Here is a 72,089-nt window from a genome sequence, read left to right as displayed (position 1 = left end):
TTATGGCGGATTCAATCCTGTCTCAGTACCACTCGCCACTCCCCCATACCATTTGACTCCCTTGTGGTTCCTATAAATTATATGTACTATTGATTTTACTGACGTAAATATAATTTGCTTATATTTTAGTTTTTTTTAGATACAGCGTGGAAACAGGCCCTTTGACCTACAGAGTCCACACTGACCAATAATCATTCATACATTGGTTCTATCCGGGGACAATTTACAGAAGCCAATTAACCTACAAACCTGCACGCCTTTGGAATGTGAGAGGAAGCCGGAGCACCTGGAGGAAACCCATGCGGTCACAGGGAGAACGTGCAAACTCCATACAGACAGCACCCGTAATCAGGCTTGAACCCAGGTCTCTGACGCTGTAAGGCAGCAACTCTATCACTACGCCACTGTGCTGCCCCCATATCATCAATGTAGAAATCACAATCCTTTTTCTGAGCTCACTCTCGTGGATTTATGTAACGAATAATAGGTAAAACAAAGGTCAGAAACTGACGTGAAAGCATTTCCATTCTCTATTCCATGTATTGATTTGTTGATTCTCCAAGGCAGTGAAGGTTCATCAAACAGAAATAAATCATTTACAGAGCACATTTCAGGGTTCCAATGTGTCCCAAGGCAGTTCACAACATATCAAATATTTCTTAAGTGTAATCACTGATGTAATGTAGGATGTTCAGCCAACATTTTTAGCACATTCCCAGAAATAGCAATGTTAAAATGACCAGATAACATGATTTCCTTGGTGATGTTCCCTTGCTATGGCAAAATCTGTTTTGGTTGTAACATATAATTGCTACTGTATGTCAAAATGGACTCTAAAGCATAATGGACAATGTCAGATGACTGAAGTTCTCCAAATTTATGTTTTAAACATTTAACAAAAGCTTATTACAACATGGGAAATGAAAATTAATTGCTGCAAGTTATTCAGAGGAGTACTTCATGCTACATCACTGATCAAAAATTATATAGAATATCCCCCCAAGAGTTCTGAGCACCAAGAAATCAAATAACTGTAACTATCATAGCTACTAATACTCTGTATGGCAAATATTAACAGAATGGACTTGAAGTTATATAGTGCATTTCATAATTTTCTGTTGTCCTCGTTAAGGCGGCACAGTGATGCAGTGGTAAGTTGGTGCTTTACACCGCCAGAGACCTGGGATTGATCTTGACTATGGGTGCAGACTGTACAGAGTTTGTACGTTCTCTCTGTAACCACATGTGTTTTCTCCTGGTGCTCCAGTTTTCTCCCACACTCCAAGGTTTGCAGATTTATTGGCTTCTGTAAACTGTAAATTGTTCCTAGCGTGTAGGATAGTGCTAGTGTACGGGGATCACTGGTTGGCACGGACTCGGTAGGTCAATGCAATTTACCACCAATTAAGTAATACTGTGGAATAGATGCTGTTAAAACATACAAGGCACAGCAATCTACCAGAAACAGCAGTATGAACAATGACCAGATATATTGGCTTCCTGAGTGACCTGAGCTGAGTGAAATAGTATTATTGGCTTAACTACAGGTAAAATCTTTGAGGGGTTTTTGCAGTAAACTTGCATAAGTTCATTTCTACGTATCCAGCCTCACTCTTGATATTATTATCCAATAATAATTAATGTAAGATAAAACGTTATTTGTAATATAAGAAAGTTATTTGTTTAATAGACTTCCCAACCTCAAGGTTGGTCAATGTGACATTAACGTCATAAAACCAATTATAAAATTGGACAAAAAAGTCTAATATATTTTCCTAATGTCTCTTGTGAAAGGACCATGCAGAATTTATGGGGAAAATAAATAAAATCTTGGGTTGAATTTATGTGTTTGACTTGTTGTGTTCCAATTGCTACAGAGGATGCAGGAAATGGCTAATAAGGGAACAGTTATATATTTATGTCCAAAATGACTTTGCGTAAAGAACTTTGAAGGCTGTTGCTTCATAATTAAACCCTCTTTCCTTCAATCAAAAACTTCTTCTTCCTCTTAATTTTTATTAAGCCAAGCCACAGGGTAGGGAGGGAGAGTATGTGGTTGAACTCAGTTGCTCAAATGATTATTTATCTATATATTTCTAAGGTTTTTGCTTTTTTATAAGACAAGGAGTGAAACATTGGGTTAGTTTCATGCAAAATAGTTTTCATTGCTAACCTTCTTCCTCCAACTGATACAAATAAGTGTTTTTTGGTTCTTTGCAGCCTTTTTTTTTCTTCGTTTCAATTTGTCACTTTCCACTCAGTTACATAAGCAATTTCCACAGAAAATAATACAGCTGACAGCAAAGTGCATGGAACATTAGTGTTTTGTTCTTGTCGTGGCTTCCAATTATTATATAAAGTGTATATTTTTCTTAACAATTATTTACTCTCTTGAGCAAACTCTTTAAGGATTATGAGTTTTACAAAATATCTCCAACTTCAATAAACAAGTAACTAAAGTAGGAACAGCTGATTCCATTCAGACTAGACTGCTCCCTCTTCTGACATGGAATTCTCTCCATAACCATGCTATCAGGCTGTGTGCAGACTCTTGACTACTTCTGCAGTGCACATTACTCTTTAACATTGCTCTTGCAAAGGAAAGACAACAGTCACAAATAATGATACAGTGGAAGTAGTTTTAGTTTTCTGGTGTTTATTTTTAGCTTTTAGTGATTAGTTTTAGAGATACAGTACGGATTTCGGCCCACCGAGTCCGCACCGACCAGCACACTACCCTAGACATACCAGGGACAATATTTACAATTTTACACCAAGTCAATTAACCTACAAACCTGTACGTCTTTGGAGTGTGGGAGGAAACCAAAGATCTTGGTGAAAACCCACGCAGATCACGGCGAGAACATACAAACTTCGTACAGCCAAGCACCCATAGTCAGGTTCAAACCCGGGTCTCTGGCGCTGTAAGGCAGTAGCTCTACCGCTACACCACCATTCTACCCCTAATGTATACATCTAAAAGTAAAGCCTAAAAGTATGCTTCCATCAGAAAAGAGGTTTTGTGAATCTCAAGGAATATGGGAGAGATTTAGTAGCAATTACAAAAGCTTTTGGTTCAGTTATTGGGAGCAAGACAGTGGCAAAGCTAGTCGAGATGTTGGCCCACAGCTCCAGAGACCAAGGTTCAACTGCGATCTCAGATTCTGAGATCAGTAAATTGTTATTTAAAATGATGATGGGCATAGATAGTGGATCGTCAGAGTCTTTTTCCGAGGATAGAAATTTAAAATACTAAAGGGCACAGGCTTAAGGGGAGAGGGGAAATGTTTAAAGTAGATTAATGAGGCAAGTTTTTTTAACACACAGGATGATAGGTGCCTGGAACATGGTGCTGGAGAAAGTGGTAGAAGCAGGTACAATACTCGCTGGAATTTAGAAGACTGAGGGGGGATCTTATAGAAACATATAAAATTCTTAAGGGGTTGGAGAGGCTAGATGCGGGAAGATTGTTCCCGATGTTGGGGGAGTCCAGAACCAGGGGTCACAGCTTAAGGATAAGGGGGAAGTCTTTTAGAACCGAGATGAGAAAACATTTCTTCACACAGAGAGTGGTGAGTCTGTGGAATTCTCTGCCACAGAAGGTATTTGAGGCCAGTTCATTGGCTATATTTAAGAGGGAGTTAGATGTGGCCCTTTTTGCTAAAGGGATCAGGAGGTATGGAGAGAAGGCAGGTACAGGCTACTGAGCTGGATGATCAGCGATGATCATATTGAATGGCGGTGCAGGCTCGAAGGGCCGAATGGCCTACTCCTGCACCTATTTTCTATGTTTCTATGTTTCTATAACAACATTTAAGAAGTATTTAGACAGACATATGAGCAGGCAGGGAAGAGATTGATATGGGATTAGTTCAAATCAATTTCATGTTAGGTGCAAACATGGTGGCTGAAGGGCCTGTTCCTGTGCTGTACTGTTGTTTGTCTGTGTGGAGTTTGTATGTTCTCCATGTGAGCATGTAGTTTTTCTCCAGGTGCTCTGGTTTCCTTGCACATCCCAAAGGTGTGTGGGTTTGTAAGTTAGTTAGCCACTGTAATTGCCCTTAGTGTTTAGATGTGCTGTAGAATCTGGGGGAGGGGGGATGAGGAAAATGTGATGACATGGTGAACTTTCAATTCCTTCAAGCGATCTTGTGCTGTGGTCAGGTCATGTGAGTGATTCCCATACTACGGGGGTGGCAATGTAGGCAGAGGCATGCATGGTAGACAACCAGTGATGAAATAATCAGTGGCAAAGTTTCAGAGAAAAAAAGACACCTTTCTTCAGACTGAGGTTTCAGATATTCAGAGCACTGAAAATTGAGGCTGGTGGAAACTGTGTGCAGGACATCAATGTGAGAATGGAGATCTTTTCATAGATAGTGTGCTGTAAGATTTCCTTGACTGTTCGGTGGAGGTTGTAGGCAACACTGAACAGATGGAGATGGAATATGCTGGAATCTGGAGCAACAATCTGCAGGATGAACTCAGTTGGTCAAGCAATATCAGAAGGACGTAGAGTGGCAAGCCAGAGTTGAGATTGCAGGACTACTGGCAAAGATTTTTGTATCGTCAATAGCCAGGTATCAGGTACCAGAGGACTGGAAGGTACCTATTGTTCTGCCTTCATTTCAGAAAGAGTGCAAGGAAAACTCTGGGCCTTACTTCAATAGTAAACTATTGGAGGGGATCCGAAGAGACTGGATTTACATGCATTTAGAAAGGCAAGGGCTGATTAGGGATAGTCAGCATGGCTTTGTGTGTGAGAATTCATGCTTTGGCAAGTTTGTGATGACAATAAAATGTGGAGCATTGTTACCTACAATTACAATGGGATGTTGATCAATTGGTCAGAAGGGCTGAGGAATTGCAGATGACCTTTAATTCAGATAAATGTGAGATGCTGCATTGAGGTAGGACAAACCAGGGCAGGACCTATACAGTAAACAGTAGTTTCCTGAAGAATATTGTAGAACAGAGAGACTTAGGGGTGAATATAAGAAAATAACTGCAGATGCTGGTACAAATCAAAGGTATTTATTCACAAAATGCTGGAGTAACTCAGCAGGTCAGGCAGCATCTCAGGAGAGAAGGAATGGGTGACGTTTCGGGTCGAGACCCTTCTTCAGACTGATGTCAGGGGGGCGGGACCAAGGAAGGATATAGGTGGAGACAGGAAGACAGTGGGAGATCTGGGAAGGGGGAGGGGAGGAGAGGGACAGAGGAACTATCTAAAGTTGGAGAAGTCGATGTTCATACCACTGGGCTGCAAGCTGCCCAGGCGAAATATGAGGTGCTGTTCCTCCAATTTCTGGTGGGCCTCACTATGGCACTGGAGGAGGCCCATGACAGAGAGGTCAGACTGGGAATAGGAGGGGGATTTGAAGTGCTCGGCCACCGGGAGACCAGATTGGCCAACGCGGACCGAGCGCAGGTGTTGAGCGAAACGATCGCCGAGCCTGCGCTTGGTTTCGCCAATGTAAATAAGTTGACATCTGGAGCAGCGGATGCAATAGATGAGGTTGGAGAAGGTGCAGGTGAACCTCTGTCTCACCTGGAATGGTGAAGGTACATAGCTCCATGAAAGTGCCAACACAGGTGGGCAAGGTGATGAAGAAGGCACTTGGGATGCTTGCCTTCATTGTTCAGTGTATTCAGTACAGGCATTGACACATCATGTTACAGCCTTATAAGCCATTGGTAAGGCAACAATTGGAGTACTATGTACAGTTTTAGTAGCCTGCTATAGAAAGGATGTCATTAAATAGGAAAATTTGTGTGAATGTTACTGGGTCTGGAGCGTTTGAGTTATAATGTTCGGTCTATTTTCCATGGATTGCAGGAAGCTAAGTGGTGACCTTGTAGAGATATGTAAAATGATGAGGGGCGTAGGTATGGTGAATAGCCAGTTTTTTCCCCAGAGCAGGGGAGTCTAAAACTAGAAGGCATAGGTTTAAATTGAGGTTTAAAAGGGTCCTGAGGGGCAACTTTTTCACACAGAGAGTGGTGGGTATATGGAACAAGCTGCTAGAGGAAGTGGTTAAGCTGGGTACAATTGTGACATTTAAGTGATACTTGGACAGGTACATGGATAGGAAAGGGTTGGAGAGATATGGGCCAGGCATAGGTAAGTGGGACTAGCTCAGTTAGGCAACTTGGGTTGGCATAGTCGAGTTGGGCTGAAGGGCCCGTTTCTGCGCTCTACAGCTCTATGAGTTTCGGAGGGCCAATTTCACCCAGAAATAACTGATCACAATCTAACACATGTTAAATCACTTTCATATTTAGTTTGTTCATAAAGAATATCAATTGGATCCAATTTACTCTGCTACATTGTGCCAAAACAGACGGGTGTTTTAATTAACTACAAATTTATGCAGTCTGCAGTATAATTCCAACCCACCATAAAGTAGCATTGCAAACCCTTAGCGGTAGAGTTGCTGCAGAATGCCAGAGACCCATGTTCGATCCTGACAACAGCTGCTGTCTGTATGGAGTTTGTACGTTCTACCTGTGACCTTGTGGGACTTCTCCAGGCACTCTGGTTTCCTTATGCACTCCAAAGACGTACAGGTTTGTAGATTAATTGGTTTTGGTAAGCTGTAAAATTGTCCCCTGTGTGTAGGTTAGTGTTAGTGTACGGGGTGATCGCTGGTCAGTGTGGATTTGATGGGCTGAAGGGCCTGGTTTCACGCTGGATCCGAAAGTCTAAAGTCTTAATCCCTTACACTGTTTAAACATTTATCAAAAGGAAAATAAGTTCTTTTTTAAAAGATCAGGAGAAAATGAATTATTTTGCATTATACCACCCTAGGATGAAAACGGGGAGGGGGGCTCTGTGAACGCTTCAAATAACACATGCTGTGGAGGTCTGTTATCGTTCGTTTTTGTTATTAGACTTGGGTCAGAATGCACCACAGCAAGAATTTACTAATTGCACGCTGAAAGCAGCAGACTCTGGTCTCAGATCATTAGCTACAGTATAATTGCATCAAAGTTTCTTCATTTTTGGCATCCACTTCAGTCAGAAGATAAGAATCTGAAGTGGTTTGGAAATCACATTCAGATCCATGTGTCGAGTCGTATACTTCATTGGGCAGACACTTTTACTGGGTCTTCAAAATAAACCATTTTTATAGAAGCAGTCACAAAGGAGGGATCCATGGTATCAGACATCAGTTCTTATCATTTTTGCATCATTCATGGGAAATTATGACCAATAACGTGGCCGAAACCTCAAAGTGGTCAGATATTACAATTTACGACACAGGAGGAGGGTTTTCAACCCATTAGTTCCATGACCACCAAAACTGAGTAAGGATACTCCCCAGGTCCCAGCACTTGGTCCGTAGCTGCAAGGGTTATAGCTCTTCAAGTGCCCACTCAGGAACCTTTGAAATGTTCAAGGCCTCTGACCCCATCATTCTTTCAGGCAGTGAGGTCCTGTACCCACCATCCTTTTGGGTAAAACCACTTTTCTTTCATTCTGTTCAGCGGAGTAGCAAGAAAGTTATAGGTAGACACAAAATGCTGGAGTAACTCGGCGGGTCAGGCAGCATCAGTGGAGAAATGGATAGGTGACATTTCTGTAAGAAAATAACTGCAGATGCTGGGACAAATCGAAGGTATTATTTCACAAAATGCTGGAGTAACTCAGGAGAGAAGGATTGGGTGACGTCGTTTCGGGTCAAGACCCTTCTTCAGACTGATGTCAGGGGGGGGGGGGGGCGGGACAAAGGAAGGATATAGGTGGAGACAGGAAGATAGAGGGAGAACTGGGAAGGGGGAGGGGAAGAGAGGGACAGAGGAACTATCTAAAGTTGGAGAAGTCAATGTTCATACCGCTGGGCTGCAAGCTTCCCAAGCGAAATATGAGGTGCTGTTCCTCCAATTTCCGGTGGGCCTCACTATGGCACTGGAGGAGGCTCATGACAGAAATGCCAGACTGGGAGTGGGAGGGGAAGTTGAAGTGCTCAGCCACCGGGAGATCAGGTTGGTTAAGGCGGACTGAGCGAAGAGGTTGAGCGAAACGATCGCCGAGCCTGCGTTTGGTTTCGCCGATGTAAAGAAGTTGACATCTAGAGCAGCAGATACAATAGATGAGGTTGGAGGTGACATTTCTGGTCGGTTCCTCTCTTCAGAACCGACCTGAAACATCACCCATCTATTTTCTCTTGAGATGCTGCCAGACCCACAGAGTTACTCCAGCATTTTGAGTCAAACTTTGATATAAACCATCAGATGCAGTTCCTTTTCAATACAGTTTATAGCAAAAAGAACTATGCTATATAGGTTTTACTTAAGTCCTTCCTTAGCATCATGGTTAGATCCTTCTTTAGCATCATGGTTAGATTTCTCATAATTGAATCTAGCATGGATAAATCTCTTCTTAGCTTACTTTTTTTCCAAAGAAAACAATTGTAGTCTAGTCATTCTCCTCATCACTATCATTCTCTGCTCCTGCAGAAAACGTCCACACAATAAATCTTCTCACTTTAAGATTTCTGTCATTATCCAACATTTGTGTGTACACATCCTATGACTACATCAGTCAGGAGGAACTGTAAATACGCAGCACATCCAGTGGTATCTGTGGAGAATAGAATAATTTACTTCAGGTTTTTGACCTTTCATTAAACATTCATGTTTGGGGCACGAGTTTGCAATGTGGCACATAATTGACAAAGGAACATAGAACATAGAACAGCATTTATTCACAAAATGCTGGAGTAACTTAGCAGGTCAGGCAGCATCTCAGGAGAGAAGGAATGGGTGATGTTTCGGGTCGAGACCCTTCAGACATCAAGTCCGAAGAAGGGTCTTGACCCGAAACGTTCAGTCTGAAGAAGGGTCTCGACCCGAAACGTTCAGTCTGAAGAAGGGTCTCGACCCGAAACGTCACCCATTCCTTCTCTCCTGAGAAGCTGCCTGACCTGCTGAGTTACTCCAGCATTCTGGGGACATGTGTCAAATCCCTGCAATTAAAAAAGGAAACAGAAAAAGCACAGGAAAAAATTATCTGACAAATCTATCTATATTCAGCATTTTATCTATGCTTGGTTACTATCGTCTTCACTGCTTACTACATTTTCTTTTAGTGTCATTTGGAAACTGATGTTGTATGATCTCAATAATTGGAAACATTGCATATTATCCAAATCACTTAGTAAAGATTGATCTTCTAAAAAAGACCTTGTAAAAGATGACAAGCTATTTGCGAATTCAGATAGTTACTAATTCAATAGATCTGCCTATCATACATAATATTTATACACAATATTTTGACTTGATTTCAGTGGTTTTGGTCCCTATCCAAGCATTTGTTGTCAGACTGACTGACAAATTGTTGAAACAAAATATAACAAGATGTCCAAGAACATTCTTCTGTGGTTAGAGCTGTTCCTTTCTTTTCGCTTGCATACCCTGCCAGGATGGTTTAATGTTAAAACAAGCTGTCAAACATTCTTCTAAAGGCTCATTCACAAAGTTCACCACCCCTCCCTTCCCCCCGCCCACTGCAAAATAAAGGTTCTTGTTGAAAGCAACACTTTCAGCTCCAGAAAATTGAATACCCCAATAAATCAAAGTTTCTAAGCATTGAATTGAATTGAATTGAATACCTTATTATCACATGTGACAAGTCATATTGAAATTCTTTGCTTGCATACCCAAGGTATGCAAATAGTCGCCCGTAAAGGGCGCTTACAAAGTTACAAAGTAACCCCCCGCCAGGTCCCCCTTAATGGAAAGTATCAGCTTATGTGCAATGTTGGTTTAATATGAGAGGGATAAATTTACTGAATCTAGTAAACTCTTCTGTGATTAGAACATGTGATTCTGTGATTAATTATTAAATATGTTTACTCCTTATATGATGAAGACATAAAGGGCGGCACAGTGGTGCAGCGATAGATTTGCAGCCTTTCACCCATGTGACTGCATGGACTTTCTTCAGGTGCTTCGGTTTCCTCCCATATTCCAAATCGTGCAGGTTTGTAAGTTAATTTGCTTCTGTGTTTGAGCGGCACAGTGGTACAGCTGTAGAGTTGCTGCCTTACAACACAGATCCAGAGACCCGGGTTCGAAACTGACTACGGGTGCTGTCTGTACAGAGTTTGTACATTTTCCCTGTGACTGCGTGGGTTTCCTCTGGGTGCTTTGGTTTCCTCCAACACCACAAAGACTTACAGGTTTGTAGGTTAATTGGCTTCTGTAAAATTGTAAATTGTCCTTAGTCTGTAGGATAGTGTTACTGTATGGGGTGGTCGGTGCAGACTCAGTGGGCCGAATGGCCTGTTTCCATGCTGTATCTCTCCTCTAAAGTCTACAGTATACAGAGAGGCAGTAAAAATTACCATGAAACTAGTTTATTAAATGAGCAATGATTTTGGAAGTCAACACATTGGCTTGCATTTCTTTCTTTGGTTTAGCAATTAGATAACCCCATTAAATCTCATCATTATAAACAACTTGACATTAGTTTTTATCCGGTTACTTTCCATGTCATTTGAAAGTCTGCCATGGGTAAAGAATGCATGTGCAACATCAGCTGTTGTAGTTAGCAGCCAAATATAACACACAGCTAGCTGAAGGAGTTTAGATATCTTCAAATATATTGTAGTGATCCTTCCAAGTTTAAATTTTAACACTGAAAAACAAGTTCTACAATGAAAGCTGAAACCTACTGGAACCCAGAAATATAATTCAAGCCCATTATTTTTAAAGCTGGAAAATGCTTTTTAATAGCAACTTTTGCAGATGGGATTATTTGTTAATAACATGAATTGATCCTAACAACAAAACGGGACAAATAGACACTTGGCATAGAGGTACAGAGATACTTAATGGATTATTTGGCAAGCTAACTACATGGAACATGCATTCATCGGTTCATTGGTTGCTACCTTGGCCAAAACATTCCAAGGTCGGTGGTCACAAGACTAGCATTATCTGTGTACACTTGGTTTCATTATTCAAAATGTCATGCGTGTTATGATCGAGGGTGACCCACCGAGCACTTAGACATTAAACACGAGAGACAACATCTCTTGCTGCCATCATTAATATAGGGAGAGATTGGTCAAACTAGGAATTTATTCCTTGGCGCACAAGAGGTGAAGGGGGTGATCTTATATAAGTGTATGAAATCATGAAGGAAATTGATAATGTGAATGCGAAGAGATTCTTACCCAGGGTAAGGGAATCAAGAACCAGAGGATATGGGATCAAGATGAGAGTGGAAAGATTTATTAGGAACCTGATAGGCAACTTTGTAACTCCGAGTTTGGTGGGAATATGGAACAAGCTGCTAGAGCAGGTAGTTGAGGCAGGTACAATAACAACATTTAAAAGACACGCGGGCAAATACATGGATAGGTAAGGTTTGGAGGGAAATGAACCAAATGTGGGCAAATGGGACTATCTTAGATGGGGCATGGATGAATTGGACCAAAGGGCCTGTTTCTATGCTGTATGACTCCATATATATATATATATATATATATATATGGTAGTCCCATGTAAGGGCATTAGATGTGGCTTAGTTGACAAAACTCTTGGCTGAGTCAAAATATTCAACAGTGAGAATTTTACACTGTCAGAGTGAAATTGGTGAAATCAGTCTTTTGGTGAAATTGCACCCTCACGTTGATGCAAACGCTCTCATGACAGCATATTAATAGAGAGAAATCAAGCTTTTAGTTTTGATTTGGACAATATTTATCCCAAAACAATATTTCTAAGACAATCTGTTCTTTATCTCATTGATGCATGTGGGAATTAGCTGTGTGGAAATTGACAGCCATATTACCTTCACTGCAACAGTGATTTGAAGAATACACAGCGGATGGTGAGTGCCTGGAATGCACTTCCAGGGGTGCTGGTGGAGGCAAATATGAGAGTGGCATTTAAGAGGCTTTAAGATAAGCAGATGGCTGTATACGGTATGGAGATATGTGGATTACGTGCAGGCAGATAACGTGAGCTTATCTGAGCATCATGTTCAGCACAGATGTTGTGGGCAGAAGGACCTGCTCTAGTGCTGTACAGTTCTATGTTCTATACAATAGTTTAATTGTTGGGATTTTCTGAATCAAATATGAAAGCTTCTAGATAAATCAAAGTCTTATTTTCAAATGGAGTTATTGATACATGTTACTTAATTTTAATCAGCTGGTGCTATTGGGGTAATTATGCTGATGACATGTTTGGATAATTTCACAAATAAATTGTTTGTTACAGTTGGTTAAAATGGTAGTGGTGTGCATGCCATTCCTTGGAAAATCTGTGAAGACTGTTTGGTAACTTAAGCAGATAGATAAAATATTTTTTTCTTGTTTGTTCCTAATTTATTTTTATTGCGCCTTTAACATCGCCTTGAGGAATTTAAGACAAGGTTAGCCAAGGGCAATGCAGACGTTCATGTGTTGAGCAGCTAAGACCCCTAATGACATGGCAATCCGTCTCATACAAACTAGTATCCCAAACAAGCTGCTGAGCCAAGAGTCCACTGTCAAGAGTCAAGAGTGTCCCAAAAAGAACAATGAAATTCTTGCAGCAGCACAACAGAATGTGTAAACATAATACTCTGTAAACAATATAATAAACAAAAAGAAGTTCAGTGCGTACACATACACACACATACACACACAGACACACCTATGTAAATCTATATGTGCCTTTGTCTTTTTGCACTGTTATTGTTTGTTTAATGGGAGAGTTGCTGCCTTACAGGGCCAGGGACCCGGTTTCGATCTTGACTATGGGTGCTATCTATATGGAGTTTGTATGTTCTCCCTGTGACTGCGTGGGTTTTCTCCGGGTGCTCCGGTTTCCTCCCACACTCCAAAGACATACAGGTGTGTAGGTTAATTTGCTTAGTTAAGTTGTAAAATCATTGTCCCTAGTGTGTGTAGGTTAGTGTATGGAGGGATCGTTGGTCAGCGTGGACTCGATGGGCTGAAGGGCCTGTTTCCGTGCTGTATCTCTGAAGTCGAAAGCCTAAAGTCTAAAATTGAAAATATGACATCCACTTTGAGTGGTCCTTACCTACAGCTACAAAGTGTAAGTGGGGTAGACATCCTCAGGTGAACTCCACTCATGACTTAGTATACTGTGGACAGCACAACCTAATCCACTTCATTGTTGCCCTGTGCCTTCGAATTGACTTATCTGTCACAAAATCTTGACTTATCTGTCACGGTATCTGTCACAAAAATACCATGTTTTGAAACATTTGCTCAAATAACTAGTGTGCTTAAAATGGCATCACATAGAATACCAGCAACTTTCCCAATTTCCCACTGCAGGCATCATCTCTTTACAACAGCATTTATGCATGGGTATAAAAGGAATTGGAGCTCATGATTGTGGAGTGAGAACCTGGAGCCTAATCTCCTCACATTAGACACTTTGCAGCAGGTAGCAATTAAACATTGCATGCAAATCATACAATATTACATTTCTCTGGTTAATTGTTTCCATCTTTTTTTCAACTAGTTAAATGTGTTTTCAACTATTATCTTTACAAGAATTAACTTCATTAGGCATGGTATGGGTAGGTAAGGAAAATCACTCTTTAATGTTCCTTTTCAAATTATCTTGCCTTTGTTTTTTCATTTAGCGATATCACTCAGCGCTGAACTTTTACATCACATGCACTTCAAGATCAACCAGTTCAATCATTTCCTCATTTAACTTGATGAACAACAGCTTGATGTAAAGCCTTGAAATCATCTATCTTATTTCTGTGGTACAAATTAATTACATTCTTCAGTCTTCGGAATGTTGGTCTTGTGTGACTCATCAGCTCTATCCACACAAACATGAAAAAGTGTCTGTTTCTCATATGTCTGAGAAATGGCCTCTGCTGTGCACTATTTGGTGACATTTGCTCCATTTAAAAATCATCTGTTTCTGAATACCGCAAAGCCTGTGGAAATTCCTGTTAAACCACCACACTGGAAAAAAGTTCAGCACAGCTGTGCCTGTGAGTGTGGCCTTCACTGTGTGGCGAAAGGGTCAGTTATCTACCTTACCACCTACAAGGGTAATTGGGGGAGTGAATGTCTGTAGGGTGTTGAAGAAAGAGGCGTGAGGGGTGCTGGTGGAGATAATGTGAAGAAAGTTTGCAGAAGTTTAGTTTAGTTTAGAGATATAGCGCGGAAACTGGCCCTTCGACCCACCAAATCCACACCGACCAGCGATCCCGGCGCACTAACACTATCCTGCACACTCGGGACAATTTACAATTTTTACTGAAGCCAGTTAACCTACAAACCTGTACGCCTTTGGAGTGTGGGAGGAAACCGGAGCATCCGGAGAAAAGGCAGTCACAGGGATATCGAACAATCGCCTTAAGGGCCTGTTCCACTTTGGCAATTTTTTAGGCAACTGCCGGGGACTGTCATTGTCGTAGCAGTTCGCCGAAAAACCGGCGACTGGACCCCCCTACAACAATGTCTACGACAAGCTACAACAATCTACCACCTAGTCACTTTAGATAGTTCCTCTGTCCCTCTCTTCCCCTCCTCCTTCCCAGATCTCCCTCTATCTTCCTGTCCCCACCTATATCCTTCCTTTGTCCCGCCCCCCTGACATCAGCCTGAAGAAGGGTCTCGACCCGAAACGTCACCCATTCCTTCTCTCCTGAGATGCTGCCTGACCTGCTGAGTTACTCCAGCATTTTGTGAATAAATACCTTCGATTTGTACCAGCATCTGCAGTTATTTTCTTATACCACCTAGTGGACGTCAAGCTACGGCAAACTACCAACAACCGGCGACCCAATTGTCGCGACTTAGGACGTCCACCTACGACCACACCTACGACAACCTACGACGACACCTATGACAACCTATGACCACACAGACGACTGTAGATCAGTCACTATATTCCTGATAAAGGCCGGGCTTTCACATTGACATCCTATGGAATGTGTCTTGCACATGCGTGGACTTAGCTTTATTGATAAGAATTAGAATGATCGAGATGGTTGAGAACGTGGGACTCTTTCTCTGCAGTCTCCAATGCTTATGGCTAATAAAGAACTTTATATGAAGTTAAGCGACTTGTCATCATTACAACTTCTTACAGCAACAACCTACGACAACCGAAGTCAACCTACGTCCACCAGCAACAAGCTACGACAAGCTACGACCCTGTCGGCGACAACTGAAGATAACTGAAGGCAACTGAAGACAATTCACGTCATTTTGGCCTCCTGTTTTGACGCCGGTACCTGTAGCCGGTTGACGTAGGTAGTCGCCAATGGAATTCACCGAAGTCAGCACCGGCGACAACCTACGTCACCTGGCGACAACCTACGACAGCACCGATGTCAGGAGACGTCAAGCTATGCTCATTGGCGTCAAACCCACGGCCGCTGGACATTTTTCAACATTCTGAAAATCCAGCGGTGACCAGAAAGACGGTACGAATCTTTGGAGACTACTCACAACAATACAGGCGACACCCCGGCAACCATGTGGCGACAGCCTAGTTGCCTGTAGTCACCTAAAAAATCACGTAAGTGGGGCAGGGGTTTTCCAGACAGCATCCATAGTCAGGATCGAACCTGGGTCTCTGGCACTATAAGGCAGCAACTCTACTGCAGTGCCACCTTGTCACCCACTACTACTCTCTCTATTATCGCCATAGGGCAGCAAAAATGTGATGACTTAGGTTTAACAAAGTTTTGCTTTTGACAGGCAAATATTTATCCAAAAATGGAAATGGGTGTCCCACTTCTATTAATGCACAATCTAGCTAGGCCAGTGATACACACCCGCCCTGTGTGTACACTGGGATCGAAGGACATAGAACTTGGAGAATGTCTTTTACAAGACATTGCAGGTTGGGTATTTTTAAGGTGCAGATTGACATATTCTTGATTAGTAAGGGTGTCAGGGGTTATGGGGAGAAGGCAGGAGAATGAGGTTTGAGAGGGAAAGACAGATCAGCCATGATTGAATGTGTAAGAAGGAACTGCAAATGCTGGTTTAAACCGAAGATAGACACAAAAAGCTGGAGTAACTCAGCGGGACAGGCAGCATCTCTGGAGAGAAGAAAGGTCTCGACCAGAAACGTCACCCATTCCTTCTCTCCAGAGATGCTGCCTGTCCCGCTGAGTTATTCCAGCTTTTTGTTTCTATCTTCGGCCATGATTGAATGGCGGAGTTGACTTGATGGGCCAATTCTTCTCTTATAATTTATGAACTTATGAATGTCAGATAAATTTGTGATCCTGAGCAACTGATGTGGAAAGGAATGGGTATTGCCTGGAGCTGCCAAAGGCTCGTTATTACTGTTTCTAAGCATTCCCTGCCATTAGAGTCAATTGCAAAGAATTAAAGTATTTTAAATAACTAAAATAATATTAAAAAATATCAAAAATAATTAAAAAATAAATGTTATCTGGAGCAAATCCATTGGAAAGATTCATATCAATTAAAATAAAAAGACAAACAATGTACTTTTGTTGAACCTTTTCAAAAAAGAGAAGTGAGGCCATTCAAATGAATACAACTGAGTTGGATACAACATCCTTGGGTGGTTTATGTGTGAAGGATCCAACTTTATCCATGCCAGACTTGTTGTCAGTTTGATATGACCAGGAATCTGTCCTCTATTAGGTTAGTGAATCCAAGAGTAGAGCAAGAAATCTGATATGCCATTGCAGACACTGGAAGCACAGAATATGCCTATCTGTGAGTGGTATGTTACTGGGAGCTCTCTGCCAAATCACTGGCAAAAGGTGAGTGCTTTTAATCATAACCGTAATCATAATCATACTTTATTAGCTAAGTATGTTTTGCAACATGCGAGGAATTTGATTTGCCATACAGTCATACCAATAAAAAGCAACAAAACACACAAAATGCATTTTAACATAAACATCCACCATAGCGACTCCCCCACTTTCATCACTGTGATGGAAGGTGAAAAAAGAGTCCAATTTTTTTAACCCTTATTTGGGAGTGAGGAAGTTGGCAACCCCACTAATACGGGACAAGGGCGGTCCCGTACGGGACAAACCAATTTAGCCCAAAATACAGGATGTCCCGGCTAATACGGGACAGTTGGCAACCGTAGGCTCGAGGTTTTTGTTAAAGCCTGCCTTTAGATAACACTGCCATTAGCTGCCATTTACTGTCCACTACTAACCGTCTGTGAAAGGATGGCCTTCTGGGCATTTGGAGGTAGCAACTCAGACACAAAATGCTGGAGTAATCAGCAGGTCAGGCAGCATCTCTGAAGAGAAGGAATGGGTGACGTTTCGGGTCGAGACCCTTCTTCAGACAGTTTGGTTTAAACCAGTATCTGCAGTTAATAATCAATCAGTAGTCTGCATACATAGGAATATAAACCTTGCATCTTTGGTAGGGCCACACGTGATGTAGCTGTAAATAGGGTGATTGATCAAGGGGCGGGGTCTGACCTTATTCAGGCAGCTCTTGGCACAGAAAGTGTCCCATATCAATCAGGCATACTGGGAGAGTAATGTAAATGTAAAATTGCAATGTAAAAGAGGGAAGGTCCTGTTTTCTCTAACACAGACAGTAAAGAGAACCGGTTAACCACTGCACTGTAACTGGTCTGTGAACATTTAATAAGACGCATGCCTGGCTTTTGACAGGGGGTTTGTGTTTAGAGGCTAGCCTGTGGCTTGCAAGGGCTGGTGTTGGTGTGAGAGACGTGCATTGTGCAAGGGCTGGTGTTGGTGTGGGAGAGACGTGCAGTGTGCAAGGGCTGGTTTTGGTGTGTGAGACGTGCAGTGTGCAAGGGCTGGTGTTGGTGTGGGAGACGTGCAGTGTGCAAGGGCTGGTGTTGGTGTGAGAGACGTGGTGTGCAAGGGCTGGTGTTGTGTGGGAGACGTGCAGTGTGCAAGGGCTGGTGTTGGTGTGAGAGACCTGCAGAGTGCAAGGGTTGGTGTGGGAGACGTGCAGAGTGCAAGGGCTGGTGTTGGTGTGTGAGACGTGCAGTGTGCAAGGGCTAGTGTTGTGTGTGGGAGACGTGCAATGTGCAAGGGCTGGTGTTGGTGTGAGACGTGCAGTGTGCAAGGGCTAGTGTTGTGTGTGGGAGACGTGCAGTGTGCAAGGGCTGGTGTTGGTGTGAGAGCTGTGGTGTGCAAGGGCTGGTGTTGGTGTGGGAGACGTGCAGTGTGCAAGGGCTGGTGTTAGTGTGAGAGACGTGGTGTGCAAGGGCTGGTGTTGTGTGGGAGACGTGCAGTGTGCAAGGGCTGGTGTTGGTGTGGGAGACGTGCAGTGTGCAAGGGCTGGTGTTGGTGTGGGAGACGTGGTGTGCAAGGGCTAGTGTTGTGTGTGGGAGACGTGCAGTGTGCAAGGGCTGGTGTTGGTGTGAGAGACGTGCAGAGTGCAAGGGTTGGTGTGGGAGACGTGCAAGAGTGCAAGGGCTGGTGTTGGTGTGAGAGATGTGCAGTGTGCAAGGGCTGGTGTTGGTGTGGGAGACGTGCAGTGTGCAAGGGCTGGTGTTGGTGTGGGAGACGTGCAGTGTGCAAGGGCTGGTGTTGTGTGGGAGAGACGTGCGGTGTGCAAGGGCTAGTGTTGGTGTGGGAGACGAGCAGTGTGCAAGGGCTGGTGTTGTGTGGGAGACGTGCAGTGTGCAAGGGCTGGTGTTGTGTTGGTGGGTTGCAGCGAGGACAGTGAGACGGGCAGCAGAGCCTGGCTCTCGGCTGCGCTACAGAGGAGGGAGGAGCCGGAGATTGCCGCCTGCTTTCCCCTCCCCATTGCTTCCTTCCCTCCTCTGCTACTGCGTGTCCGCCTCTCTCTTCAGCCCGACCTTGGTCCCAGTGCCAGAGCACGGCCGCTCTGTGCTGTGCTGCGCTGCGCTGCAGCCACAGGTCCCAGAGGCAGAGCCATGGAGCCTGCAATCAAGTTCCAGCCCGGTACGAGCCGCCGCGGGTCGCAGCTGTGGCAACGTCCGTATGTTTATCCTCTGGGATTGCAACAATCACAAACAATACACTGCTTCTGTATCCCGTTTTGCAAACAATCCGAGGCCCTCTTCATTTAGACCATTGCACTGCACTGGCCCAGATTGTTTTAAAGCAGGATTGCACTTGGCCCTGTGTGTATAATTCCAACCCCTCCACTCCCTGGTCGATTGGGGATAGATCTGAATACACCAGTTGGCACAGTGACAGATATACACATGGGGTCTTGGGTATCTCTACAATTATTGTTAATTTGCTGTTAGATTTCGGTCATTTTTAACATATCCTGGGTTAAATGGAGTTTGCACAATGTTTGCCAATGGAGGTTGTTAAACTCTTGCACAGGTCTTCTGTTCCTGTGCTGTCGTGTTTGCATTTCATGGGTTCAGTTTAGTTTATTGTCACGTGCAGCGAGGTACAGTGAAAAGCTTTTGTTGCACGCTATCCAGCCAGTGGATAGACAATACGTGATTGTAATCGAGTCATCCACAGTGCACAGATACATGATGAAGGGAATAATGTTTAGTTCAAGATAAAGTCCAATTAAAGATAATCTGAGGGTCTCCAATGAGGTAGATAGTATATCACCAGTCAGCGGTAGTAGAACAGAGAAACGTTTGTTTATTTGAATATTCGGATCATAACATCAGCTGCAAGTGTGGTACAACAACGTTGCAACAATTGTACAAATCCTTGAGATAATAGGGGCCTTCAACCTTAAAGCAACATTTATCCGTGCAATATTCCACAGTTATTCTCTTCAGAGCCATTGGCTTGGCCTCACTTACAGCTCCACCATTGGCAGATGTGCCATTTGCCTGTTTGTGTTCCAATTTCTGGAAATATTTCTCTGCATATGTCTCCCCCCTCCTCTTCTCCATGAAGCCAGTCCCCATAACAGTGGCCCAGTATCCCCATTGCAGGGCACTGTGAATCAATGCCAGATTTCACTCCTGTGAAGTCCGTTGTGATATTTTATTGCAAGGGTTCAATAAATAAGCCATGGACCATTGCAATTGCACTTAAAATTACATAGTTTTTGTTCATATTTACACTCAAATATATTTGCAAAAGCAAGCTTGAAATTTAACCTGTATCAGCACTGTATAACATTGCTTATTGTTATATTATTTTAAATCATATTAACAGTAACTAGTGCAGTTTTATCAATATAGCAATATCTTTAAAGTGGATGTCTATATGTATAGCAATGTCAATATTATCAATCAATCAGTTTGCCACAATGCTTTGAGCAATTTTACTGAATTATTGCATTCACTGAGTTTGAAACTACTGAAATTAATGGACATCAAGTACACCGAACCATCTCCCAGTTTAATGGTTTTTATTATGAAACAGCATAACAAACAATGCTTTTGAAATAAAAGAAACTTGCCAATAAATGCCTAATAAAAACAAACATCATCCACAAGCCCAGCTAGCAGGAATTCTCCTATCTTATTATTTTAAGCTGGAGTGTTGGTAGAATCAGTGATTTTTAAACTAGGCTTAAAATCTGTTCCATGGTTTGGCCAATCACATGTGTCACACTGCTCATATCAAAGTCCTAATTAGAGACCACTGGAGCAGATTCTAGTAAAATCAGTAAAATCTGTGTTATCATTATTATCTGGAGTACTTGTAATTCCATTATACCCATACTTAAATAAGCTAATCAAAATTGTGCACCGTATTTCCAGGTGTGGCTCACAAACATTTGGTACAATTGTAACAATATTTCTTATTTTTCAATTCCAACCCTGTGCAATAAATGTCAATATGTCATTTGATTCCCAATTGCTGCATCTGCATGATGGCGTTTTGTGTCTCATACGCAAGAACACCTAAATCCCCCTGTACTCCATTTAAATAATGGGGTGCTTTCTGATTCCTCTTACTGAGGGTGGCACAGTGGCTCAGCAGTAGAGTTGCTACCTTACAGTGCCAGAGACCCGGGTTTGATCCTGACTAAGGGTGCTGTCTGTACGGAATTTGTAAATTCACCCTGTGACCACTTGGGTGCTCTCATTTCCTCTCGCACTCCAAAGACGTACAGGTTTGCAGGTTAGTTGTAAAATTGTCCCTGGTGTGTAGGATAGTGTTAGTGTGCAGGGTGATTGCTGGTCAGCGAGGACTTTGTGTGCATGGTATCTCAGTGCACTTCGTTCGATAAGCTGGGCGAGAAACTAGGTGTTCAATTCACCTGTATCACTTCTATCCCATTGAGGACATTGTATTTTTTCGAGGAATTAATGTGCTATACTGCTGACAACTATATTTTGCATTCTGTTTCTTCACCTTTGCTCCATCTATTGTACTTGAGTTTGAGCTGATTGTATGTATCTATGTATGGTAATGATCTATTTGGATAGCATGCAAAACAAAGCATTTCACTGTACCTTGGTGCGTGTGACAATAATAAGCCTAAACCTGAAGATAACCAACACTTCTCTGCAGAAGAGCCACCCACATGTTATCCAGTCCAATATTTTTTTCAACTTCACTTTATCCTCCGGCTAAATTTTGTTAAGTGACTGAGTGCATCCATTTTATTTAATGCAAGAGGACAATCTATTTTAAATTTCAACAGATGCTTCTCGTCACCACCTGCATGACATTGCTGCTGTCAACTCCTTCAGCTGAAATTAATACGGCAATTTAATGCGGCAATTTAAGCCAGAAATATAATATTTGCGAATTTAAAAAAAAATTCTAAAGCTACTTTTTGTGTATGGCAGAAATTAGTTATCGTTGAAATCTAAGTTCCATTTTGTTTATGGGTGTTCTCGGAAGGGAAGAATAGGGATCTATTCTGCAGATCATTTTAACCATTAAGTAAAGAGGATGGATAAACACTTTTTCAGCAGCTGATACAAAACAACCTATTTGAAAAACTCACAAATGAAATGTCTCTTCACTCTTTTTTAGTTCCAGTAGAGACAATTTGATTTGGAATGCGAGCTCTTATTTCTTTGTCTGCCTGACACATCAGGTGTTTCCAGGATTTTCTGTTTTTATTTAAATTGAAATGATTATTATATAAATCTGTTTAAATTAGTTGTCTCTTTGTTTAGGTAAAATCCAGATAGAAAAATAAATGATATTTCTTTTGAGTACAAGTCCACCCCCCGATTTTCCAGCAACTGGTGGTCTGGCACCTCCTTTAATCCGGACAAAATTATGAGAGCACACTTGAAACCCCCCCCCCCCCCCCCAGATGTCCCCCTGAAAATGTAGTATCTAGGCCGGGTGAGACGGATGATCTCGATCTCATTGGGAGTTCCGTGGATGATCAAGGGTTAGAATTTGCCCCTGTGGCTGTGGCTCTGGAACTCCGGCCCGGCCGGAGCTGGCAGATCCGTTCCCTTAGCTGACCTCGGAGGCCATCTTTGCGGCCCCCCGACGGCCTTGGCACACCGTTCTGGTACCGTTAGTCTCCTCTAGGACACATTGACCTCTGTTGGTCCGCACTGTCATTTGCCAGCAATATTTTACAAAATAGCAACAAGATTACTGAACTCTTGACCCAATGTCTGGAAACTTAGGCTTGCTAATTGAAAGTAAAAGTTCGAGCAAAAGCGAAGCCTAAAATAAGTATAAGGAACACCTTGGGGTTCAGACATTAGAGCTCTTTGAATGATTGAATTAATTGAAAGTGTCACAAAATGCTGGAGTAACTCAGAGGGTCAGGCAGCATCTCTGGAGAGAAGGAATTAATTGAAAGATGCTGCATGGAAAGAGACTCTTTGCATTCACTACACACAGTCGGGCCAATTTTACCAGTCTTTGAAGACTATTTCAATTAGTTTCTCAACCTTTTCACCCAGAAAAATCTCCTGCTCTGTGTCTATGGGCCTACATTTATTTTTGTCTTTCAGTTATAAAACCAGTTGCCTTTTGAACTTTGCTATTTTACAGCATGGTTACAAGGTATACTCGGCCAGCAACAGGGTAATGGGAAACTGTCTTTTTGAGACATTGGTTTGGTGAATTTAAGTTGAGTTGTAAACACTAGATATCAGAACAGAGCAAAAGATTTTACCTGCCAGTCGAGTCTATTTTTTTAAAGATAGCCCTGTTTTTATGAGGCATAGTCTTAAGAATGCAACCTTATTAAAGTCAGACATGTCTTCTGCCTCATTTGTTCTGTTTTGTTTTCTTGATGTACGTTAGCTGTGTTGAGCAATGCGATACTTTAAAATATTTATGTACAGCAATAAAAGTGCTGCATATTAATGGCAAATCAAAGCATTGTCCGCACGGTGCAGATTTTAAATGCAGGAATTATGGCTGCTTAATGTTAGACAAGCATCTGAATTAATATATCTTGCTTACTAAGAACTACTTTGAACAATTCACTGCAATAAATCTTGCTTAAACAATTTGGAATGATGAAACAGTTGAAAAAAATGGGTATCATTGATTTGGAAGATTTAAATAGAAGTTTTCACCCCATCTATATACTAAAAGTCTCGTTTGTTTGTTTATTTGTGATCGAACTACAGCCAAAACGGTACACGATAGCTTGACAATTTTAGGCCCACCTTACTCACCATCGTCACTTTAATGGTAAAGCAAGTAGTTTTATTGAAATCGGTGTTATATTTTTAAAGTTATTCACATTTTAAAGTTTAAATTTATCTCCTAGAGAGGGAGGGAGGGAGGGGGGAGGAAGGAAGGTGGATAAGGGGGGTTGAGGGGGAAGGGGAAGGAGGGGGGAGGGGGGTAGGAGAGGGTGCTGCACCAATGCAGGAGAGGTTTGGGCCCAACGGGTCCACTTGGTCTAGTGTATTGATAAAATTAAGACTCCCAGGTGTGCAAATGGAGTAATTCGAAGTATCTAAAGATCGCGAATACTAAGATCCAATGTGGAAAAGAGCTGCTTTAGAGTTATGGATCCTGCAAACATGTGAATTAGGAGAGGAGTAGATCACTCAGATCTTTAAGCCTATCCCGCTGAATTACTCCAGCATTTTGTGTCTACGATTTAAACCAGCATCTGCAGTTCTTTCCTACACAGCTGGAAGTATATGTTGTTGTGGTTTGAAAGCCTCTAAGATTTTGCCTTTGACTTGCAGCCTTTTAACAGCATTCATTTGTCTGTGGTCTTATATTAAATGTTGGATGAAAAACATTTTTTTTTTAATTCAGAAATATTGTTGTGGATGAAATGGTGCAGGAAAAGAGAGCATTGATGACGTAAATATATAAGTGTCCAATTGTCACATCCACAAAACTGGAAAATAATCCAAGCAGTGGGTAATGAAGGATATTTTATTTTTAACTCGTAAGAAAATTTACAAGATTTTGATTATGTTTAACAAGCTGCATTAGTTATGGTCTGATTGGCTTTCATTCTCTAGTTGAAAAATGCCAGTTTCAGAAAGACAAATAATTAGAGTTCAATTTTCAAACAGATAATAAATTATTCAGGGTCTAATTGTTCTGTTGCCAATATTGACCTTCTGTCTCTTCTCTGAATGAATGTATAGGAGTGCTTCAGGAAACACTTTTAAATTATTATGTTAGTGCAAATGATTAAAAAATAAAAAACAATAAAAAAATAAGTCTATTGTAAATTTTTAATGATATCTTGGACCATGATTGTTTTTTTTGTTACTTTCACCCCAGGTGTTACCAAATGGGACATTCGTCAGAAAATTTGGGATTTTATGGAGAAAAACAACTTGGCAAACTTCCCAAGACCAGTTCATCACAGAATTCCTAATTTCAAGGTAATGCACAGGTTGAAGTTCCAGTTCTCTCTAGATTCACGACAGACAATTCTGACTGGAACAAAGCCACATTTGATGTGCTCAGTAATTTGAACAGACTGGATGTGAATCTACGATGTACACAAAATGCTGGAATAACTCAGCGGGTCAGGCAGCATCTCTGGAGAAAAGGCATAGGTAACATTTCGGGTCGGAACGTGTCCTCCATCAGACAGAAAGATAAAGGTTGGGTGGAGGGGAACGGGATGACTGAAGGTGAGCAAAGACCAGAACAAATCAGGCCAGCAGCAGTTGACCTCAGGAAAGGTGGAGTCCATAATGGACCATTGTTGGCTGGGGAAGATGTGTTAATGACAGGAATACAAGGGTGCAGACAGTGGACCTGGTGAGGGAATGCAGGTGTTACTTGAAATTTGAGAAATTAATATTCATACCTCTGGGTTGTAAGCTGCCCAATTTGAGGTGCTGTTCCTCCAGTGAGGCAACTTATGTGTGGCCTCACTCTGACAATGGAGGACACAAAATGCTGGCATAACTCAGCAGGTTAGTCAGCATCTCAGGAGAAAAGGAATAGGTGATGTTTCGGGTCGGAACCCATCTGCAGACATGAATCTGTTGGCAATATGTAAGTGAATAAGAGTTATACAGCATGGAAAAAGGTCCTCTGACCCAACTTGTCTGTGCCGACTAAAGTTGCCAACATGAGCTAGTCCTGCAATTCATCCATGAACCCATCAGAATGTCTTTTAAATGTTGCAATTGTACCTGCCTCTACAGGTTCCCTGACAGCGTATTTCATATACGCACAAGTGTGTGGAAGAAGTTGTAATGCAGAAATTTGTTTTGTGTGTCTTGTTATGCTTGCATATGCTGAGGCAGTTCATGTACACAGAGCTTTAAGTGAGTAATGTCAAATGTGTTGAACACTACTTGACATCATTGCGATTGTCTGAATGTTTACATGCATAAGTACTAAGGGGACAGTGAAGATTTGTTTCGATGGCATCTGTAAAATCCTTTAATGTAACTCTCTAAATAATGTGCAATGTCAAAGAATTTCAAGGCATTTGTACACATTATTGGTCGGCCTTGAAAACTAGTTCTACTTCATCTGAACATTGCTACTTAAAAACCAACGTTTCTGCTGCAATACTGCGGCAATTGGCATAGCCCAATTATCCAATGATCTTTGGTGTTGCCTCGTTTACCAAGGCTAAATTAAGAGGACCATTCCTGTGTTGTGCACAGATGAACATCGTGTCAACACAATACTTTAGACTTTAGAGATTCAGCCTGGAAACAGGCCCTTTGGCCCAACGAGTCCATGTCAAGCAGCGATCACCCTGTCCACTAACACTATCCTACACACACTAGGGACAATTTACAATGAATAAAAGCCAATTAACCTACAATCCTGTACGTCTTTGGGATTTGGGAGGAAGCCAGAGTACCTGGAGAACATCCAAGCGGTCACAGGAAGAACATACTAACTCCGTACAGACAGCACCCGTGGTCAGGATCGAACCTGAGTCTCTTGTGCTGTAAGGCAGCAACTCTACTGCTGCGCCACCGGGCCATCCATGAGGTCTTTACCAGCAACAAAGAGAGAAGTCTCCTAACCTGTGCATCTGGACTGGACTTGAAGTCCCAGAAATCATCTATTCATTATTTATTACTTTCTGGAGTGTACTATTCTTGAGTGTTCTTATTCAAGTAATATTAAATGAAATATTAAATGAAATAAATGAATGTAATAAAAACATTGCTTGTTGCAAATGGGAAAGTTCGGACCCTGTGTGCTCCAGTTTTATTGCTGCAACCTTGGTGTTCACAATACCGCACTGAAACCTAACCCAGATTTTGTAGGATGTAATGGGATAGGAGATTTATGTGGGTAAAAAGGTTAATGTACTGCAAGGGAGCACAAAGAGTTGAAAATGTGGGAGATATAATAAAGCATCCATGTTTCCGGTTGTTGTTAATTGTAATTCATCACATCTTCTGGAAACAGGGGGCTGCTCAGGCTGCAGGAAATTTACCGAGTCTCCGAGAGTTCAAAAACGCACCGATTGTCAAAGTAAATCCCGACAAGCCACAGGAAAAAGTCCGTTTGCTCGTGTTAGAAGTAAGTCTTTTGTTTCTTGTTGCCACTGCAGGGTGCATACGATGCCTGTAATAAAATCAGAGACCTAGATTGTTACATCAAGGCAAGAGAGGTGAAGGTGGATCCTGACAAACCGCTTGAGGGAGTCCGTTTAGCCGCTCTCCAGGTAATAACTCGCGTACTTAAACACAGGAGTATTAACCAATGCTTCTGAATTGGAAAGAGAGTTTTAGTTCAGAAGACAGATTTATTATGAAAATTGCGTGGAAGCAGGCCCTGTGGACCACCGAGTCCGCGCCGACCAGCGATCACCCCGTCCACTTGCACTATCCTACACACTAGGAACCATTTACAATTTTTACCGATGCCAATTAACCTACAAAACTGTACGTCTTTGTCGTGTGGGAAGAAACCAGAGCACCTGGAGAAAAGCCACATGGTCACAGGGCGAATGTATAAAATTCCGTACAGACAGCACCCATAGTCAGGATCGAACCTCGGATCTCTGGCAGCTACTCTACCACTATGCCACTGTACTGCCCCGCTGCACCACTGTGCCGCCCACTTGTATGAATACCTATGGATGCCCCATTGTGCAATAGCTATCAATATAGCTCAATAACTACCCATTGTGGCAAAGGTGGGACACAGCCAGGGTGAAAGGGCGAGTGTTTTACTGATGGAACTATTGGGGCGGAGAGATCAAACTCATTGCACCAGTCCTGGACTTTGGTGACAGAGTGGGTACAAGGTAGTCCCCTTCTCAACGTTAGGCAGACCAAGGAGCTGATTGTTGACTTCAGGAAGGGAAAGATGGGGGACAATGCATCTGTCCTCATTGATAAGATGGAGGTGAGGCGAGTCAGCAGCTTCAAGTTCATATCTCTGAGGATCTATCCTGGACCATGCACCTTGCTTTCTCACCACTACTTTCTCAGCAGTTTGTGGAAATTAGGCATGATGTCAAACACTCTTATTAAACCTCTACAGGTGTATGGTGAAGAGCATACTGACTGGTTGCATCACAGCTTGGTTCAGTAATTCAAGCACTTGAGAATGAAGAAGGCTGCAGAAAGTGACAGACATTGCCCGGTCCATCAATAGTGAACTCACTATTGAAGGGATCTGCAGGAATCACTGCCTCATTAAGGCAGCTTATATCACCAAAGTCCCACACCATCCTGGCCATGCTCTCATCTTGCTTCTACCATCGGGAAGAAGGTGTAGGAGGCCGAGAACAGTCGCCTCCAGGATCAAAAACAACTTCTTCCCATCAACCATCAACCCTAACCACAACCCTACCTTAGCACCAAACTACTCCCATAATGAACTTATCCTAGTTGTTGAAACGCAGAAGCAAAGAACTGCAGATGCTGGTTTATACCAAGATAGACACAAAAGTGCTGCAGTAACTCAGTGGGTTGCTAAGTTACTCCAGCATTTTGTGTCTATCTTTGATCCTAGTTGTTTACATTTTGGACATTCTTGCAAAATACCTGAAAAGAGCTCTAGCTTTGTCTTTGGAGCTCTAATCCATCCTATTGCCAAGGTAATACTTGTGTGCATGTGTGGGTATTGTGCGGAGAGTCATCTCACCGATCACTGACATGGTTTTCATGGAATAGTTCAGCATAAGTTATCCAGGAGGAACCAGTCACACATAAAGTCCATGCCCTGAATTAGCAATGTTGAGGCAATTGTTTGGAGCCTAGTACTATTGATATTAAACTGGTGGGTTAGTCGGGATATCAGGCGTTTTTCAGTGTGCTTTGACAGGTCAAATTTCTTTTTAAATGATACAGATTGGATGTCGAATATGCTTAATTAAATCTGATGGTAGTATTGCACTTTGGCTGATGAAGCAATGTAAGCAGTTTGCATTTGTAATTTATTATGCATAGTGGAAATAGAGGTTATTGCTGGTCGTGTGCAGTGTCTTGTTTGCTTGCAGAAAAACATGCTGATGCATATATTAAGGCAAATGCAGTTATGGAGAGTTAAATGGTTACTAAAGTGGAGGTAAAGAACACTAGAGAGCGACTCTAGACACTGGACTATTGTATGGATGTAACATTGAAGTATTCATGTTAATCAGCTGCAATATATGATCATTTGGCAATTTGATCGTTGCAAAATGCAATCTGCCTCTCCCTCCAAAAACCATAACTGAAACTGATTTGTGTGTGGTGGGTAAACGCATTTAGAGCTGACAGTTGGATCTTATATTCAACAATGTCAGCTGCAATATCCCATTAAACGGAACAGACTATAAAGAATAGAATATCTCTTCAATCTACCTCCACTCCACATCATGAAGACATTTACAAAAAGACAGGTAGCAAGCCAAATTTCCGCCAACCCACCATTACGTAAAATAAGCCACTGATAGATGGCATCACCATCAGGTCTTATTACCAATCACTAAGTCACTTAATTGCTATGTCTATATGTTCTCAAAAATGTTACCATTCTCTTTGCGATTCTGCTTGAAGAATTACAGTGCAAAGTATTGTAAAGCCAGATTTTAATCCATTGTTGCACCTTATTGATTCCCTGCATAGCTGACCCAAGGTTAAAATTAAGCTAGCAGTCTGATCATTTAAATCCCAAATGCCACAGAGCATTACAACACATTGGTAGGACTTGGTGAAATAAAAAATTCCTCTGGTAAAATAGGACATACAAAATCCATGTGTTAATATTTTAGAGTGTATGTTAAATGAAATTTTAAGAATCTTTCACCTTGAGGTAAAAATGCATTTGCAAATGTTTATTTCAATGGAAAAGGTTCACATGTTGACAAGGTCTCATGTTAACACAACAGTGTTGGTTTAGGTTACCTGCAGCTTCTGAGGGCATTAAAGGATTACTCTAAACAACTGTGTTGTGAAGCCACCAATCATCACAAGATTTGAAATCATCCTTGGGAACCTTCCAGGAGTTTCCTTGCATCCAAAGTAACTGCACGCATGGGTTGAGTTTAATGCTTGTTGACCTGTAAAAATATTTTACGTTAATCGTTTGCCAGTGAGATTTCCCATTGCTTTTTAAGTTGCTGGAGTAACTCAGTGGATTAGTTTAGTTTATTGCTTATTGTCAGGTGTACCGAGGTACAGTGAAAAGCTTTTGTTGCAGGCTAACCAGTCAGCAGAAAGACAAAACAATTACAATCGATCCATTTACAGTGCATAGACGCACGATAAGAGAATAACGTTTAGTACAAGGTAAAGCTAGCAAAGTCCGATCAAGGATAGTCTGAATGTCTTCAAAGAGGTAGATAGTAGTTCAGCACTGCTCTCTGGTTGTGGTTGGATGATTCAGTTGCCTGATCACAGGGCAACAAGGAACTGCAGGTGCTGGTTTACAAAAATAGACACAAAGTCCTGGAGTAACTCAGAGTATCAGGCAGTACCTCTGGAGAACATAGACAGGGACTGGACTGAAGAACACCCAAAACATCCCCAATCCATGTTCTCCACAGATGCTGCCTAACCTGCTGACTGGCAATTTGTGTCTTTTTTTTCTCCACAAGTGAGAGGAGTTTGATTGGCAGATGGGTAGCAAGGATTAGAAATAAAAAGGGTGACCAAAGGAGACAAGGTGACCAATATGATAAGGAGAGAAGAGGAGTGAAACGTAAAGCCAGAGGAAGAGATATATGTGCATGGGGTTGCGGGGGAGGGGTGGGGTGGGGGGGGGGGGGGGGGTGATGGATGGGGAAGGGGACTGCGAGATTATAGGAGAAATGTCTGTGCACTGGAATGAGTGCAGTTTGTGGGAGAAGTTATTGTAATGGCAGTCTATTTTGTTCTCATTTAAAAAAATTGTTATTTGTATTTAATCACGTAACCATCACAGCCCTTCTCAATAAAAAACCAATACATTTAACTGCACGTAAATATGAACACACCTCTTTGGCAAAGTCCAAAACCCAGTGCACTGCCAACACAGACGTACTGCATACACCAGCATATAACTCACACCAACATATAACTCACACCAACATATAACTCACACCAGCATAACACATCAGTCTGAAGAAGGGTCTCCACCCAAAACCTCATCCATTCCTTCTCTCCAGAGATGCTGCCTGACCCGCTGAGTTACTCCGGCATTTTGTGATACCTTCGCACCAATATATGTAATTGTACACAGGAGCATGATCATATATAGGCATTGGAAAACCTATCTATTCTCCTCTTTGTCTGTTCTCGCCTATTTTAAGTTATCAAAATCCCTCACTTCACACTTGTCCGATTGCCTTATGAATTTATTCACGATTTATGACTATTTTTTCTGTATGTCTGGCAGATCACCTTCATTCCTTTAAATTAATGTTGCCATTGACCTTTTTAATCAAATTAAAAAGCGGTATAAAAAGCATTACCCAAACCAACATCCCTTCCATTGACTCCATTTACACCCTGCGCTGCCTCAACAAGGCTACCAGCATAGTCAAGGACGAGTTTCACCCTGTCCACTCCCTATTCTCCCCTCCCCCATAGGTAAGAGGTACAGAAGTGTGAAAACGAACACCTCCAGATTCAAGGACAGTTTCTTCACTGCTGTTATCAGGCAATTGAACCATCCCTATCAACTAGAGAGCGGTCCTGAGCTACTATCTACCTCATTGAAGACCCTCGGACTATCTTTAATCGGACTTTACAGGACTTTATCTTGCACTAAACGTTATTCCCTTTATCATGTATCTGTACACAGTGGATGGCTCAGTTGTAATCATGCATTGTCTTTCTGCTGACAGTTCCAGTTTTCCCTCCAATAACCTTTCAGAGACCCTTCTAGGCAGGAACTAGTTTGGTACTGCTGCCAAGCCAGTGAAATAGTCCATTAACGTTCATGAAGCACAATCTCAAAATAATTACCAAAGGCTGAATTACCAAGAAGGCAACTGGAGGTTTTAGATTTATACACCAGTCCAATTATGTCAACGCAGAAGAAAGCAAATTGTAAAACAAAATGAAATGCTCACAAACAAATAAAAAATGATAGCTGTTATTGTGTGAATATGCATTATTTGTGCAGAAAAAGGCTCTTTGAAATATAAAGTAAGCAGAAAAATTGACGATCTCAGATTTTTAATGTTAATATGAAGCATCTGGTAAAGTCATGTAATTTTTGAGGGGCAGCATGACAAGACATCCATCGAGGCATGTATATTCGTAAGTAAATCGTGTTCTCTTTACTTCTCTAGGCTAGAAAAACATTGTTAGTCCCAACACCTCGACTGAGAAAAGGACTGTTTAACAAAATTGTTCCACCTCCTGGGGCCGCAAAGGAAATAGTAAGAGTGTGTTCTACTGCTCAGGTGTGTATATTGTTAATGAATATGGTTGTTTCAAGCGCACTTCGAGACTGCAAAAAGATTTGAATTAGGAGCAGGAGTAGGCGTTTTGAGCTTGTCCTGCTATTTAATAAGATCTTTTACCTCATTGATTCTTGTGCCCTAAACCCAGATCCCACAATTTGTCAATTAAACAAAAATATTTTGATCATACTTTTGATTTCAGTCAATAATTGAGACTGAAGCTTTCCAGAGTTGAGAATTCCAAGTGTTCGCTGCCCTTTGAGCAAGACAATCTATTTCAGTCCCACATGGCCTAACACTTACATAGAGACTGTAACGCATTGTTTTGCGCTCCTCAGCCAGAGGAAAGCCTGCAGAATTTTGGAGGTTTCAATGAGGTCAGATCTCATTCTTTTAATCTTTGGAATGTCGACACCTCCCGTGGTCAGTAAGAATCAGCTTGGTGAATCTTTGCTATATCCCCTCTATATGAATATTGGCTTTCATGGGTTCAGGAACAAAATTTGTACATAATACTCCAAGTCTTACCATGACCCAAGTCTTCCCTCATGACTTACCACGAGGGACGACACGATGGCGCAGCGGTAGAATTGCTGCCTCGCAGTGCCAGAGACCCGGGTTTGATCTTGTCTATGGGTACTGTCTGCACGGAGTTTGTACGTTCTCCCTGTGCCATGTGGTTTCCTCCCACACATCAAAGATGTACAGGTTTGTAGGTTATTTGGCTTGTAAATGGTAAAATTGTCCCTAGTGTGTAAGATGGTGTTAGTGTAAAGGGTAATCGCTGGTTGGCGTGGTGGGCTGAAGGTTCTGTTTCTGTGCTGTATCCCCAAAGTCTAAAGACCCATTATAATACAATAAAACATCTTTGCTACTTAAATCCTCCACTGGTTATGAACTAGGCAACTGATTTGTGTGTCACAGTATTACACAACTGGAATAAATGGGGGTTTTTTGGAGACTGAGAGGAAGGAATCAGGCATGGAAATGCATACAGGATACTTGTCCCCTACTTGTTTACAAAAATAGACACAAAGTGCTGGTAATTTAGCGGGCCCGGGAGCATCTCTGGAGAAAATAGATAGACAATGTTTTTGGTTGAGTCCTTTCATCAGACTGATTGTAGTGGGGGAGGGGAGAAAGCTGGAAGAGAGGTGGAGGCGGGCAAAGTCTGGCAAGTGATCGGTGGATACAGGTGAGAGGGTTTTTTTGGTGGTTGGCAGGTGGTTGGACAAAGGCCAGAGATGAAAAGACGAAAAATGTGAGATGCAATCTTAATGAAATGCTGGCAGGCTCAATTTATAGTATGGCTTTCTCATCCTCTCTCTTGCATACCTGCCACAAATTCTACAAATTTCTCCATTTGCCACAAGCACGTTTAAACCCATCTGTGTCGGTGTAAGGGTATGTTAGTGGGTCGGCATGTCTTGAGTGTTCCAAGTTTTGGAAACCCAGTTTTTTGATCAAAAATTTCCAAATGTTAGGACAGAAAATGGCCGATTAAGCTCTAAGATAAGGAGTCCATTAATCGGGTTTGGATTAAGTTGTTCAGTTGATGCTTGCACTAGTTTCTTGGTTTAGTCCATAGTTTTGCCATCAGACAAATATACACATGGAAAAGTTTTAAAACTAACCCTTTTCCTTTGCCAAGAAAACACATCATACCGGTAGCTCTTTGACAGGATTCTAAATTGACCAAAGTAACAACCGTTTCCACTTTTCAACGTACCTAACTGTGAAATCAAAGTTATGAACTTTGGGTAAACATGACCTAACTGTTCTAAAGAGGAGCCTGCGTTAAAAACTCTGGGCGGTCCTTTCTGTCTTCTATATTTTTCTTAGATGTCTTCATACGATAACAGTTGGCTGTGTTATGATAACCGAATTCAAAAGGCTTTTTATGGCTGTGCAATTGTTGCCTTTTGACTTGGTGGGGATATTACTACTCGAGGCAAGCAGCTTAAGGCTCTACAAGTACTGGAGCACCACCTAGTGTTTCTTTCCAGTCCAGTCATTGCTGCTGCTTGCAAACAGGCAATCCATCCAGGCCTGCAAATATTAACAGCTAGTTAAAGATTGGCACCTCAAGTGATCTGGAAATGGGGAGAGTCTGAAATAGGCATCACTTTGATTTGAGATCAGGCAGGGAATAAATGAGAGGACGCAAATGATGCTGCCTTTAACAGAGGAAGAAGTTAAGGAGTAATGATAGGACTTCCATTAACAAAGTCACCACCCATTTAAAAATTGTTGCTGTGACAGGATATGAACTGTTAATGAATGAACTGAGAAGGGAACATGGAAAAAACGTGCGGAGAATCTACTTAAATTTAGTATTGTGGTCACACATCTTGGTGTAACAATACCAGTGACTCTATCACAAGGGTTCCATTATAAAAGGTTAACTCCTTGGTCTAGTAACCATGTGTTAAAGGAAACTAGTCTTTTTGTTCAAAACTTGATGAAGTGAAGTTAATATTTAAGTCTTTTTTTCTGTTTCTCTGATGATTAGGGCCGTTAATTAGAGAAATTAATTAACTGACTGATTACGTTTTCATAGTGTATTTACAATTATCATAAGGTCTAGTGAAATAGAATTTATTTGTTTCGAGGCAAAGATTCAACTGTCTGTGCATTTTAACTGGGTTACACGTTTACCTGCTAACAGGTGCACTTATATTTAGAAAGGCTTTCAACTGGCTGTTGAATCAATGTTGTCTGGAAAAACTACAGTAGAAGACTATTGTTGACAGTTCTTTCTATTTCCAGTCTGTCATTTTACATCAACCAGAGGAAGATAATCAGTAAAGGAAATCTCATTATAAATTGGAATTATTGTTAGAGATTGAAATTTTAATCAATAAAATACAGAAAAACATTTATGATGCACTACTTGAAAAAATATTTCACCAGTGAAACATTTTGCCAGTAATGAACTAATCGTGCATGATTTACACTTTTTGTTTTGTTATTTTTGTACGAATGCTGCATGTGATTTTCAAATTGCACATGTAGTATACTGCTGACTAATCTCCTTGTTTTGGAAATATTATGTTAAGTTGCTGTTGCTGTTAATACTCTTGCTGAACTACTATCTACCTCATTGGTGACCCTCGAACTATCCTTGATCGGACTTTGCTGGCTTTACCTTGCATTAAACGTTATTCCCTTATCATGTACCTATACACTGTAAATGTCTCAATTGTAATCATGTATTGTCTTTCTGCTGACTGGACACAACAAATGCTTTTCACTGTACCTCGGTACACATGACAATAAACTAAACTCAAACTAAAAGTTGCGTAGATAATGGTAAATGTTAATGTTACATACTTTGAAAATGCACGTGTTGCTATTGTTATTTGCTCTATAGAGGTTGATAATTGATAGGTATCTTGATGGGAGATTTTTATCAATACAAATGCCAGATTTTTCTAATTAAATCTGAAAGAGAAGCCCTGAACCTTCCAAGAAAATCCAAACCCTCATTACATGAAAGGTCTCAGCAGGAAAGATACTTATTTATGTAAAAGAAGACATATTTATCCAACAAATTTCACAATATCAGGACAATGATAATGCTCTTTCACTACTGAAATATATTTTTTGGTGATGCTGTTTATGCAATGTTGGAAATGGATGTTGCTCTGCGTAGAGAATGTCCCACTGACAGCAATGTATCAATCAACTTTTTTTTTTCCAGTGTTCTTGGTGTTGTTGCTTTAGGGATAAATATTGACCAGGAAACTAGGGTACTCTCTTCAAATTAATAGACAATAGACGCAGGAGTAGGCCATTCCGCCCTTCGAGCCAGCACCACCATTCAATGTGATCATGGCTGATCATTCACAATCAGTACCCCGTTCCTGCCCTCTCCCCATACCCCCTGACTCCGCTATCCTTAAGAGCTCTATCTAACTCTTCTAATGCTATTAGAACTTTACTGCACCGATGGGGCTTTAGTTTAGGAACTTACCCCATCTTGGTGGGTTGGCATGAAAAACATATTTTCCTGGCCTCTGCAGGCAAGTTAAGATGTTAACATTTTTAACAATTCTGAATTTGAAGGTACAAGGTGGCAAGGTGGAAATGTGCCGACTCTTGTGTTCTGAGTGAAACCAGCCGTGAGGGAGGGGGAAGAACAATGGAGTATCCGACGTGGGGGGACCGCCGTGAGGGAGGGGAGGGTGAGGGAGAAGAACAATGGAGAATGGGGACCTGGTGTAGGGGGACCGCTATGGGGGAGTGGGGGGGGGGGGTAGAACAAAGGTGGAGCTGGCGTACTTTGTAACTTTGTCAGCGCCGTAGGTGGCCATTATTTGCATACCTTGGCAAGCAAAGATTTTCACTGTGCCTTGTCACATGTGATAATAAAATATCCCATTCCATTCCATCTACTGTTCTTATACTTTTGTACTTTACCATGATAGGGCCTAATAAAGTAACATTTTTACTGAACGGTATGCAAAAAAAAGGAATTTCACTGTACGTAGGTAAATGTAACAATGAAGTACCATTGAACCATTGGATAGGTGACCTGCTTATCGTCATTAGTATTCACCCTCCTGCTTCCTCTTTTGATCATTTGCGATATTTTTCTTCCCTGTAGGGCATCAAGGTGCACTCACTCAGTCCTCTCCCAACTTTGCTGCAATTTGCAACTGGCAGTTGACAGAAAATCTCACTAAACGTGACAAGCTTGATCTTGCCTGTGGTCACATTTGTGTAGAAAACTATGATAGATCACACCCAGTATTTACACAGTGCTTACCTCCATCCTAAAGAAAAAATATATTCCAGGCTGGAACCACCTTGGAAAAGTCCTTCACTTACTTTGGGAGGATACACCTTCCCATGGTAAATAAACACCAATTCATCTCGCCCCTGAATCCCTGTGTGCACAGAACTTCCAAACGTCACACCGCATTCTTTCCCCACACACATGGAAACTGTTCATCTCTATAGTTGTTCCCTCCGATCAGAACCCAATTACTCACCCTGTCTTGCTCCTGGACTTAGATGCCAAATTTTTAATTACATGCTCAACAACATGAGATGTCGAACTTATAAAAAAAGTGTGTTGTGAAAGTCTGAAGACCAAAACGGCTATTCAGGGAGCAGTTCAATTTCCTAGGCCATTATTTCCAACAAGATGGTCCACTTTTCTGTCTGGAACGTCTGGGGTTGAGGGGAGATCTGATAGATGTGTATAACACCGTGAGAGGCATAAACCTTTTTCCCATGGTGAAAATGTCTAATACTAGAGAATTCAGCTATAAGGTGAGAGGGGGAAAGTTTAATGGAAATGTGCGGGGAAAGTTTTTCACAGAGTCGTGGAGGCCTGGAATGCATTGCCAGGGGTGGTGGTGGCAGATGTGATCAGTTCCCAGGCATCATGTTTGACACAAATATTGTGGGCTGAAGGGCCGGTCATTGTGCTCTACTGTTGTATTATCTATGTTCTCTGTGAAAAATAGAGCCATAAGTTCATGATAAGAATTCAAGCTGAAAATGTAAGAGAAACATCCAGAAGCTGAATACACACTGATAGAGTTACCAAAAGGATTGGAAATGAACAACATAAATGTACTAATGGGGAAACGATGCAAATATATAAATATAAAAAGTCATATGACAATATGTTGACCTAATTAGTAGGAGGGGGGAGCATGGTATATAAACACTAGCAAATAACAGTTTATGTGCTTCTCTGCTGTAAATTCTCTGTAATTAATTTATTATCTATTGTCCATACATGCACTTACTTACTTAGGAATAGTTGTTCCTCAGCCTATGGAAGATGATATCTTGGTATTTTCATACCAGCCATGGGCAGATGAAGCAACTTGGAGTAATTCTACTTTCTGACCCTAGTTTGAATAAGCACACTCTAAGTTTTGAACCAAGTACCATTTTTACAGAAGATGTTTACCAGGATGCTGTCTTGATTGGGAGTATTAGCTATAAGGAGATGTTGGACAAACTTGGATTGTTTTCTCTGGAGTGGCTGAGGCTGAGGTGAGATATGTTAGAAGATTGTAAAATTATGAGAGGTATACAAAGGGTAGACAGTCAGAATCTTTTTTCCCCAGGGTTAAAATGTCAAGGACTAGAGGGCACAGCTTTAAGGTCAGAGGTTGAAAGCTGATAGGAAATGCACTGGACAAGTATTTTTTACACAGAGGGCAATGGGTGCCTGGAACGTACTGCCGGGGGTGGCAGTGGAGGTAGACATGATAGTGCCATTTAAGAGGCTATTAAATGGGCACAGAGATATGCAAGGAATGGAGGGATATGGATCACATGTACAGAGGAAATTAGTTTAACTTAGCATCATGCTTGGCATGGGCATTGTAGGCTGAATGGCCTGTCCCTGTGCTGCATTCAATATTCAATTCCATATGGTGAGAAAAAAAATAATAGCAAGTTCATTCCACCATTGAGGAATTTTGCAAGTAGATTTTTTCTTATGTAGGATTCCCTGGTGTATCTCTACCTGAAGGAATGATGGAAAAGAAAGGAACACTTCTGACTAAATAAACTAAAAGGTAATTTTGTAAAATAGTATCTTTTGAAGTTGTTATGATAAGTTCCTTTTCTTTAAGTATGAAAATCTTGGATTTCTATGAAGTGATTTTCATAACCCCAGGAGACCATGAGGTTCTCTACACCCAATAAGGAACATTCATCATTTAAGCAGAGAAAGTTAACAGCCTTTGACATTGACATTTCCTCTCTACGGGCAAGTTGCCCGACCTGCAGCATTTCCTGTTTATATTTGAGATTTCCAGACTCTTCAGTTTTTTGCTATTGAAGTATTTTTGAAATGTAGTCACTGTGGATAACATGCTTTAGATAAAACCAGGACATGATGTAAAAGCTACTTTTCTGTTCGTATTTTGATAGTTAGTAAGCAATCTCATCTGTATTATATATTTCCTATTCTCCAGGGAGTGAAGGATTTCAGTGTACCTGTACGGCTTGATGCAAAGGTTCACATAGACCTGGTTGTGGTGGGTTCCGTGGCTGTATCTAAGAACGGTAACTTTTAGAATGTAAATTTAAAATATACACTTGCAATTTTTCAGAGTTATGTTGCAGTTTGACACCGATAAAGATTTTTAGTATCAATAAATTGCATTTATTTAGCATTTATTTGTTTAACTAACATAACAAAATACATCAACGAACTTCATTGAGAAATTACCTCAATGAAGACACAGTAGGTGAGTCAAGAACCAGGGGATGTAATTTTAAGGCAAAAAGATTTAATAGGAACTGGAGGGGAATTTGTTTCACATAGAGCATGGTGGGTATATGGAACGGCCAGAGGAGGTAGTTGAGGCAGGTACTATAACAACATTTAAAAGACATTTGGACAGGCAAGTGGATAGGAAAGGTTTAGAGGGATATGGGCAGGTGGAAATGGCGAAGATGGGGAATCTTGGTCGGCATGGCAAGTTGGGCCGAAGGCCCTGTTACCCTGCTGTATGACCCCATGACTCTAAGACAAAGTCTAAACTTAGCACTGAACCATAGAAAGAAGTATTAGTAGAGATGATCAAAGTCGGTGAAAGGGGTTGGTTTTATGAAGAGTTTTGAAGAAACAGAGAAACGTAGTCATGCAGCAATCAGGGGAGCAATTAATTCTACAGGTTGGTCTTCTTAGCAGATGGGAATAGGGTCACTTGAATGTAAGCATTGAAGAAATTGTGGAGTAGTATAGGCTATCTAGGCTATATAGCTCCTCAAGCTTATTGTGACATTCAGTGAAATTGTGGCCTCTATTTTGCTCTTCTGCTTGAACCTAATAATCTTTGATTTCACCAAAATGTTTGTCAAACTTGGACAGACTCATTGGTTTAGTATCCAAAATTCTCTGGAATGAAGGAATTCCAATGATTTCCATTTATGTTTCATTTAAATGGCAGGTAGATAGTTTATCTTGAGAGTTTACTTACTATTTCTAGATTTCCTTAATATGGAAACATCCTTCGAATATCTAGTCAATCTGGCTCCTTCAGAATCTTGCATGGTTCAATGTGGTCAACCTCATCCTTGCAAACTCCAGAGCATGGATCCAATTTACTCAAATTTTTCCTCATAATGCAAGTCTTATTTAATTGTGAGAACTTAAGGAATGCCTTAAGTCAAGTAGGAGGAAAGATTAAAAAAAGACAAAGTGCTGGAGTAACTCAGCAGGTCAGTCAGCATCTCAAGAGAACATGGATAGGTGGAGAACAGTCTGCAGAAGGGTCCCGATCCAAAACTCCACCTATCTATGTTCTCCGGAGATCCTGAATGACCCACCGAGTGACTCCAGCACTTTGTGTCTTCTTTTGTAAACCAGCAACTGCAGTTCCTTGTGTCTCCAGAAGAAATTATCAGTCAGTTTGTGGATGACATGCAAATTGGTGGTGTTGTAGAAAGCAAGGAAAGTTGTCAGATGGAAGATTGGGCAGAGCATTGGCTGATGAAATATAATCCCAACAAGTTTGAGGTGATGTATTTTGTGAAGGCAAATATGGTTCAGACACATTCAGTAAATAGTAGAACACTAAGGAATGATGATGAACAGGCCTGTGGCGGTTCAGGGACCTTGCTGCTTAAGTTCCCAGATTCCCAAAAGCGGCCACTGAGGTAGATAGGGTGATGGCCAATAACAACAATGCCTTCATCTTCAGTGGTCCTTTATGAATTGGTTGATGTGAAGAAGCAAGCAAATGATAGAATTTAATTGAGTTCATGTTTATAGAATTGAAAGCTAAAGCCTGGCACCTACATATGGAGCCAAAGTTTGTAAATAAATAACTGCCATTTTTAACTAATTTTGTATGTGTTCTGTAAAGGAAGTACCACACCTTTGACTTCTTGCTTCTAATATGTATAGTAATGTATAGGCCTGCAGCATTGTCCATCTATTTTCCTTTATTTGGAATATTCTTAACATGCAGTTTTCATTTAATCTCAAGGCTGGAGAATTGGAAAAGGAGAGGGATTTGCTGACTTGGAATATGCCATGATGGTATCATTGGGGAACATCGATGAGAATACTGTTGTCGTTACTACAGTCCATGACTGCCAGGTTTGTTAAACTTAACTATAAGAGAATGTGAGGTGAAATATCAAGGCATTATGTTGTTTAGTTCTGTTGAAAAAAAAGGTCAAATGCATTTAGTTTTGGTTTTAGAGATACAGCATGAAACAGGCCCTGTGGTCCACCGAGTCCACGTTGACCACTAATTGCCCATTCTCACTAGTTCTATGTCAGCCCACTTTCTCATACACTCCCTACACACCAGGGACAATTTACAGAGGCCAATTAACCTGCCAACCCCACACGTCTTTCAGATGTGGGATGAAACCGGAGCACCCAGAGGAAATCCACGTGGTCACAATTGGAAATTCCACACAGTCAACACCCAAAGTCAGGATGGATCCCAGGTCTTTGACGCTTTGAGGCAGCAGTTCTACCAGCTGTGCCACCCTTGTGCCACTGTGCCACCTATTTACATTGGGTATAATAGGTATTAAAAAAATTGTGGGCGGCAAAGTGGCATAACGGTAGAACTGCTGCCTTACATTTTTGGAGGTTATTTGACTTTGGTACATTTGTAAATTGTCCCTAGTATGTAGGGTAATGTCAATGTACGGGGTGATCGCTGGTCAGCGCGGACTCGGTAGCTGAAGAGCATGTTTCTGCCCTGTATCTCTAAAGTCTAAAGTAAAGTTTAAAGTTAATAAGGCGAACCATATCATTAATACTAATCCCATAATCTGTAATTGAACAGAAGGATCTTAAATATATGAATCATATGAAAATGGCAGTAAAATAATGGCTGCTGCTTCATCAAGTGCCTTGCACTCATTCCTGGATGCTTCCATTTCACACCCACAGCCATATAATCTCCTGGGAAAGACCTGAAACCAGCAAAGAGAACCAGAGCTAATAAAGGGGGAGTCGGGGGTGGAATCTGGGAAATGTCTGCATGACCCCTCACGCTATTGAAAGCAGTCCAGGAGATCTCATTGACCAAATGTGCCTTAACTGTTAATCCATTCACCTTCAACATGACGCAATACATTGCCCAGCCAAACACTCCTCCAGCTTCCTCTAAAAGGCATGCAGAGAGTTAGAAGCCACCACATGAACCAGCAATGCTTTCCAGACCCTCAATACCCTTTTCAAAAAGCATCCAGCCCATTCCTGCTTTTGTACACTTTAAATGTATATGGTGCAGTTTTCCCCAATGTGTCAAACCGAAATATTCCATCAATTGGCACCCAATCCAACTTGGACTACTGTGTGAATCGACATTTGCAAATGGGCAGTGCTGTAAACGGTGTTGTGACTGAGGCCATCAATAGAATATTTTCTTTTCAACTTGGAAAAATAAATATGAGCTTCTGCAGAGGAAAAAGAAAACCACAAATGGTGAAATTTGAAATAAAAACTGAAAATACTGTGAGTGGATAGCAGGACATTCTGTTCTACTGAAATGCAACACAGAACATTAACCTGCCTGTTTTAGTTGTTGATCAACCACCTATGCATTTCTGGCATTTGGTGACATTTTCTATTAGTAATGTCTTTCATTTCAAAATCTATATTTTAATATCACAGGATCTGGTCACAAGGTTCAGAAAAGAAAATTAAAATCCAAGTTCCATTACAAGGGCTGAATGATTTCATGACAATGGCTAATTTAAATGCTGAAGGATTTCAGATGTTAAGGAGAAATTTGATAGAAGCATAAAAAAATTAAGAAGAGTTTTAATTAAGCAAATGATAAAATGTTTCCATCGGAAGGAAAATCCATAATCAAAATACACAAATGGAAGCACTTTAGAAATGTAATCAGATGAAAGTGAAGGGGGAAAGATTTAATGGGAATCTGAGGGGCTGCTTTTTCACACAAAGGGTGGTGGGTGTATGGAACAAGCTGCCGGTGGAGTTAGTTGTGACAGGGAGGGACTATCGTGATGTTTAAGATTCAATTAGACAGGTACATGGATAGGACAGGTTTTAGATGGATATGGGCTAAATGCAGGAAAGTGGGACTTGTGTAAATGAAGCAGCAAAATGTGTAGGCTTTTTGTGTCTATCTAGTGTAAATGGGACATGTTGGTCAGTGTGGGCAAGTTGGGCCGAAGGTCCTGTTTCCACACTGTATGACTATAACTATGAGATATATAGTTGAAAATTTCAAATCTTTTTAGGGGCATGGGAGGGGATCTAATTTAACAGATCTCTCCATGAGCCAATAACCTGAACGAGGGGCTGAATATCGTTACACTATTCAACCCACAGTAGTTTTAACCCTCCAATATGTTAAATAAAGTGTGCTTGTTGTTCTAATAATCCAGATTGCTTTAATGCAATTACTCTTAGATACAGTACATAGATACATAGATCCATAGATCCATAGGCAATAGGTGCAGGAGTAGGCCATTCGGCCCTTCGAGCCAGCACCGCCATTCAATGTGATCATGGCTGATCATCCACAATCAGTACCCCGTTCCTGCCTTCTCCCCATACCCCTTGATTCTGCAAGCCCTAAGAGCTCTATCTAACTCTTTTGAATGCATCTAGTGAATTGGTCTCCACTACCTTCTGAGGCAGAGAATTCCACAAATTCACAACTCTGTGTGAAAAAGTTTTGCCTCATCTCAGTTCTAAACGGCCTACCCCTTATTCTTAAACTGTGGCCCCTGGTTCTGGACTCCCCCAACATCGGGAACATGTTTCCTGCATCTAGCGTGTCCAATCCCTTACTAATTTTATATGTTTCTATAAGATCCCCTCTCATCCTTCTAAATTTCAGTGAATACAAGCCCAGTCGCTCCATTCTTGCATCAAATGACATCCCGCCATCTCGGGAATTAACCTCGTGAACCTACGCTGCACTCCCTCAATAGCAAGAATGTCCTTCCTCAAATTAGGAGACCAAAACCGCACACAATACTCCAGGCATGGTCTCACCAGGGTCCTGTACAACTGCTGAAGGACCTCTTTGCTCCTATACTCAACTCCTCTTGTTATGTTCATTTTAGAGTTCAGTGGGATTGGACAGCATCGATAAGATACACACATGGATGCAGTGTACAGTAGGATACTTGAAAAGACAGCCTAATTCATCCATGCCAACAAAGATGTCCTATTTAAGCTAGCCCCATTCACCCACATTTGGCCCATACCCCTTTAAACATTTCCTATCCATGTACTTATCCAAATGTCATTTAAATGTTGTTATGGTACCTGCCTCAACTACCTCATCTGACAGCTCATTCCACATACCCACCACCCACAGTGAAAAAGTTGCTCGTAAGATTCCTATCAATTCTTTCCCCTCTCACCTTAAATCTATGTCCTCTGGTTCTTGATTCCCATACCCTAGACTATGACTTTATTTTAAACTTTAAACTTTAGAGATGCCAGGCAGAAACAGGCCCTTTGGCCCACAGAGCCCGCGCCGACCAGCGATCACCCCGTACACTAGCACTATCCTACACACCAGGGCCAATTTACAATTTCACCGAAGCCAATTAACCTACAAACTTGCACACCTTTGGAGTGAGGGAGGAAACTGGAGCACCTGGAGTCACAGAGAGAACGTACAAACTCCATGCTGACGGCACCCATAGTCAGGATTGAACCCAGGTCTCTGGCACTGTAAGGCAGCAACTCTACCGCTGTGCCACTATGCCGATCCGGACTTCCTATGGGCCAATATGGTCTACTTGTGAGGAATCAGGTCAGCACGAGAAAAAGTTAAAGGCGATTCCTCTGGCCCTGAACAATGTAAAATTTTTTACAGCACTTTTCAAATCTGATTCCACCATTGTGCTGGTGGTAGCAGGTATGCAGGGACAACTGCAGAATTTCCCCCAACTCTGCCAAGTTGCACACCATCCTGACTTGGAGGAACATCACTGTTTAATTTAGAGATATATCATATATCATATATATACAGCCGGAAACAAGCCTTTTCGGCCCACCAAGTCCGTGCCGCCCAGCGATCCCCGTACATTAACACTATCCTACACCCACTAGGGACAATTTTTACATTTACCCAGCCAATTAACCTACATACCTGTACGTCTTTGGAGTGATGCAGCCCTTCGGCCCACCCATCGATTACCCTTTCACACCTGTTTCTGATCCACTCCCGACACTAGGGGCAATTTACAGAGGTCAATTAACCTACAAACCTGCACGTATTTGGGATGTGGGAGGAAAATGAAGCACCTAGAGGAAACCTACGCTGGTCATAAGGAGAACATGTAAACTCCACACGGACAGCATCCAATGTCAGGATTCAATCTGGGTCTGTGGTGCTGTGTGGCTGCAGCTCTACCAACTGCACCACCGCGCTGCCCAAAATTGTTTTTTAATTGATTCCATGGTATTTTCATTCAGGCAGCACATGGTCCCTCAGAATTACTCTCTTACTCCTGCAAACTGTGGGTGAAGTATCTTCATCCGAAGAGGTTCAAAGGTTCAAGTTTGCCCCCAAAACATCTTCTCATGGGTATTTAGGGGTGAGCAGTAAATGCTGGCCTTGCCAATGATATTCCCATACCAAAAATGAGTAAAGAAACTGAATCTGACCAGGTGGTAGAAGTGCTTTTTACCTTGAACTGTCGTCATATGAAAGCCAATGGAACTGAAAATGGTCATAGTTTGAATTCAGACAGAGAGAAAAAAAAATCAGAAGATCTAGTTTGACCATTCCATTTATTCCCTCCAGTTGCTTTAGTGTTTGCACATAAAAAGCATCTATGAGCATCTTAGTGATTTGGGGAGATGCCTCTTAATGGAAGGGAAAACCCAGCGGCTCTCAGAATTAAGTGGTATGCTTCACTGCTTCGCATGGGAAGATGGTGCAAGAGTAACAGCCCCAGCCAGGAAGCCAATCATTGGCAAGGTAAACATTTAAACATGGGTTTAATTTCTAAATAAGTTTTTGAAAAAATAAACACCTGCATGTATATTTACACGAGGATAAGGCTGCTTTGCAGAAGGATCCTTAAACATTTCCTCTAATTCATTCATTGCTAAAGGTGCCATTTGGCATCAGTTACACTGCATTTCCCTGGTTCGGAGAAGGTGCCAGAAGGTGTTTTTCCCCCCCAGTTATACAGACTAAAAGCCAACAGCAGCAAGTTTGGCACTGTAGAACAAGTGACATAAGATGCGAAACACTTGGTAGCATCTATCGAACATTCTGCAAATTTTCAGGCAAAGTTTGCGAAGAACTTTCAACAATTTCAATGCTTCTGTTTTTCTAGTTGCTTGACATCCCAGAAGAGTTGATGGACAACCATGATCTAATTGTCGACTACATCCTTACACCTACTCAAGTGATCACGACCAATTGCAAACGTCCCAAACCTCAAGGAATTATATGGTCAAAGGTTTGCAAACTTCATTCATTTTCTACACAGTTCCTTTTTCTCTTCTTCTGCCAAAATAGTTTCCTCCCCATTCAGAAAGAGTATGGTCTTTCTGCACCATGTACAAATCCCTGTATTTGTCATTTATTTACAAGTTGAACCAATTTGTAATTAGCCTGTTAAGAGGAGTGATGTCACCTTCATTCTGTCTCTAACAACTTCCCAAGTTTCTCCAATGTACGCAGCGGTAGAGCTACTGCCTCACAGCACCAAGACTCAGGCTCGATCCTGACTACGGGTACTGTCTGCACGGAGTTTGCACGTCCTCCCTGTGACCGCATGGGTTATCCAAAGACGTACAGGTTTGCTGGTTAATTGGCTTTGGTAAAAATTGTAAATTGTCTCTAGTGTGTAGGGTAGTGCTAGTGTACGGGGTGATTGCCAGTTGGTGTCAAAAATAATAGAGCAGAGCAAGATAGACTACTCAACCCTAAAGACCGTAGTACGTCATGGTGCCATTTTAGTAGGCAGAAACTTGCAGAAACATTAAAAAAGAAAAATAACAAAAATCTGTGAATTGATAGATGAGATATATTCTGCATTTTTATGGTATCATCACACATACTGTTCCCCCAAAACATTGATTATATTGCGAGATGCATAGTGAACGGCGTGTTTTGCTTACTAAAATGGCAGACGTTTCGCTCATTTGCGTACTACACTTAAGTATAGGCGATTTTGATGGAGTGGCTCATCTGGCTCCTCTAGTATCTTTGGTTGGCGTGGACTCAGTGGGCCGAAGGGTCTGTTTCCATGCTGTATCTCTACAGTCAAAAGTAAAGTATACATTTCCATGTTCCTGTCCAGTCACCAGGTATTCCAGTCCACACTCCCCCCACTTTAGTGGGCTGTATCATTGCAACATTATTGCACTCTGCATTAATAGAGTGAATTTTCAGAATAAAACTCTCCTGAGGTAATGTTATAGGGAGACATTGGGAAAGCGAACATGAGGATAGATCTTGCTGAACAGGAAAGCAGATAGTAGGCACCGAAAGGCCAACTCTGGTTCCTATATCCAATGGACAAATAATGTCTACAAGCAACCTTAACTAAATGTAAGTGATACAAAGATAATTATTTTGGATAATCCAGCACAACTTCCTGCTGCAGCTTAAAACTACCTGAACATTAGTGTCAAGCTAAACACAAAAATAGAAAACTTTAGTTGGGCCACTGCTCGAGCACCATGTGCAGTTCTGGTCATCACACTGGAGAAAGGATGTGTTTACACTGGGAAGGGTGCAAAGGAGGTATGCTTGAAATATTCTGCAATTTTGCCTGTGATGGAGCTGGTTATGAGAGACTGGATAGGCTAAGTTTGTATACATTGGAGTGGAGAAGGCTTAGGGGATATTTGATAGAAGAGGGGCATAGATTGGATAGACAGCAGAAAACCTTACCTCATGGTGGAAGTACTTAAAACAAGAGGGCACAAAGTGCTGGAGTAACTCAGCAGGTCAGGCAACATCTCTGGAGAACATGGATAGGTGAAGTTTCGGGTCGGGACACTTCTTCGGACTGATTGTAGGTGGGGGGGGGGGGTGTAAGAAAGCTGGAAGAGAGCAGGGGCATGACAATGACTGGCAGGTATTAGGTTAATACAGGTGAGGAGGACTTTTTAATAGACAGACATTTCGACAAAGGCCTGAGATGAAAAGACGGAAGATGTGAGACAGGAACAAGGTGTAAAAATGAGAGGACCTGGCTTTAGGGTAAGGGGTAAGAGACCTCGGTGGGGATCTGAGGGAAAACCTTCCGTGGCCAAGGCATTGATGGCTACTGACCAGGTGGGTTTAGTATAGATTGGCACGATAGTCAACATAGACTTGGTAAGTTGAATGGTCTGTTTCTGTGCTGTGTGATTATGACATGGATGGCTGGTTTCATTGTGCCTTGGCAGTGTTGAAATGAGGGATTAATGCTGGCTATACAGTATGGGAAAAGAATGCTGTGTTATTTCAATCAACAAGCATAGATGTTTCTCTGCAAACTCCATAGATTAATAATTGGGTTGAAAAGTACCAAACAATTGACTTAAACAAGTTTTAACCCGTGATACTTGCAGTTCCAGCTGCAAAATAATTTGGAGTCACACAACAGGCAGTGCTCAACAGTTGGACGATCCCAAATTTGCAGCGGAGTCACAGATTTGGCTTGTCCCACCTGGGACAAAAGCAAACGGAGTCAGCAGTATTATGAACTCCCGGGGCTAGTCTTGTATCATTGTCAAGTAAATGGATGCATAATATAGTTCTCAGCATTGTAGCGGATCTGTTCCATAAATAGAATGTCTGTAATGGGGCAGGTGAATGGGACAGTACCCTGGCCTATGGAAGGACTGTTCAGAAGACTGATATTACAGGGGATGAAGCTGTTCCTGAGAATGGTGGTTGCATGCTTTCAAGCTTCTGTACTTTCTGCTGGACGAGAGCAGGGAGAAGAAAGAATGGCCAGGGTGGGACAAGCCTTTGATTGTGTAAACCTGAAGCACAAAGTTACATTTATGTGAAGCAAAGAGCAAATTGTGCTCACTTTAAATATCCTGTAATCACCGTTTTTCCTTTTCTGTTCGGGACAGGTGGATTTGGAGATGATGCAAAAAATTCCAATCCTCAAAACCTTTTACTCCAGAGAAAAGCAAGAGGGCAAGGATGTCACGCTGAAGGATGAGAGATGTATTGAAGAAAAAGAACTGCAGAAGTTATCTGGTGAAAGGATGCCCAGGAAAAGTGCAAACGCAACACGGCTGAAAAATGATCCATTTGAAAAGACTGGGAGTTGTGATAAGTGTGAAGAAGAAGCAGAATGTGACTCAAAAGCCCAGTCTAATGCCACAAGTAGAGTTACTGCAGTTTACATGGGTAACATACCTCCAAGCCTGAGAGTCAGTGAATTGAAGAATATTTTGAGAGATCGCAATGTAGCTCCACTGCGTCTGAATTGGCAAGGGGCCCAACACCGTGCTTTCCTTGACTATAAAGATGAAATAACTGCAGAAGCAGCTGTAACTTCACTGGCAGGGTTAAGTGTAAGTGGGAGTATAATTAGAGTTGAATTTGCCAAACACCAAGGTGACAACAGATTTAGAAGTCAAACAAATGCACGTGTGAATAGACAGTCTTTAACCTGATCACATAATACAAATGTTCATATAAAATTTTAAATGCAAAACAAAAATAACGTTTCTTAATCAGATGTCTAATTAAAGTGAAATCAGCTTATTGTCATTGCTTGTATTGCCTTGTTGGAAAATAATTCAAACAGGTGTAAAAACGTCAGGGGACATTTTCAATTCACAAATAGTCAATAGAATAAATGGGCGGCATGGTGGCGCAGCTGGTAGAACAGCTACCTCGCAGCGCCAGAGACCCGCGCTCGATCCTGACCTCGGGTCCTGTCTGTGTGGAGTTTGCATATTTTCCATTTGACCACTTAAGTTTCTTCCAAGTGCCCCGGTTTCTTCCCACAGCCACAAGACGTGCAGATTTGTAGGTTAATGGGCCTCTGCCAATTGTCCCTCGTGTGTCGGGAATGGATGTGAAAGTGAGATAACATAGAACTAGGGTGATTGATGGTCATTGGGGAATCAGTGGCAAAGGGCCTGTTTCCATATTGTATCTTTCAATTAATTCAATCAATCAAGCAATAAGAATTCTTGATCTGAACAAACAAGGTGCCATTCTAAATTCTAACATGTAGAAATAATATCTGTAATACTCTCTATCCCCGAAGAATGCGGTTTCTGACCTTACGATCCTCTTTCATAGAAACATCATATAAAATAATTCAACAGGCTTTGTATTTTTTCATCCTTTTCCCCTTGTTGGTCTTTATAAAGTATTGTGTATGAAAGAACTGCAGATGCTGGTTGAAACCGAAGATAGACACAAAAAGCTGGAGTAACTCAGAGGGACAGGCAGCATTGCTGGAGAGAAGGAATGGGTGACGTTTCGAGGTGAGACCTGAAGAAGGGTCTCGACTCGAAACGTCACCCATTCCTTCTCTCCAGAGATGCTGTCTGTCCCACTGAGTTACTCCAGCTTTTTGTGTCTATCTTATTTTATAAAGTATGGAATGAATCTCTATGACTGCTCACAGGGTTAATTGATACACCATGAACATAAACAATTGATATTCTAGTTTTGATTGTACTAAGTTCTCTCTTTCCCTGCCTATTAATTGCACTGGATGAGGGGTGATCTTATAGAGGTGTATAAAATCATGAGATTAATAAATCGGGCAGATGCACAGAATCTCTTGCCCAGAGTAGGGGAATCGAGGACCAGAGGACAGAGGATCAAGTTGATGGGGAAAAGATTTAATAGGAATCTGAGGGGTAACGTTTTCACTCAAAGGGTGGTGGGTGTATGGAACAAGCTGCCAGAGGAGGTAGTTGAGGCTGGAACTATCCTGACGTTTAAGACAGGTTCATTGTTAGGACAGTTTTGGAGGGATATGGACCAAACGCAGGCAGGTGGGACTAGTGTAGCTGGGACATGTTGGCCGGTGTGGGCAAGTTGGGCCAAAGGGCCTGTTTCCACACTGTATCACTCTATGACTCTATTAATTCCACATTGTTGCACATTTCTTTAGTGTTATGAGATTTAACGGAACTGGTTAACTTATCTTTAACAGTCAATATTTGGTTAATTTGAGGTTAACTCCAGTAATTGAAATTGATTGGGTAATTGCAGAGAGTTGTTTGCCCAGAGTAGAGGATTGAGAACCAGTGGACATAGGTTTAAGGTGAGGGTGGAAAGATTTAATAGGAACTTCAGAAGCAACTTTTTTACACCAAAAGGTGGTGGGTATATGGAAGGAGCTGCCAGAGGAGGTAATTGAGGCAGAGACTATTATAACATTTAAAATACATTTGGACAGGTACATGGAAAGGAAAGGTTTAGAGGGTTTTGGGATTAGTGTTAGATATGGCATGCATTTGATGTGGGCAAGTTGGGCCTGTTTCCCGATGACTAATGCCTGTTCCTGACAATTTAACAGGTTAAGCAACTTGTGAGTTAAGAACTCGGTGTGGACATTTTCTGCAGCTAGTTCTATCAAGGAAATGCGACTTGGGAAAGATGGCATGAATTTTGTTCCACAGGGAAGGCCATCTCGGAGCTTGCTGACGTAGTCCTGAAAAGTAAGAAGGGACATAAAGGATCACAGCCATATGGACCATGCTCTTGTGTTGGGCAAGAAGCACAATAAAATTGTACATGGATGGCATGGCTCTTGGTCAGAAATAAAGGTTTGGAATGGTTGAACAACTGGAAAGCATTAAATGAGTCGATGGAAATACAAAAGGAGAACCAAATAGGTAACAATATAGGGTCCCGATCAGACCTGAGACATCTCCTTTCCAGGTTCCGCGGAGAAGCTGCCTGACCCGCTGAGTTACTCCAGTACTCCAGTCCCTTTTTGTAAACCAGCATCTGCAGTTCCTTGTTATTACAAATAACAATGTTTGTTGACTGTCATGGAAACACCCCCTGGTTGGTTGGACATAGTTTCCCAGTTTTGGGGAAGGGCTATTGAACTGAAAGTGAAACAGTACACACCTCCACATATGCTGTTTGACCTGCTAAATGTTACCTGCATTTTTCTGTTTTTATTTTGGATTTCCAATGTCTGCTGTTTTTAATTTGCTTTTCACAGAACTCTATACTCCAGTTGGGTGGTGGACAGCGAAATGGGCCCAGTTCATTGTCTGGTCTTGTGGGAATGCAGCAGGAAGAGTCAAGAAATGGGTATGATCCTGGACATAACCCGGGATCATGAGTTCAGATTTCACCAGCCCTGGTAGTAGAGTTGAACTCAAATATCTTTACTTTTAGTTTAGTTTAGGTATACAGTGCAGAAACAGGCCCTTTGGCCCACCGAGTCCGCGCCAGCCATCGTTCCCCGCACAATAACACCATGCTACACACAAGGGACAATTTACAATCTTTACCGAAGATAATTAACCTAAAAACCTGTAAGTCTTTGGTATGTCAGAGGAAACTGGAGCACCCGGGGAAAACCCACGCGGTTACAGAATGTGCAAACTCCGTACAGATAGCACCCGCAGTCAGGATCGACCTGGGTCTGTGATGCTGTAAGGCAGCAACTCTACTGCTGCGCCATCGTGCCGCCCATGCATTTATGGCTTGGCATTGGGTCAAAGCACTATAAAAACTGCAATATTTTTTTAATTCTCCTGGTAGATGTCCTGGTGATTACTGGGTGTCCCACTGGTACTTTGAGAATGACAAGAAGCATGTCTATCCACAGGTTGAGAATTTTCTTTGAACTCTGGCAAGTGACACTCGGATAAAACAGGTTAAAGAAAAAACATTAGATGCAGGAGAGAAAAGGGTGGATAATGATTGCCCCTCTTGAGATGTCAGCTTTGCTAAAGAATCACAAACGTTTTCATGATAGTTCATCAACTGAGCATCCCACTTATCAAGAACTGTGAGAGTGATGTGGTGTCAGCTGAGGATGTGGGTCCATTGCATTGTACAGCCAGTGTTCTATGTTGATGTCTAATGAATGACTCCAGTATCACTGGTCTGCAACATTTGCTTCTTAAATAATGCTTCCGGCAAATAGGGAGGAAGAACAAATCCAGCCCAGTTGGCATTGAGTGCAACCTGAAATATGATTGTTTATCCTCTCCCTCTCTGTGCCAACCGATCTTTCACACTATCCCCCACTCTCCCTATCACTCTGCTCCTTTCCCCTCCTATGTACACTCGTCTCCCATCCCTGAGTCCCACTCATTGTTTTCATGCCCCCTCTCTCACCTCTCCAAGTCCCCTTCCACTTATGGTTCAATGGTTCTGTACATACGTACAGTTAAATTTCTTTTTGCATACAATAGTCAATAGTCAATTTATTTGTCACATACACATAAATGTGCAGTGAAATGAAAAATTACCCGCAGTTCAACAATAAGACCAATAAGAATAATCAATAAATATGCAATAACACATACAATCATAAACTAACACCAAACAAAAGAAACATCCATCACAGTGAGTCTCCTCCAGTCACCTCCTCATTGTGATGGAAGGCCAGAATGTCTTTCTCTTCCCTGCCGTCTTCTCCCGCAGTCAGACTATTGAAGTTGCCATGTCAGGCAGTTTGGTAAAGTATTGCCATACCTAAGCACAACCCTCAATAGTACAAAGAGAACACCGAGACCGCATAAAAGAGTCGCCAGGTTTTGGCAGCATTTTTAAGGCTCAGTCTTCTGGAGCGGCGCCCAGTTGAGGTGGGCCCCAGGCTACTGCAGGGCCTCTAGCCATTGTCTCTGTCCAGCAAACCATTGTCCCTCTCCTCGCCCGGTCACCTTCAGCCTTTGTGCCTCAGTGGCGTCTCCTGCAGTCGAACTTACGTGCGAGGAAGGTAAAAGACTCTGGTTCACTCTCTCACCGCACCTTGGTCTTGCGTCCACTGTCACTGGCTCCCTCCATCCTTTTCTCATTCTCTGGTCCTCGGGAGCTGAGCAGGGGACCGGGCTGGGCAGCTTCACTCTACAGGCCGCACCACCCTGCCTCAAGCCTTTCTGCAGCGCAGCTCCCTGCCTCCCTCAAACTTTACATTTCACTCCTCTCCCCTTATCTACCTCGTCATTGACCATTGGCTATCTTTGATCGGACTTTATCTTGTGCAAAACATTATTCCCTTATCATGTATTTGTACACTGTGAATGGCTCCATTGTAATCATGTATTGTCTTTCTGCTGACTGGTTAGCAAGCAACAGAAGCATTGTCCCTCGGAACATGTGACAATAAACTAAACAAAACTATCTGACACTCCTTTTCGCCTCTAATTTTTTTCACTTGCTCCGCCCACTTGCCAATCAAACCATCCCTCGCCTGTGTCCACCTATCACTTGCCTGGCAGAAGCTCCCGGCCTGCCGCACGGGGCAGCAGAAGCTCCTGGTGATCCACGGTCAGACGCTGACAACAGGCTGGCACGCACGCTGCTGAACCGGGAACCCACCTGGAGTCATCTGAGGCTCGCCTCCTGCTCAACCCTGACAACCGGGAACCAGGGAGGAGGGTGGAGAGAGTCGTGACGGCAGCGCATGCTGGACAAAGGGCCGTTCTCAAGAAGGCGGCGTATGGTGGAGAGGATTGGTGCTGCCAGGACAATGGGCCTTTAAGACCCAGATAAAACTTTGAAACTTTGTTGGCATCAGAAATGTGGTGAATCTTTGTGCACTGTCTCAGTAAACCCAACTATTACACTATAATTATTGCATTTTTGTACTTATCGATGATTATGCTTATCTAGAGTCATACAGTGTGGAAAACTCCCCTTTAGTCCCACCTGCCCGCACTGGCCAACATGCCCCATCTACACTAGTCCCACCTGCATGCGTATGGCCCTTATCCCCCCGAACCTGTCCAATCCATGTATTATCTGTATATGATTTTACTGGATTGCATGAAAAACAAAGATTTTCATTGTGCCTATGTACCTAGGTATAAAGTGTTATCATCATTCCACCCCCCAGCCTCTCTCCCCCGACCTCCCCCAACCCCCCCACCCACCCTCACTCTGAAAAAGGGTCCTGACCCAAAACATCATCCATACATTTTCTCCACAGAAGTTCCTGACCTGCTGAGTTCCTGCATTTTGTGTTTCGCTGAATGTTTACCCTCTTCTTCTTCTTGCATTTGAGGCAGCAGAAGTTATGAAGCTGCTTCTGCTTCTGCTGTCTCTGTTTGTTGTCGTTCGCCTGACTGAGGTGAGTTGACAGGGCTCACCACGGGGAGGTCGACAACATGAGCCCCGTTTACCCTCTGTTAGGCAGCAAACCAATGAGGAAATGCATTGAATATTAAACAGCTAAATGACAAGACTGGAAGCAATTAGCATGTGTGTAAACAGTTAACTTGCTGTCAAAACAGTGAAGACATATTTCTAACTGGAATAACGTTTACTTGTTTGGAATTTACTGTGGTGTCACTGATCCATTCCTTGCATCTTCTGCATGGTGCCTGCTTCGTGAATAGGTGCCATACAACCAAAACTTGCCTGACATTCCTAAAACTAATTAAATTGAAAACTATTTCTCATAATTATATTTAGAATGTCAGTTGTTCCATTGGATTAAAAAAGGCTGTTCCTTCCACCAATTAAAAAAAACTTGCGCTTACGAGAAATTTTAACTTAGAAATTATAATCCAGCAACAAGGCCATTTGGCCCATCTGGTGTTTGCTCTTGAGTTGAAGCTAATTTCAAACACCTGTCTTTTTCCCCTGTTTCCATTTCAAATATTTATCCAGACTCTATTAAAAAATGTTTAGACTCTGCCTCAATAGTCACTTGTGGCAAACCATTCCACTTTTTAATAACCTGTGTGTAAAAAATATTTTCGAACTTTGTGTTTGCTCTTTGGAAAACCCTGAATCTATGCCCCTTTTTACTGACCTGCCAACTTGTATAAATAATCCCCTTCTTTTTGCCATCTCAGAAATGTTCTTCGCTGGTCAGCCTGGACTCAGTGGGGTGAAGGACATGCTTCTGCGTTGTATCTCTAAACTAAACTAAACTAAAACATTAATTGCATTGATGACTTAATTAAATTGAAGATTACAGATTTAATCATTGCACTTGATTAATGCACCAGAAAATGTATGTCATTAATCCCCTCTGTGTTGGTATCACCAATCATTCCTTCAAATGTCAGACATAATGAACTACAGATGCTGGTTTACAAAGAAAGGCACAAAGTGCTGGAGAAACTCAGCAGGTTCAGCAGCCCCTCTGGAAGACATGGTGACGTTTCGGGTCAGGACCCTTCTTCAGAGTCTGAAGAAGGATTCCGATCCAAATCCGCAGAGCTACTCCAGCAATTTTATTTGTAAACTGGCATCTTCAGTTCCTTGTGGCCCCAATCATCTCTGAGATGGCTCAAGTATTGCCTGATGCAACCTACTCTTTTCCACAGTTAGCATTACCAAATACCACCAGCAGGGGGAAGTACGTTACAGGGAAGAGTCAGGGTTCAGTCAAAGTTATTCATTGGCTCTTACGTTTTTTAAGGATTTCATTTTTTAAAAGATTTTTTTACTGTTGTACGAAATCTCCCTTTGCAAAACTAATTGAGTACTTTATCTCTTAGTTAATTTTTTTATGTTAGCTATCAGGAAGAGTGCATGCTCCAGAGACTTGCATGTATGATTGTGATTGGAATCGTACAAGGGGCTGAACACAAGAAGGGTCGTGCAAAAAAGAGAAAAATCTAACATTAAGAACTCTCACTTCAACTTCAACTCAAATTGATGTGAAGTCCAGTGAGAACCATTTTATCACCCTGTTATTCAATCCTTTCCTACCCAAGTGCAATGAGCTATGTCTGTGTCTGGAATTTCCACGAGTGTTTTCCTGCTCCAGTACCGCAAATTTGGCAAATGCCCCAGAGAAACAGTTTAAAAATGATAGAGTTTGCTTAATGCCAAAAACAGCCATTAACACTGTTTCACCAACCAGGTCTCTGTTTAGGTCACAGCAGTGGATCGAGAGAGAGAGCCTCATGCAACTTCATAGAGCTAGACCGTCTACCACACAAAGATGGGCCCTGGTTCACCACATGGTTTGCTAATCTACACTAACTTCACCCCTTTCCAGTAGACAAAAAAAAATCAAAAACTGGATACCAGACTGGATGAATTAAGAGCTAGATGGACAAGTTCCATATGATAGAGACTTAAAGTTCTTCTTAAATTCCACTTATATTCAGGTTGGTACAAACTTCCAATTTGCTTAACACTGATTGTCCCACAGTAATCCCTGGAACAATGACTGATGAGCTGAACTGAAGCTGAATTAGTCTCAAGAAGGATCCTGACCCAAAACATCACCTATCCAGATTCTCCAGAGATGTTGCTTGACCTGCCGAGTTACACCAATACTTTGTGCCCTTTTTGACTGACCACACGACTTAGAATCATGAAAGCATAGCGGGAAGCCATTCACCCTGTTCAACCTGTGCCATCTCTTCATAAGAGCAATATACTTCGCCCCAAACCCCAGCTCACGCCTGTTGAGTGGCAGCAAACTGAAGCCCACATCACAAATGCAGAAGCAATAAATGGAATTGGGCAAGGTATGGATCGAGAGTGAACTGTCTGTCCAAACCACTCTAGTGGCACCATACTCTGTGCCAAAGGGATAACTAAGCTGGCACACGATGTACCAAATGATCCTTAATAATCACTTGCACTTACACAGGAAAATGTGTGATACATGGGTATTTCTTAACAACAAACAAATGAGCAAAGAACAGAAGAATTTTCCACCAGTTTAGTCAAAATAAATAAACAGATTCAGAAGAATTAGCCGAAGCCTCATTAAATCCCCTTTTCAGGAACAGTGCATTTCAAATTTTTAAAAAAAATTGAATAATGCTTTGTGAGATTAAATTATGCATTTTATGCTGTGATTTCACATTAGATATATCGTCTTGACAGTCAGGGAAGAATCATGCATAATGTCCCTGTGTTTTATGTGAATGCATTAACTTCAGAAGAACGAGACATTTATCAAAACAATTTTAATTATATTTGAGGAGACTTTGTCGACGTCAGTGAAGCAGTGACTCTGCGTGTACCACCTAGGTGAGGTCAGCTGTATTAATTTACCAGTTTGAATGTAAAACAAATAATTTCTCTGTCCCTTGATACATGTGACATTAAAGTATAATTCAATCATTGAACTATTACGATTTTTAAAGTAGGCTGCAAAATGATGATGTCCATTTTAGAAACTGCACGCTGTTGTATTTGCAGCTACATTCTGCAGGGTTTAGCTCTGAAAAAATTAAATTCTGTGTTTATGGATCTGTCAGACATTTTTTTGAACGTTAAACATAAGTCGTTTTTGTCCAAAAGAGAACAAAAGCTTTCAGACTTTGTAGACACGGATTTGGAGGGTTTTCCAAGGCAGCTTGTAAAGATGCAAATACAATCATCGACTGAGAGAAAGATTAACATCTTCAGAGCAAATGATTCGTTGGACTAAAAGGTAACAGTACCACGTCTACAGGCATGAGCAGAAGTGGAGAGGAAGGGCAATGGGGAAATGTCACTGAATTTTTATGCTTATTGCTATCACAGAAGTGCAGCCAGTGAACTTAATGGCCTGTGAATGAGTTTTCACAAAGGCTTCAATGTGATGAAAAGGTGTTGGATGACATATAAAGTTCATCTCAGTCAGGCAGCCTGAGGCATGTGAAAGTCAGAAGGAGATTAAACCAGCCAAGTCATGTAGCGATATATAACTACTGTATTACCAAATCACAAGCTGTGGGAATTTTTTTTTTCACCCTTAGCAACCTTGGATACCCCTTTGACCTTCATCAATTTTACAGTCTTCTGCCTGATTGTCCTGCAGTGGCAGCTGTTTCTGGAGATGTAAGCGAAGCCAAGCCCTGCAAGGTATGGGATTTCCTGGCATTGTGCAAAGAGGAATGGGAAATCTCCCCTACAGTGTTTGACCTAGTGCGAGCTTCAAGAACAGATACCATTGTAATACGCAACTTGGAAAGTTGTGAAGGAAAATAGGAAGATGCTGGATATCTGAAATGTTTTAAAAAACGGAATGTTTTGGAATTTCTCAGCAGGCTTGGTCCACCTGTATGGAAACAAGGAATTTCTGATCAGGACACAAAAATGCTGGAGTAACTAAACAGGGCATGATGTTGTGAGAACTACAGAGACATGGCTGCAAGAGGATCGGAGCTGGGAACTGAATATTCAGGATTATATGTCCTATTGAAAAGACAGACAGGTGGGCAGAGGGGGTGGGGTAACTCTGTTGGTAAAGAATGAAATTCAGTCCTTTGTGAGGGGTGACATAGACAATAGACAATAGACAATAGGTGCAGGAGGAGGCCATTCGGCCCTTCGAGCCAGCACCGCCATTCAATGTGATCATGGCTGATCATTCTCAATCAGTACCCCGTTCCTGCCTTCTCCCCATACCCCCTAACTCCGCTATCCTTAAGAGCTCCATCTAGCTCCCTCTTGAATGCATTCAGAGAATTAGCCTCCACTGCCTTCTGAGGCAGAGAATTCCACAGATTCACAACTCTCTGACTGAAAAAGCTTTTCCTCATCTCAGTTCTAAATGGCCTACCCCTTATTCTTAAACGGTGGCCCCTTGTTCTGGACTCCCCCAAAATTGGGAACATGTTTCCTGCCTCTAACGTGTCCAACCCCTTAATAATTTTATACGTTTCGATAAGATCTCCTCTCATCCTTCTAAATTCCAGTGTATACAAGCCTAGTTGCTCCAGTCTTTCAACATATGACAGTCCCGCCATTCCGGGAATTAACCTAGTAAACCTACACTGCACGCCCTCAATAGCAAGAATATCCTTCCTCAAATTTGGAAACCAAAACTGCACACAGTACTCCAGGTGTGGTCTCACTAGGGCCCTGTACAACTGCAGAAGGACTTCTTTGCTCCTATACTCAATTCCTATAGTTATGAAGGCCAACATTCCATTGGCTTTCTTCACTGCCTGCTGTACCTGCATGCTCCCTTTCAGTGACTGATGCACTAGGACACCCAGATCTCGTTGTACGTCCCCTTTTCCTAACTTGACACCATTCAGATGATACTCTGCCTTCCTATTCTTACCACCAAAGTGGATAACCTCACACTTATCCACATTAAACTGCATCTGACATAGAAACGGAAGATGTAGAGTCATTGTGCATAGAACTGAGAAATTGTAAGAGTAAAAAGACCATAATGGGAGTTATCCACAGGCCCCCAAACAGTAACCTGGATATAGGGTGCAAGTTGCATCAGGAGTTGAAATTGGCATGTAACAAAGGTAATGCTACGGTGGTTATGGGAGATTTCAATATGCAGGTAGATTGGGAAAATCAGGTTGGTACTGGACCCCAAGATAGGGAGTTCATAGAGTGCCTCTGAGATGGATCCTTAGAGCAGCTTGTACTGGAGCCTACCAGGGAGAAGGCAATTCTGGATTTAGTGTTGTGTAATGAACCTGATCTGATAAAGAGAACTCAAGGTAAAGGAACCATTAGGAGGTAGTGACCATAAAATGATAAGTTTTAATCTGCAATTTGAGTGGGAGAAGGTAAAATCAGAAGTTAATATTGCAGTTGTAGCGACCATAGGGATTGGTCCTGAGAGTTGAACCCTCGGATTGGCCAGCAAGGTTACGTGGTGGTTTTGGCGCCCAAAACCAGTCAGTGGGAAGAGAACTTCGATGTGAACTGTTTGAGTTAATGGTTGTCTGTAATCTCAGTTGTTATCCTTTGTAATGGAATATTGCCACCGCAATAAACTTCTTTAACAAAGTACAAGCCTCCAGACTCGCCATACAGTTGAACAAAGGGGACTATGGAGGCATGAGGGAGGAGCTGGCCAAAGTTGACTGGAAAGGGACCCTAGCAGGGATGACGGTGGAACAGCAATGGCAGGTATTTCTGGGAATAATCCAGAAGATGCAGGGTCATTTCATTCCAAAGAAGAAGAAAGATTCTAAGGGGAGTAAGAGGTGACCGTGGCTGACCAGGGAAGTCAAGGACATTAGAAAACTAAAAGAGAAGACGTATAACATAGCAAAGATGAGCGGGCAGCGGGAGGATTGGGAAACTTTTAAAGAACAACAGAAGGTAATACTGCAATAACAACTAAAAAGGCAATACGGAGAGAAAAGATGAAGTACGAAGGTAAGCTAGCCAAGAATATAAAGGAGGATAGTAAAGACTTCTTAAGGTATGTGAAGAGGAAAAGATTAGTTAAGACAAATGTAGGGTCCTTGAAGACAGAAGCAGGTGAATTTATTATGGGGAACAAGGAAATGGCAGGCGAGTTGAACAGGAACTTTGGTTCTGTCTTCACTAAGGAAGACACAATCTCCCAGAAGTACCAGGGGACAGAGGATCTCGGGTGACAGAGGAACTGAAGGAAATTCACATTAGTGAATTTGGGTAGACTGATGGGACTGAAGGCTAATAAATCCCCAGGGCCTGATGGTCTGCATCCCAGGGTATTCAAGGAGGTGGCTCTAGAAATAGTGGATTCATTGGTGATCATTTTCCAATGTTCTATAGATACTGGATCAGTTCCTGTGGATTGGAGGGTAGCTAATGTTATCCCACTTTTTAAGAAAGGAGGGAGAGAGAAAACAGGGAAACACCGATGACAGTTAGCCTGACATTGGTGGTGGGGAAGATGCTGGAGTCAATTATTAAAGATGTAATAGCGGAACATTTGAATTGCAGTAACAGGATCGGTCCAAGTCAGCATGGATTTATGAAGGGGGAAATCTTGCTTGACTAATTTTCTGGAATTTTTTGAGGATGTAACAAATAAAATCGATAAGGGCGAGCCAGTGGATGTAGTGAAACTGGACTTTCAGAAAGCCTTTGATAACACAGGAGATTAGTGGGCAAAATTAGAGCACATGGTATTGGGGGTAGGGTACTGACATGGGCAGAAAATTGGTTGGCAGACAGGAAACGAAGAGTAGGAATTAGCGGGTCCCTTTCGGAGTGGAAGGCAGTGACTAGTGGGGTGCTGCAAGGCTCGGTGCTGGGACCACAGCTATATACAATATATATGAATGATTTTGATGAAGGAATTAAAAGTAACTTTAACAAATTTGCAGATGACACAAAGCCGGGTGGCAGTGTGTGAACTGTGAAGAGTATGCAATGAGGATGCAGGGTGACTTGAATAGGTTGGGTGAGTGAGCAGTGAAGAATGCTAATGGCATGTTGGCCTTCATAATGATAGGATTTGAGTTTTGGAGCAAAGAGGACATTCTGCAGTTGTACAGGGCCCTGGTGAGACCATGCCTGGAGTATTGTGTGCAGTTTTGGTCTCCTAATTTGAGGAAGGGCATTCTTGTTATTGAGGGAGTGCAGCGTAGGTTCACGAGGTTAATTCCCGGGATGGCGGGTCAGTCATATGAGGAAAGAATGAAATGACTGGGCTTGTATTCTGGGTTTGGAATTTAGAAGGATGAGAGGGAATCTTATAAAAACATTTAAAATTATTAAGGGATTGCACAAGCTAGTTGCAGGAAACATGTTCCCGATGTTGGGGGAGTCCAGAACGAGGGGCCACAGTTTAAGAATAAGGGGTAGGCCATGTAGAACTGAGATGAGGAAAAACGTTTTCACCCAGAGAGTTGTGAATTTGTGGAATTCTCTGCCTCAGAAGGCAGTGGAGGCCGATTCACCGGATGCATTCAAAAGAGAGTTAGATGGAACTCTTTGGTCTAGCGGAATCAAGGGGTATGGGGAGAAGGCAGGAACGGGCTACTGAATGTGGATGAACAGCCATGATCACATTTAATGGCGGTGCTGGCTCGAAGGGTCGAATGGCCTACTCCTGGACCTATTTTCTCTGTTTCTATTTTTCAATGTCAGGCAGCATCTCTGGTGAAAATGAATAGGTGATGTTTCAGGTCGAGACCCTTCTTCAGACTGAGAGTCAGGGGAGAGGGAAACTAGAGATATGAAAAGGGGACAAAGAACAAATGAATGAAAGGAATGAAAAGAACAAATCAAAGCCAGCCAGATGGTCAAGGAAAGGTGGAGCCCACAATGATTCATTGTTGGCTGTGGAGAAGGTGATAATGAGTGGATACAAACCAGGAAACTAAGCAGGACGGCAGTGAAACTAGTTGGACCACTAGGGTGTGGGGTATTGGGTGATGTATTATGATGTCTGAAGAAGGGTCCTGACCCAAAATGTCACCTATCTCTATGTTCTCCAAAGATGCTGCCTGTTGGGCTGAGTTCCTCCAGTGCTTTATCTTTTTTTTTGTAAACCAGCATCTGCAGTTCCTTGTAGCTCCATTTGTGATATATTGAAGATCTGTGTTCAGTTCTGGGCACCATGTTGTAGGAAAATTGTTGTCAAACTGGAAAGGATACAAAGAAGATTTATGAGGATGTTGCCAGCACTAGAGGGTCTGAGCTATAGGGAGAGGTTGAGTAGGCTGGGACTCTATTCCCTGGAGCACAGGAAGATGAGGGGGAGATCTCATAGAGGTATATAAAATCATGAGAGGAATAGATCGGGCGGATGCACAGAGTCTCTTGTCCCGAGTAGGTGAATCGAGGAACATAGGACATGGGTTTAAGGTGAAGGGGAAAATATTTAATGGGAATCTGAGGGGTAACTTTTTCAAACAAAGGGTAGTGGGTGTATGGAACAAGCTCCCAGAGGAGGTAGTTGAGCCTTGACTATCCCAATATTTAGACAGGTACATGAATAGGACAGGTTTGGAGGATATGGACCAAACTCAGGCAGGTGGGACTAGTGTGGCTGGGACATGTTGGCTGGTGTGGGCAAGTTGGGCCAAAGGGCCTGTTTCCACACTGTATCAGTCTATGACTCTATCTGATCATAGGCAGATTCATTTAAAAAGACAATGGACCACGTTCAATCTCTGCAATGCTGCAGTATCTTAAAGTAGTTGCTGGTGCACCATTAAACAGTTAACGGTCCTAAGAATAGAAGGGCAGCATGTTTGAGTGGTAAAGGCTGAAACATTGCTAAACATATTCAGCCAGAAGTGATGGTTCACCTTAGTTTCTCCATGGGCTTCCTGTTGTCACATGTCAGATCTCAGCCTGTTTGATTCACTGCAGAAGATATCAAGATATGCCTAAGAGCACTGGATACAACAAAGGAAAGGGGGCTAGACAACTTTCAGACTGAAGCCCTTGCATCATGGTGCGAGTTGTGCCTCTGGCCAAGCTGTTAAAGTCATTACAATCATTGCTCTTTGTGTGAGGTTATGCTCTGGTATGGTGTACCAACACCTATAAAAGGTTAAAAATAATAATTACACAATATTCAATTCTTCTTTTAATTCACCAGCAAATTAAGTTGACCTCGCCTGCATGTAGAAATGGTCTGAGAAGTGGCATGTAACATTAGTACCATCAAAGTACCAGGCAATGGCCATCTCCAACAATGGTGAGTCCAAAGATCTACACTTGACCTTCAATAGAATTACCATGGCTGAGTTCTGTCCAATTAAGATTTACGCCATTGATCAGATACTCAACTGGACCGATCATATAAATGCTGTGATTATAAGAGTACTTCAGAGGCTGGCTATCTCGTGGACATGACTTCCATCCTGACACCTCATGCTTTTCCACCATCAAAGAGACGAAAGTCAAGAACATGGTGAAATATTTTCCTTTTGCCTCCAGGCAAGCAGCTCCAACAATACTTCAGAAGCTCAACACCATTCAGGAAAAAGTAGCCCATTTGAGGGGTCCCCATCCATCACTCTCAACGTTTAGTTCCTCCACCTCTGACTCTCAGTGGCTGTCATACGTACCATTTACAAAACACAATGAAGGTACAAGCCTCGATTACTCCATTGCACCTCTCAAACTGGAAATGCACATCCCAATCACGGTGGCTGGAGATGCTGCTTTGCAGCACCAGAAAGCTAGGTTTGATCCTGACTATGGTGCTGTCTGTACGATGTTTGTATGTTCTCCCCATGACCACATGGGTTTCCATGGGTGCTCCGCTTTCCCGCCACACTCCAAAGGCCGACAGGTTTGTAGGTTAGTTGGCTTCGGTAAAAATTGTAAATTGTCCCTAGCATGTAGGATAGTGCTAGTATTTGGGGATCGCCAGTCAGCATGGACTCGGTAGGCCAAAGTGCCTGTTTCCGCACACATTCTCTAAACTAAACTAAACTAAACTAAACTAAACTAAACTAAACTAAACTAAACTAAACTAAACTAAACTAAACTAAACTAAACTAAACTAAACTAAACTAAACTAAACTAAACTAATCTAAACTAAGTTAAAGTAAGCTAAGGGCAGGAGTTGCATGGGATCACTAGCACCTGCAGATTCCCCTCCAAATTAAGCATCGCCCTGACATAATATTCGGTGACACATTGTGGGGTTAGTCAGACAGTTTAGAGAGGAGAGGAAGTGAGAGAAGGGAGTGGGTAGATTGCAGATCTAAAGAGGAGAGGATGGTGAAGTTGAAAATTAAATTATTTTATAAAGTTTTATATACAAACTTGCTTTTTGCCTGAAGTCATGGCATATACCCATGTGTGGTGGAGAAATCTTTAACAAAAGTAACATTGAATCACTGTGCAGTTAACTTCATTATAATGCCTATTCCAGATCTGAAATCTGTCCTAATTTTGTTCTCATTCATCGCTTAAATAAATGCAGTAATTTGCTGGGTGCCCGAATGAGCTGTGCAGCTTGTGTCCTTTCTATTTTACACAGTCAGACTTTATGGTTCTAAAGCTGGTTACTCAGAGAAGAGGCAAAGTAGGAGGGTTCTGTTTGTTACTTAGATCAGTGTGGTGTAGGTACACTTAAGGTTGGTAGGGCAAGGAAATATTTTGGAAGGAACAGCAGATGCTGGTGTACACCAAAGATAGACACAAAGTACTGGAGTAACTCAGCGGGCCAGGCAGCATCTCTGGATAGAAGGAATGGGTGACATTTTGGATCGAGACTCTTCTTCAGACTGAGAGTCAGGGGAGAGGGAAACGAGAGCTACAGAAGAGTAAGGTGTGAAAAAAAAAAAAAACTTCAGCTCAGTCCGCCAAGACCTACATGATCTCCTGGTTGCCAAATGCTTTCATTCTCCCTCCCACTCCCATACTGACCTTTCTGTCCTAGGCCTCCTCCACTGTCAGAGTGAGGCCCAATGCAAATTGGAGGAGAACACCTCATATTTTGCTTGGGCAACTTACAACCCAGCGGTAAGAATATTCACTTCTCTCACTTCAAGTAACCCTTGCTTTCCATCACCATCCCTCCCCCATCCTAGTTCGCTGACCAGCCTGACTTTCAAATTTGATTAAATTTTAAATAGTTTGCCTTGATGTCACCTTCCCCTAGCTAACAATGATCTATTCTACATTTTCTTTGTCCTTCGAACCCCTTTGATCTCTGGTTTTTCACACCTTACCCTTCCATATCTCTCATTTCCCTCTTCCCTGACCCTCAGTCTGAAGGATCTCGACCCGAAATGTCACCCATTCTTTCTATTCAGAGATGCTGCCTGTCCTGCTGAGTTCCTCTTGCATTTTGTGTCTATCTCATTGGCAAGGAAAGGCATATCCAATGGTTAACTGTTGCAACATTATGTGTACCATGTTTCAGGTTCAGTTGAGTCTCAACTGCTGCAATAAATGGTGTATTGCCTTTGATACTTCCAGACTGAATGAGTTATGTAATGCTTCACAGTACAGCACTGGACGGTTATTTATCCCTCAAGCAAGACTGGTGAGTTTGCGACTTTGAGAATGCCTGGCAAAATAGAAGGCTGAATCGCTCCATCTTGGGCGAAGGGGGAAGCACATGCAAGTGGAACTCAAGAAGTGGGTGACAGGAATGGCACTTGCAGGGTAGATCAGAAAATGCAGTAAATATGCCGGGTTGCAAAGGGTAAATGTAAGTCATAAGATCATAAGTCATGGGAGTAGAATTAGACCATTCGGCTCATCAAGTCTACTCTGCCATTCAATCATGGCTGATCTATCTCTCCCTCCTAACCCCATTCTCCTGCCTTCTCCCCATAACCTCTGACACCCGTACTGATCAAGAATCTATCTATCTCTGCCTTAAATATATCCACTGACTTTGCCTCCACAGCCTTCTGTGGCAAAGAATTCCACAGATTCACCACCCTCTGACTAAAGAAATTACTCCTCATCTTCCTAAAAGAACGTCCTTTAATTCTGAGGCTATGACCCCTAGTCCTAAACTCTCCCACTAGTGGAAACATCCTCTCCACATCCACTCTATCCAAGCCTTTCACTATTCTGTATGTTTAAATGAGGTCCCCCTCATTCTTCTAAATTCCAGCGAATACAGGCCCAGTGCTGTCAAACGCTCATCATATGTTAGCCTACTCATTACTGGGATCAGTCTTGTAATCATTCAATACCTTGAATATCTTCATCTAGCAGAATTTATGGGTGAAATTGTGGAAAAAAATGTGGTGAACTACAAAAGAATGAAAGCCATTACATAAATGGAACAGGCACTGATTTTATGCATCATTAACTAACTTATTAGTGCCACATTACATGGTTGATATTCGAATTAATGAGGTGGTCAGACATTAAAAATTCATTTTGATGCAGTGCAGCCTGGAATATTTCAGAATTACCAATTTAATATGTGTAATCGGATGTGGTCTTTGAGCACAAAGACGATATCTGCATCAGCCAAGGTGTCAAGGCAAATGGGCCAAAGCCTCTGCCCAGTTCCCTTGAGGCACTGGTGGAAGAGAAGCTCTGAAGACTGAAGAAATGCAGGATGCTGATTAATGTCCATCAGAGTAAGTATTTTCCACTGGAGTCTGAAGAAGGGCTTCGACCCAAAACGTCACCTATTCCTTTTCGTCAGAGATGCTGCCTGACTCACGGAGTTACTCCAGCATTTTGTGTCTATCTTCAGAGTAAACCAGCATCTGCAGTTCCTTCCTACACCTTTCCTCTGCTTGTTGTGGTTCTGAAGTAGATATAAAGTTGAAAATGTACCAACTGACTGGAGGATCACGCTGAATAAAACTGTTGGCAATAAGCACCCATGTTCCAGAATATATAGGGTGAACTGAGGAACTATGAATCTTATTAATCTGGACTTGCCCCATGTTTATGTTCAGTTGAATAAAGACCCAGAGGTTCATTGCAATATGACAGTGAAAATGCACCAGTTGTTGCCTCTGGTGGAAAAAAAGCCAAATGAGGTGAAATCAGCCTTGAAAATACTTCAAATAATGACGACAAAATGCTGCAAGGGTCTCCCTAATCCCTGTGCAGTCAGGATGATATAATAATTGCAAGGAGAACTGAACAGCAGTGCATGTCTAAATTGGAAGAAATAATCATGAGGCTGCATTATCACAAAGCTTGTTTGAAGCAAAGCAAATGAACGGAAAAGTCAGTGTTACAGAGACCTACAGCAAGGAAAGAGGCCCTTCGGCTCAACTTGTCCATGCCGACCAAGATGCCCTATCTACACTAGTCCCACCTGCCCTTTTTTGGCCCATGTACCTCTAAACCCTTCCTATCCATGTACATGTCTGAAAGTCTTTTAAATGTTGTTGCAGTACCTGCCTCAGCTGCCTCCTCTGGCAGCTCAAAATATGTAGGGAGGAACTGCAGATGCTGGTTTACATCGAAGATAGACACAAAATGTTGGAGTAACTCAGCGGGACAGGCAGCATCTCTGGATAGAAGGAATGGGTGACGTTTCGGGTTGAGACCCTTCTTCAAACTCATCTTCAGTCTGAAGAAGGGTCTCGACCCGAAACATCACCCATTCCTTCGATCCAGAAATGCTGCCTGTCCCGCTGAGTTACTCCAGCATTTTGTGTCTATCCTCTGGCAGCTTGTTCCATATACCCACCACCCACTGTGTGAAAAAGTTGTCGCTCAGATTACTATTAAATCAGCGGATTAGTCAGTGGCGACATTACCTGAGCCTTAAGCTTAACAAGACCAGGCTCGAGCAGGAGAGGGCTGTGGTGTTTAATTCAGGGGACCCAAAAATGTTACATAGCTTTTTTCGGATGCTACAATTACTGTGGTGAATTTAACCAGTTTCCGCCAACACCTTAACCCTTTGTTGTGGAAAGACAAGTATTGGAGCTGGAATGAAAGGAGGCAGACATCTTCCAAAATATATCAGACCAATGTCGGCAGTAAATCTTTCCTTTTCCATTATGATCCTTAATGAGTACAGAGGCTTGCATGCAATATATTCAGCTGCACTCACGCACATGAGATGGACTCAGGCCATGAATCATTGCAGATGATTCATGTATACTTCCTTTCAATGAACAAAAATCTGCAGAGTGTAAGCAAGAGCCTTATGTCTTGGGATCATCTTGTTTACACTGTTTATAGATTACAAAACACTTTTGTTCATTTTAATCCTCAAATCCCCATCACAACAAAGCCAATTTCCTGAAAGGACTCTAGCTACAAGGAACTGCAGATGCTGGTTTAGAAAAAAAGACACAAAGTGCTGGAGTAGCTCAGCAGGACAGGCAGCTTCACTGGTGAATCTATCCATTTACTCCAGAGATGCTGCCTGACCTGCTGAGTTACTCCAGCACTTTGTTTCTTTTCCTGATTATAATGGCAGGCTGCTTATGGATAGGTTAAGACTGTCATTTTTTAAAACATTTCAAACTTGAAACCACTTAAGATGTGGTGACTCCGGTGTACTGACTCAGTGTGGTCTACAACCTTACACTCTTGCACAGCACGATTTTGCCTAAAGTATAGTAGGATGTTCACTGAACTATATGCAAAAAAAGAATTTCACTGTACTTTAATAGACATGACAATATAGTACCACTGAACCATTGAGCTCAATGATCATGTACGTCCAACTAAAATGCCACTGCTGATGTTCTGCCATGTGTCCCATACTTGGAAGAGACAGCAAACATGAAGCAGCAACTTTTCACACTGTAAGTTACTGTGTCACATTATGTTTAAACAGAGACTTTAGAGTTTAGACGTTAGACTTTAGAGATACAGCATATCCTATCCATGTTCCTGTATAAATTTTTCTCAAACATTGCGATAGTACCGGCCCCATCTACCTCCTCCAGCAGTTTGTCCTATAACATTCAATGCTCTTAGTCATTTCTTAATATTACATGGCATGAATCAAATTGGCTAGAGATTCGCTTCTATTTTGGTGGTTATTTCAGAAGAAAGCTGAGAGGCATAATTTGTTCATCGCCTGGATATACTTTATTGGTTTCATAGCACGAACTGGCCCCACCATCCTTCAAAATAGGGATATGCTTGGAGCCACCTCCTCCTAGTAGCTGTTTAAGTTCCTCCACTGTTACATGTAGATGTGATGGGGGCTATCATTGGGAACTCCAATCTGATCAGTTGGTTGTGAAATTAGAAAGGGTGTTAATGTTATGGGGAGAAGACAGGAGAATGGGGTTGAGAGGGAAAAATAGATCAGCTATGATGGAATGGTGTAGTAGACTAGATGGGCTGAATGGTCTAATTCTATTCCTATTTCTTATGGTCTTGTTGATGATTTCTCTCTCTATTGCATGCTGTTTTTACTGTTTAACATGCACGAGGCAGCTTTGTACAATAGTATTTGGCACTGAACCTCAATTGTAGGTACTGCTTTTGGTGTTGCTGGCATGTCCTCCCACAATCATTATTGAGCCTGTATTAATGTCCTAGTTTAATATCAGTGGTAGTGTGAGGAACAGATCAGGCCATGAGCTTACAGACTGTAGTGGTGTGTATTTCTGCTGCTGTTGATAGTCCACAACACCTCATGAATTCTCAGTCTTCATTTGTAAGTTCTGCTCGGAGTCCATCACACTTGGCACGGTTGTAACGCTACATATCTTGATGGAGGGTGACCTTGGTGTGAAGAGAGTCTTATCTGCTCCATGAAAACAAACTGCTTGAGTTACTCAATGGGGCAGGCAGCATCTGTAGAGGGAAATGGACAGATGATGTTTCAGCAATGTGGAGATGTCAAGAAGGCTTTCCTGGGGCAGAATCTGTGCGTGTCTGGAATCTTGTCTTGATACTTGATGTGAAGTTTTCAGATGGGTCAGATGAAGTATGTGGGGAATTGGTTAGGCTCTCCGACATGCCTGCTGCACCCTGTCCATGTTTCACGAGCATTAAGCAAGGTTGCTATGGTAAAACCACAATACACCTTTAGCTGGGATTAGTTTAGTTTAGTTTAGAGAAACAGCGCAGAAACAGGCCCTTCGGCCCTCTGAGCATGCGATCCCCGCACATTAACACTAACCTACACACACTAGGGACAATTTACATTTATACTGTACCAAGCCAATTAACCTACAAACCTGTACACCTTTGTAGTGTGGGAGGAAACTGAAGATCTCAGAGAAAGCCCACATGGTTATGGCGAGAACATACAAACTCCATACAGACAGCACCTGTAGTCGGGATCAAACCCAGTTCTCTGGCACTGTAAGCGCTGTAAGGCAGCAACTCTACCGCTGTGCCACCTTTGGGAGTAGGCATCACTCGAACTGACTGATCAGTCTGTTGAACAGGACTCGAACAAGGATTTTACGAACAATCAAGTGTAAAAAGATTCATCTGTGATTATTGCAGACTTGGCAGCTCCCTTACACTTGTATAGGAGGGTTATGGAGGTGTCCTTGAGGTGCTGGTGTGCTTTTTACGTTCAAAATCACCTGAAATGGGTCCATTAGTTTCTTAATCAATGGTGGGCCTATGTCTTTGGAGACTTCTGCCAGGATCTGCCTTTGGAGCTTTTACACATCATAATTGTGACGCTGACTTTTAAACTTCCGTCAGGTTTGGGAGTTTAGCAAGAATGAAGTTTGTAGTGTTATGGCTTGAACCCTATGTGTTCATCACTAATATGTACGTCATTTTACAATGCGATTGATGTTTTAAGGTCAGTGGGATGGGTAGGAAGGAACTGCAGATGTTGGTTTACACC

At 42.1% G+C, this 72,089-nt stretch overlaps 1 protein-coding gene across 3 annotated transcripts; it reads left to right on the top strand.

Annotated features, from left to right (window-relative positions):
* The first annotated feature begins 18,799 nt into the window (after positions 1 to 18,799).
* Positions 18,800 to 50,307, top strand: mthfsd (methenyltetrahydrofolate synthetase domain containing). 3 transcript variants are annotated; one of them, XM_078401761.1, is made up of 8 exons: positions 18,800 to 18,901; positions 24,581 to 24,684; positions 26,841 to 26,954; positions 32,001 to 32,114; positions 39,065 to 39,155; positions 41,087 to 41,199; positions 46,407 to 46,532; positions 49,153 to 50,307. In XM_078401761.1, exons 1-8 carry the CDS (start codon positions 18,874 to 18,876, stop codon positions 49,702 to 49,704), a joined length of 1,242 nt encoding a protein of 413 aa, XP_078257887.1. In that variant the 5' UTR covers positions 18,800 to 18,873; the 3' UTR covers positions 49,705 to 50,307. The 3 variants fall into 3 exon arrangements, with proteins under 3 accessions (XP_078257887.1, XP_078257888.1, XP_078257890.1); XM_078401762.1 differs by lacking the exon at positions 26,841 to 26,954 and adding an exon at positions 26,696 to 26,809; XM_078401764.1 differs by having other exon boundaries at positions 18,883 to 18,938.
* Positions 50,308 to 72,089: the final 21,782 nt, after the last annotated feature.

Source organism: Rhinoraja longicauda, chromosome 6 (assembly GCF_053455715.1).
Source record: "Rhinoraja longicauda isolate Sanriku21f chromosome 6, sRhiLon1.1, whole genome shotgun sequence".
In the NCBI taxonomy this organism is placed as follows: Eukaryota; Metazoa; Chordata; class Chondrichthyes; order Rajiformes; family Arhynchobatidae; genus Rhinoraja; species Rhinoraja longicauda.
This window is presented reverse-complemented; position numbering and strand designations above follow the sequence as displayed.

Coding starts and splice junctions, on each gene's coding strand:
- mthfsd (XM_078401761.1), top strand. CDS start 18,874: ATGGAGCCTGCAATCAAGTTCCAGCCCG. Junction 18,902..24,580: donor TGCAATCAAGTTCCAGCCCG/GTACGAGCCGCC, acceptor CTTTCACCCCAG/GTGTTACCAAATGGGACATT. Junction 39,156..41,086: donor CGTGGCTGTATCTAAGAACG/GTAACTTTTAGA, acceptor TTTAATCTCAAG/GCTGGAGAATTGGAAAAGGA.